This window comes from Muscardinus avellanarius (assembly GCF_963383645.1).
Source record: "Muscardinus avellanarius genome assembly, chromosome: 1".
In the NCBI taxonomy this organism is placed as follows: Eukaryota; Metazoa; Chordata; class Mammalia; order Rodentia; family Gliridae; genus Muscardinus; species Muscardinus avellanarius.
Window position 1 is genome coordinate 217964571 of NC_137786.1, and position 69769 is coordinate 218034339.

Sequence of the window (69769 nt, forward strand, 5' to 3'; positions counted from 1 at the left end):
GACCAAGGTGCCCTGGGTTTCATAGCAACATGGTTTCTGGGATCAGAGCCCTGGTCCTGCCCCTCCCCAGCTGGGCAGTCGTGGACACTTCCTCCTGTCTCTGAGGCTCAGACTTAGGGATAATTCGCCCTCGATCACGTGATGTTGGGAAAGTGCTTAGCAGGGTTCCTGCCCACGTCCTCCCGTCCCAAACACAGGCGATGACCCGACGAGCCGGCAGCAGCCCCGTGGCCTTGCCCTACGCATCTAAGCGGATCTTTCACGCCACCTAAACGTTGCTGCAGGTTTCTTGGTTTGATGACAGTAATCAGATCCAAGGATAGATCTCGAGTTTTATCTGTTAATCAGGAAGCATTATTACATTATTTCCAATTTACTTAAAGTATTTTGATAACTGTATTTCAATAGAATTGATTTCCTTTTGATCCTGCTCCATGGATTTTGCTTTATGAACTGATAAGGGAGGCTCACTGGACTGCCAGAGGGGTGGGGAAGGTGAGCGGCCCCTGCGGAGGCTCTGCCTGGCCTTGGAGTCAGGCAAGCGGCTCCTGTGCCTGGCTGAGGGACCTGAAGCAGGCCGCCTGCCATCTCTGAGCCCGGTTCAGTCACAGGTCGGCAAGGATCAGGTCCAGCCCTAAGACCCTCGTGAGGGTCTCTGTGCCTTAGTTCCAGGCCAGGTACACAGCAAGAGCCAGCTAATCCCAGGCAAAGCTTCCAGGAAGCAGCCCAGAGGAAGGAAAGCAGGCTGCATCCTGGTAAAGCTGCAAGTGTTACCTGTGGGGACGCAGCGGCACCTGGGAGCAGCCAAGGCAGGGCCATGGTGACAGAGGCCCAGGCCCCAGACCCCAGACCCCAGCCTCACGCTCCCTCCTGTCTGCCTCACCCACAAAGCCCAGCCTGTCACTAACTGGGAAATGGATGAAAGAAGAGAAGACCGGAGCAAATGGTGAGATGCTGGCTGGTGTGCATTTCCCTGAGTCATGGCTGCCGGGAGGAGGTGGGTTCTGTGGCAGCCCTGGGGGCTACAGAGCTGGATTCTGTAGGCAGCAGGGACCTTCAGGATGCTGCAGCTGCAGAGGCCCTGTGGCCCCTTTACGTTCACGGTCCAGCGAGCGTGGCCTGGGGCCGGGGCTGTCATTTAGGATCCAATCGCATCCAAGGCAGGCCCCGTGCCTGGTGCCGACACCCTCCGGCGCCCGCCCCTCGGGAGCCTAATTAGTTCTGCCACATTCGGCCAAACTAATTCACGTCCACATTCGCGTCCCCGCGGTGTCATTGCCAGGGTTGAGGACTGAGTGTTTGTCTAGTGGACGGCTGTCTTGGGACGTGGCCCAGCAGGCAGACAGTGAGCAGAGAGGCCCCTCCTCCCCGGCTGTGAACACGGGCTCTCACCAGTGTTGTCCTCACGAGCCTCGGGCCGTGCTCTTACGCTGTGAAGAGAAAGGTGTGGGCTTGTGCATCCATCCCCTCCCAGCTCTGGAAGCTTCCAACCCCACCCCGCCTTGGCTTCTCATCCCTGCAAGGGACTGATAGCGCCCTGTACTTTGCAAAGCTTTGGTGAGGATCAGTGGGATTGTCCTAAGTAAAGGCCCGGAACACAATGCCTGGTGTGGTCACCGGGCTCAGAGAAGGTGGACCCTTCCCTGTGCTCCCCGACTCTGGCCACCCACCCAGCAGGTGGCGCCTCGTCCTCCCCTGCCTGGCTCTGCCCAGAGCACTTGGCAGACAAGGCTGCTAATGCTTCCCCTCAATCCTGGGTTACTGATCTCCGTAGGTAGAGGAGCCCTTGAGGGAGGGCAGCCACCGGCCTCCGTGCCTTGGCCCAAGCCCAGGGCTGGCACGGGAGAGCGGGACGGGAACTGGATGTGCTGGACGAGGTGGAGTGCTTCTGCCTACAGTGTTCTGTCCACACACTGACCCGGGGAGTGGGTCTGAGAATCCCCAGGTCACACACGAGTCCTCCCTGACCCCGGGAGTGGGTCTAAGAATCCCCAGGTCACACACGAGTCCTCCCTGACCCCGGGAGTGGGTCTGAGAATCCCCAGGCCGGGAGTGGGTCTAAGAATCCCCAGGTCACACACGAGTCCTCCCTGACCCCGGGAGTGGGTCTGAGAATCCCCAGGTCACACACGAGTCTTCCTGGTGCCTCAGCTGGTGGGAGCAGGGCCCCCATAGCTGGGAACCCAGGCTGCAAGCGCCTCCGTGTGGCTCTGCCCCTGGCCACAGCGCCCTTGTCTGGCCGGGCGCAGACAGGAAACCCTGGCTTTCCTCCCCTCCACAGGGGCTTCTCCATCACTCCTGTGCACCTGCCACTTTTAGTTCTTGGAGAAAGCATGCCCAGGGGCTGGGGGCAGCAAGAGTACAAGGAATGATTTATGAACTGAGCTGTTCATAATCAGACCCTCCCCGCCACCTCCCTCTCCCCCTCGGTGCTAAGGGGCTGAGCCGCCATCTGGGGCTGTGTGAGGGGCAAGATTAATAAAGCCGTCTGGCCCAGGCGGGAGCCTGCTGGGAGGACCCCAGGCGCTGCGTGACCTCGGTTCCATCTCTGGCCCTCTCTGAGCCTCGGGGCTCCCATCTGTCAAGGGATGGCAGGTCTGGGTCACCTCCCAGGGTCCTCCAGCTGGCTCAGGGAGGATTCTAGCCGGCTTCCTGAAGCTCTGTGCTTGACTGCTTGATTCAGAGCACAACAGCCCTGGGTTGTAGGCTTTGGGGACTGAGGCACAGCGCTCCATCTTTCTGGTGTCTTCTCTGTTGCCATGCCTCGCTGACTGGTATCATGTCCAGAGCTCTGGGTTGAAGCCTGGTGAGGGTACAGCTGAGTCACTGTTACATCTTACTAAACAGGCGAGTGAACTCGGGCCAGTTAGTTACCTGCTCAATGTCCTCATCTGTCAAATAGGATAATAATGGTTCACACCCTTAGGTGAGGATTAAATAAGAGGATGCCAGAGAAATGCATAAGAGAATCTAGTACTTGCTCAATTTACAATCCTATTAGTGATTATTAGACTCATTGTTACAAAATTGTAACAATCTGAATTGGGAGCCATTTAGGGGAAAAATGTACTCACCACACCCCATGTCCAGAGTTATTCCCCGGGCCCCCCCCTCCACTGATAACTGGTGACTTGCATTGGACATCAGCTTCTTTCTTTCTTTCTTTCTTTCTTTCTTTCTTTCTTTCTTTCCTTCTTTCTTTCTTTCTTTCCTGGGGATTGAACGCAGGTGCATTCTACCTCTAAGCTAGACCTCTAGCCTATTTTATTGTTTATTTTGCAACAGGGTCTCATGCTGGGCATGCTCTGCACGCTTGTAATCCTAGTACTTGGGAGGCTGAGACAGGAGGATCACAAGTTCACGGCTAGCCTCAGCTACTTAGTAAGGCCCTCTGCAACTTAGCAGGACCCTGCTTCAAAATAAAGAATAAAAATAAAGAATAAAAAAAGGCTAAGGGTGTAGCTTAGAGGTAGCATGCCCCTGGGTTCAATCTCCAGCACTACACGAAAGAAAGAAAGAAAGAAAGAAAGAAAGAAAGAAAGAAAGAAAGGAAGAAAGAAAGAATAGGGTCTCACTAAGTTGTGAAGGGTCTCTAAGTTTCTGAGGCTGGCCATGAACTTGCAATCCTCCTATCTCAGCCTCCCAAGTACTGAGAGCTTTGCAGCTTTCCAAGCCTTTCCTCATCCATGATGCCATAAGGTCCTTCAACCTCCTTTGGCTTCAGAATTAGTCATCAGCATTTTCAGAGGAGACTCTAGGCATCTTGGGGTGGGTAGTGGCCTCCCACAGTCCACTCCAGGGAATTGGCCAGGGCAGGTGCTATCCTAGGCTCTGCCAAAGCCATGGCCGGGGTATATGGCCAGCTTCACCCCTGCTCTGCCTTCCCAAGACAAACAGAAGCCAGGATGGGAGGAGGCAGACAAGGAGAGAAGGCAGGCTTGTCCAGGGGAACTGGGACCCCAAAGAGGGGCAAGCCCACTTCCTGCTGCTGACATCATACAGTGAGCTAGAGCTGACTGGTGACAAGGAGGGGCTCAGCACCTCCTCATTGCCACTGGGTGGTCTGTGTCACCCTTGCCTCTTATCCCAGCTGCAATGTTCAGAAGAAGGAGCACCATCGCACTCAGGATGGCAGGACGTGATGCTGCTGGGGACCAGGGCTGGGAGGGGTGAGAGGAATCCGGGGTCTCTCTGCTTGCCTGAGCCCTGGGCCGGCACGTCAGCCCCTGAACTCCACCTCCACACCCTCTAAAGAGTCCATGTGGCTCCATCCTGCCCAGTGAGCTGTCCCTGGAGCTCCGGATCCCATGCCTGACCTTGTCTGGCCCCAGAGCCCTCCTTCCTGACAGCCACCCCGCTAGAGTGTCCTGGGGTTGTCTGACCTCCCCTCACCCCCAGGTTTCTGAGGCTGCCTCACTATGGGGGCCAGATAGGGCTCTGTCTCTGCTCTTTCTCCTCTTCATCCCCTGACAGCTTTTCTGACTTCTTGCCAGGAGTTGTAGAAAAACGTGGAATCTCCACAGGATGCCCAGCTCTGTCCCGATATCTCCCAGCCTCAGTTTTCTTCTGTAAAATAAGGCCATAGCCCTCCTACCAGTGCTGCTATGAGGACATAAAGCGACCACAGGGGCAGATGTCCTTTCTATCAGAGTCACTTCCGATTCTGACTCCTGGGTTAGAGCCCAGCTCCAACATTGGCTTGGCTGTGTGACATTGGGCAACTTGTTTCTCTCTCAAGGACTCGATTTCCCCATGGTGAAATTGTCAAATTCCCCAAAGCTGGTTTCCATTTTAGACAGAGCAGACACTGAAATCAGCCATGTGGACGTTCCAGGCTCAGTTGGCGAGATCCTGGGGCCATGGCCAGCTCGTGAGGGAGAGAGGGAGGCACCTTCTCCTGCCTGCCCATCTCCCCGAGGACTCCAACTGTAACCGTGTGCTTATTGGCATCTCCATCCCCTAGCATGGCACCTGTTACATGGAGGGAAAAGTCTATGTGTACTGAGTGGATGGGTACAGGTGGGTGGGTAAAGAGACTCAGAGAGAGGAGAGGCGAGGGAGGAAAAGAGATGGATGAATGGAGTTAGAGGGAAGAATAAAGAGATTGAGGGAAAGAGGAAGGAGAAGGATGGGTGGGGTAGATGAAGGAAGGAAGGCTGAGGGAGGAGAGTGGATGGATGGATGGATGGATGGATGGATGGATGGATAGATGGATGGATGGATGGAGGATGGATGGAGGATGGATAGATGGAGGGTGGATGGATGGATGATGATGATGGAGGATGGATGGAGGATAGAGAATAGATGGATGATGGATGAATGGATGGATGGATGGATGATGGATGGATGGAGGATGATGATGGAGGATGGATGGAGGATGGAGAATGGATGATGATGGATGGATGGATGGATGGATGGATGGAGGATGGATGGAGGATGATGATGGAGGATGGATGGAGGATGGAGAATGGATGGATGATGGATGGATGGATGGATGGATGATGGAGGATGGATGGGTGGATGGATGGATGGATGATAGATGGATGATGGATGGATGGAGGATGGATGGATGGTGGATAGATGGATGGATGGATGATGGATGGATGGATTATGGATGGATGGAGGATGGATGGGTGGATGGATGGATGGTGGATAGAGGATGTAGGATGATGGGTGGATGGATGGATGGAGGGTGGAGGATGGATGGATGGATGATGGATGGATGATGGGTGGATGTAGGATGTAGGATGATGGATGGAAGGTAGATGGAGGATGGATGTATGGGTGATGGATGGAGGATGGATGAATGGATGATGGATAGATGATGGATGGATGGAGAGGTAGAGGGAGAAGGGAGAGAAGAGAATGGATGGTTAGATGGAGAGGTAAATGAAAAGAGGGAGAAAATGAGAAGAGAAACCTTTCACCCGCCAGGCCTCAGTGGCCCCAGGTGTGCTTCCACTTGGGATCTTCTGAGCTGGTAGCTGGAGACCTGAAGACCTCTCCCTTTCTCCCCATGGGAAGGAACTGCACCCCAAGTTCCCAGCCCCTGACTCTCTCCAGAGACTGACCTCATTTCTACTGCTGAGAGACGGCCCTCTGAAGGAACCTTCTGGCAAATCCTTCTTCAAAGCTAAGGAACACTTTGCAGCCATGTTCACCCTCATGGGAGTCTAGGCTTCTGGGCAGGGGCTCTGGTGAGGTGGGCCCAGCTGGTCCTCTCTGCTGAGGCACCTCTGTGGAGCCCAGATGACACCCAGGTGCGGGGCTACCCAGGCCATCTCCCACCTACCGGCCACATGTAGCCCCTGGGGGACCCAGGGGCTGCCGTCTGGGCAATGGGTGGGCACTGGCAGAACTCCCTGGCCGGAGCTGGCCTGGGTGTCATGAGCTTGTCATTAGCAGTGATCTGCCTGGACCAGCAAGACACTTGCCGGAGCACTGTGCCGGGGGCCGGTTTCACCAGCAGCTCCTTCCCCACTTCCTATAGTGAGATCGTATGTGTTCTCTTCTAGGCCCGATAAAAGAAGCACGCAAGAGCCCCTCGGACCAGGAGACTTCTTCCACTGACACCCGAAGAACTGCCCAGGTGACCATGGCGATTGCCTGTTCTCCTTCTATGCAACTCTGGCCCCTCATCTGCCACTGCCCTCCCCGATGCTATGTCTGTCTGTCTGTCCACCTGATCTACCCCTGGCCCTCAGGGCCCAGGATGCCAAGGCTTTTATCTGTCTCAGCGCTGCCTTCAGCAAGTCACTTATCAAGTACTCCAGACCCCAGACACTGACCCCTTAAGCCAGCCCGAGGCCAGGCGGTGCTTTCTGAGCCATCATAGGGAATGCTAAAAATAACTTGGGAAAGTTCTCGTCTCAGGGGACCCAGTTTGAGGACCACTGAACGCCAGCCTTGACCCTGTTTAAAGTCCCTCCCCTGCGATGCTCCTTCTCCCTGAGCTGCAGCTGAGGTGCCACAGCAGCCCCTGGGGCAGGCGGGAGGAAGCAGGCTTCGTGCAGGGATCTGGCCCAAGGTCCACCCACCTTCCAGTCCGGGAGCCAGCATTCTGACCCCCACATTGCACACAGGAGATTCAGGGCCCAGCAGCTGCAGTTTAGCCAGTCAGAGGGAAGAGGGCGGTGGGGCCGGTCTCACCCTGACGCCCTGCCACCCTGGGGCTCCCCAAGTCCCTACCTGTCCAATGGACCAGGAACCTTGAAGGGCCTTCCACCCAAAAGCAGGCCCCCATCTCTCTCCTAAGCACCTTTTAAACATCTTTTTGATGGCCAACAGAGTCCTTGGACCTCATGTCCACCCTGCTGAGTTCCCTCTCCTTAGAAGTAAGTTAGAGAACTGTGCAGTGATAACTTGTAGAAGGTTCTACAGGTGGGAGGAGCTAATAGCTGGATCCAGGCAGAGATTAGAGGTCTCATGTGTCTGTCACTCTGGTCTGGCCAATGGGCTAAGGAGATATGTCCTATACTCAGAAGCCCCTTGCCGGGGGAGCAAGCCGGCATTGACTGTGGCCTCAGCCTGGTTGTAGAGGAGGGCCCAGGAGGCTGTTTACCTCAGACAGCAGGACATAAAGAGGCAGGTGTGAAGACAGCCCACACTGTGGCAGAAGAGGGCTGCTGCATGGAAAGGGAATCGGCGTTCATTGTAAATGAAGGTTAAGCCTTATGGCTTCAGAGGAAGACAGGCCTGGATTTGAATTCTGGCTACAACACTCACTCTCTGTTGTGAACTTAGACCAGTTAGTTCACTTCCTGAGCCCTGATCCCCTCGCCTCAAGAATGGAAAGGCTTTGCCACGCATCATGGCACACACGTCTAATCCCAGCACTTGGGAGGCTGAGACAGCAGGATCACAGGTTTGAAGCCAGCCTCAGCAACCTAGCAAGCTTCTCAGCAACTTGGCAACACCCTACTTCCAAATAAAAAAATAACCTTTGGCTGGTGGTATAGCTCAGAGGCAGAATGCCCCAGGTTCAACCCCTATCACGTGTGTGTGCGCGCACACACGCACACAGACACACACACACACAGACACACACACACACACACACACAGAAAGACTTTATCTACTTCCTGGCACTTTGTGGGGGTTTATTTATTTATTTATTGCGGTACTGGGGATGGAACCCAGGGGCAATCTAACTTCGAGTGACACCCCCAGCCCTATTTTTTTATTCTTTATTTTGAAACAGGGTCTCACTGAGTTGCAAAGGGCCTCACTAAGTAGTAGCTGAGGCTGTCCTTAGAACCACGATCCTCCTGTCTCAGCCTCCCACATGCTGGGATTACACACATGCGCCACCACGCCCGGCTTTTGTGAGGGTTTAATGAGATTGTCTGTGCTTCCTAGCACATGGTAAAAACCCAAGGTATATTATTGGCTACCGGGTTCCAAGCCCTGTGGTCAGTAGCTCCCATCATTATTGGGAAAGTGTTTTTATCCTGATTTTGCAGAGAAGGAAACTCAACGGTTGCTTACAGGCCAGGAGCTTGCCCGTCCGCTAGGCTTCCACTGTGCACCAAAGGCCTCTTCCATTTGCCGGCCACCCAGCCTGGATGCTGGAGAGGGCCGCGTAACCTCCATCCGCCCTCCACCCTGCATCGTTTTATTTCTCCACCTGAGTCACCTCTGAGACCGTGGGAGCCCCTTCCCAGGAGACACGTCTCCTTTTACTGCGTCTATTTGGGAGCCCGGTACCCCACAAGCCTGGCTCATCACACGTAATCTGCAATGAATGTGGTCATAATAAATATGAGTAGCCTTTTTATGAGTTGCCATATTTATTAAATCCTTTAATTGCTAAAAAGCCAGAGCTGGCTGAGGCTGGATCCCAGCCTAGAGGGGAGCTTTGCCCAAGTCAGCAAAGCCGGAGCCCTGCCTCCCGCGGACATCCCAGCCTCACCCCGCCATGGCTGTTTCCATCCTCACAGGCCACCATTGCGGGCAGCTGGCTGCATGAGTTCAGGGTTTCAGCCGAGGAGGGAAGTGGTTAGATGTGCTGTGTAGAGAGGCCTCCCTGGGACAGAAACAGTGGATTGAAGGGGCGTGGGTGGAGGCCCGTCCTGGGCCAGAGGCTGTGGCCATGTCTGGATGAGAGAGGAGGAGGCTGGGAGAGGGCTGAGGCTGGAGGCCTGTTGGAGGCCCCCGGCTCATGGAAGTAAAGAAGAACCCCCGCCCCTGCCCCGCACACACACTACCTTCTGTTCCTTCAGACTCGCCTGCCCAGGGTTCTCTACTCTCTGGGTGCAACCTCAGACAAGTCACTTGGCCTGCCCTGCCTCAGTTTCCATTTCTGGAAAGCAGTGGGGGTTGATAAGAGTGCTTACAGGTTGTGATTTAGTGAAGTCCCTCAAGGTTCGGAGCCTAACTGAGTTTTCTCTCTTTCTCCCTTTTTTCTCCTCTCCCCACCCTCTCTCATTCTGTGGTACTACGGATTGAATCCAAGGATATTCTATCAAGGCCTATTTTATTTCATTTTATTTTATTTTTGTGGTACTGGTGATGGAACCCAGGGCCTTTTCTACCTCTTGGCTACACTCCCAGACCTATTTTATATTTTATTTGGAAACAGGGTCTCACTAAGTTGCTGAGAGCCTCACTAAGTAGCTGAGTCTGGCTTTGAACCTGTGCGATCCTCCTGTCTCAGCCTCCCAAGCGCTGAGATTACAAGCGTGAGCCACCACACCCGGTTTCTATTTTATTTTTTGAAACAGGGTCTCACTAAGTTGTGGAGGGCCTCACTAACTAGCTGAGGCTGGCCTCGAAACTGTGTGATCCTCCTGTCTCAGCCTCCCAAGTACTGGGATTACAGGTGTGCGCCACCATGCCAGACTCAAACTCAAGTTTTCCAATCTACCAAATGGAAGGCTATCGATGTCATTAAAGTTATGAAGCCAGATGTGGTGGCACACACTTGTAATCCCAGCATTTGGGAGGCTGAGACAGGAGGATCACAGTTTGCGGACAGCCTCAGCTACTTAGTGAGGCCCTTTGTAACTCAGTGAGATCCTGTTTCAAAATAAAGAATAAAAAATAGGGTTTGGAGTATAGCTTGGAGGTCGAATGCCCCTTGGTTCCTTCCACAGTACCGCAAAAAAAAAAAAAAGTTACGCAACTGCACCACTGGGCACTCGCCCACACCGGGCACTCACTCACACTGGGGGCACTCTCAGCACACACTGGGCACTCACCACACTGGGCACTCGCCCACACTGGGCACTCGCCACACTGGGTACTCACCCACACTGGGCACTCGCCCACACTGGGGGCACTCTCAGCACACACTGGGCACTCGCCACACTGAGCACTCGCCCACACTGGGGGCACTTTCAGCACACACTGGGCACTCGCCACACTGAGCACTCGCCCACATTGGGGGCACTCGCCCACACTGGGGGCACTCGCCCACACTGGGCACTCGCCACACTGGGGGCACTCTCAGCACACAGCTGTATTATTTCAGTTCATCTTCACAACACTGCTAGGACCAGGGTTCTGTTCTTAATCTCCCTCTTAAAGTTGGCAAGACCAAAACTCAGAGAAGCGGAGTGATTTATCCAAGTTCGCACAGCAGATGAATGGTAGAGCCAGGACTTAAACCCAGGCAGGCTGGCACCTGCCTGCTCCTAACTCCAGGCCCCAGGGCAGATCACCTCCCGCTTGGGTTCCAGCGGTAGAAATGACGGTCCGTCTCCTTCCTCCACCCCTCAAGGGTGGGGCTGGCCCCGGGGTGGGGGTGGCAGGGCCTGGCCCTTTCTGGCTGAGGCCCTCCCGGAGGACTGAGGTGCCTTGCATTTTAGGTGAAGACATGGAAGGCGACTGTCTGAGCTGCATGAAGTGCCTCATGTTCGTGTTCAACTTTTTCATCTTCGTAAGTATCTGGGGTCTCCCTGGGCCTCCGCCAGGAGCCAGGCCTGGCGGCTGCTTGGAAAACATCCCTGGGCGGGGACAGACCTCTGCTTCTGGCAGAGGCAGGAGGTGGCGAGTGGGGGTGATGAGAGAGAACCCCACCCAGCCCTGTTCTGGAGCTGGAAGGCGGTACCCTGTAGCTACCCGTGTGTGTGTGTGTGTGTGTGTGTGTGTGTGTGTGTGTGTGTGTGTAACTGGGGATAGAACTCAGGGGCTTTTCTACCCCCGGGCTATACTTCCAGACCTATTTTTTTAATATATATACTTTATTTGGGAACAGGGTCTCACTAGTTTGCTGAGAGCCTCACTAAGTAGCTGAGGCTGGTTTTGAAACTGTGCGATCCTCCTGTCTCAGCCTCCCAAGCGCGGGGATTACAAGCGTGTGCCACCACACCTAGCCCCTTCTTTTTCACTTTCTCGCCCCCTCTTCTCTCTTCCTTCCTTGCTTGTTTTGTTTGCAGTACTAGGAATTGAACCTAGGGCCTCCCGTATGCTATGCAAACACTCCAACACTGAGCTACCCTCCCTTTTTATTTTTTTTTTGGGAGGTCAGGGTTGCAAAGTTGCCCAGGCTGGCCTCCGATTCCAATCCCCCTGCCTCAACCTCCCAGCCAGCCAGGATCACAGGCGTGTGCCACCAGGCCCAGCCTTTCATCTCTAATGACCTACCCCAACGGGCTTTTGGACAATTAAGCAAGATTAATTTTGCTTAATTACAAAGTGCCTGGAATGTGGTCGGCACTCAAAAGTTTAGCTGCCTCTCCTAGCTTATCAATTCTGTGTGTGAAAGACAGATGTTCTGAGCACTGGGCAGCCAGCCCACCTGGTGCAGACCCCCAATTCCCCGCCAGGCTCCCCACCTCGAGGTCCTGGGAGCAGAGCCACAATGCCAGCTTCCTGAGCCCCCCGGGCTCTCGTGACCCCCTCACTAGTCCTCAGGGCAGGGTCACTGTGAGGAGTGACCCCTTTCTGGTCAAGAGAGTCTACAGTCTATGCCTCTGTTCGTGTGTGTGTGTGTGTGTGTGTGTGTGTGTGTGTGTGTGTGTGTGTTGCTGGACGAATCCCAGGGCTTCATGCACACTGGGCAGGCGCCCTATCACTGATGGCACCTCCAGCATTATCTGTGTTTTTTACATCTTGGCAGCTCCAGGGTTTCCTCCCCTGCTTCTCAATCCTTAAGAGCCCGAGCCCTGCAGACTTCACGTCTAGACACAGCCCCGCCACTTTCCAAGCTGGGAAGCCCTGGGCAGGGTCAGCCCTGTGTCACCCCTGCAGACAGAGCTTAGCATAGGATTGCTGAACCCCAGGACTCCCGCAGCAGTGAGGAGGGGCTTCTTTTATTGGAGGTTCTCAAGAAGACAGAGGAGAGAGGCATGGGTCATGGCTTAGCAAATGGTAAAAAGGTAGACCCTGTCACTGGCCGCTCCTGTTCTGTCTCCTCCAGCCCCGCCCCACTGCACCCACCACAGTGTCCTGCCCTGAGCCTGCCAGTCCCCCCACCCACCCATCAAAGGATTTCAAACACCCTCAAAGCCAACAGGGACGGACCGGTTCTCCCCATAGCAGACCCACTTCCGATGCTTGTCTATGACCAAGAAAAATATGAAGGACACGAGGAAAATCTGCTAATGCATTCACACGACTCTGTCCTGTCTTCCTGGGGCCGCCTTGGGAGGTGGGAATTTGGGTCTTCTTTTAACCATAAGGAAGCCAGGGTTCAGAGAAGTTAGGCCACTTACCCAAGGTCACACAGCTAATGAGTTACACAATCCTTTCTCTAATCTAAGCTGCTTCTCTCCCAAGATAAATAGGGCCTGGGAGAGATGGGCCATGCAGACAAAGACAGAACTGAGCAGTCTTTCCAGCTCTAGATTGAGAGTTGGAAGCCCATTCTTGTCTTGGAACACCCCTGAAGCCCCGCTTGAGAGCATTCACCGTGACTTTTGTCTGTGTTTTCCTGGCCCCCGCCAGTGATGGCACAGGCTCAGCTCAGATCTCAGTGCACAACCGTGGGCCTTGTTGGTGTCGCCTTGACTCTGCCACGCACTCACTGTGTGACCTTCGGCAAGCTGCAGGCCCCCTCTGGGCCTCAGTGTGGATACATAGAGCTGGACAAGATCACTTAATAATCCCGCAGCTCTGCCATGTAAGGAATATAAAGGCAGCAAGTGAACCCTGCCTGACGTGGTCCTCAACGGATCAGAACAGCCTGAGGCGGGGCACAGGTCAGAAAGTGGATCGAGGAGACACAGGCTGTGCTTGAGGTCAGGGGATTAAAACCTCAGAGCACCAAAGAGCGGTGCTGCGGTCATTGCTCACGCATGCCGAAGGCCTAAACCGCACCTGTCTGTTCCTTCCCCTCCCATCAACGCCGGAGCAGCTGGGTGGGGCCTGCCTGCTGGGCATCGGCATCTGGGTCTTGGTGGACCCCACCGGCTTCCGGGAGATCGTGGCCGCCAACCCGCTGCTCATCACGGGCGCCTACATCCTCCTGGCCATGGGCGGCCTGCTTTTTCTACTCGGCTTCCTGGGCTGCTGCGGGGCCGTCCGGGAGAACAAGTGCCTGCTGCTGTTTGTGAGTATCCCATCCTCCACCCACCCGTGGGTGCTGGGGGGTGGGAGTGAGGGAAGTCAACAAGCCCCTTCCAAATAGGGGGTCATCAATGCCAGAAGGGACCAAGATCAGCATGTCTAGCACCACCCACTTTGTAGTCAGTGGTCTGAAAGCCCCAGGGTGTCCAGCAGCTTACCTGAAGTCCCAAGGAGGATGGTGGCAGAGGGGACAGATGTGGGATCTTAGGCCAGTGGCCCTGAGCCACCTCCTCACCATGGCTCTGAGAGCTGGCTTCTTGCAGCACTCCTAACTCTACTATGTCCCTCAGTGGTCTCTCTCCAGGCCCTTGGGTGTCCACACCTGGGCTGTGGCCATGCTCAGTCCTCACACTGACCTTTGAGGCTGGTGGACGGTCCTCAGCAGCATGCTGGCCCCACCTGCCTTTGAGGCCTGGGCTCAGAGCTTGCGCTCAGCACTGGGCCCGCAGCTTGGATGAGCTGCCACAAGCAAAGTAGCCTCGGCCTCCAGGACCGAGCAGCTGGGCTGCGCCAAGGCACGGTCACCCGAGGACTTTGAGCATGATGTTTTTCTGTGTTTCTTTTGATAACTCTGACATACCACCCCTTAGTCACATAACTAAGGCAGCTCTCAGATGACTCTACCTTTTGGAGGTCCAGGTCTAAAACAGAGATGATAGGATCGCAGAGGGATTCTTATTTGCTAAATAAATAGCCCCGTACTCTCGGACTCTCGTTAAGGGCCTGCAGTTCACGTGGTGTGAAGATGCGTGGGGCCAGAGTGGCCCTCCCCTCCCTCCTGGCTGGGGGAGGGGAGGCAGCCCGGCTGTGAAGGTGTGCTGGTGGCAGGCGAGCCTGGGTCTGAGTGCCAGCCCTGCCTGCTCTGTAACAGTGTGACTCCAGGCTAGTTTCTTGGCCTCTCTGGGCCTCGGCCTCTCACTATTCAACGAGAGCCCAACCAGCCCGGCTGGAGGTTGGAGCCAAACAAGACAAGCAGTGGGTGTTCTCTTTCTCTGGTCTTCTGGTTTTCCGTGCACTGTGCTGCCCGGGCCTCAGCTCACTATCTTGGCCTTTGGGATGGGGCTTCAACCTTGAGAGTCACCACGGGCTCTGGGCTAGAAGTTCAGGGTTGGACCCAGCCCTGCCCCGGGTCTCTGCTTAAAGAAGCCTGCGCACAACTGACTCAGCCTGAAGACGCTCCTCGTGGGTGAGTGAGCCCTGGGCTGGCCAGCGGGAGGGCTTCCCTGCAAGGACTGTGTCGGGTCCTGCTCTGAGTTGGCACCCGCTGGTGCTGGGAGGCAGACACCTAGCACAGCGCCTCCTCCCAGATCAGAGTGCGCAGTAGGGCGGGCGCCCCCTTAGGTCACAGTGAGATGCTCCTGGGAGGAAGTGAACTTTGGGTCTGTCATCTAAATTTAGATGGTTGAACTGCTGCAAACTTTTCCTTTGGAGAGAAACAGGCTGTGATCGCCCCCTGGTGGAATGTTTCTGGCATGTCAGCGCCTGCTGGGGAGTCAAGGGGGCTTTCAAAAGCAGGGACAGTGGGATTTGCCCAAGCCCTCCTCCCTGAGGAGTGGGCCTGGCTGTGGGAACCCTTCTGCCCGCCCTCACTAGCCCCTTTCTCCTCCCTCTCCTATCTTCTGTCTCCCTTTGTCCCTCCTCAGTCGGCCTATGTCACAGCCTTTCCACTCTCCCCGTCTCTCCGTCTCTGTTTCTCTTCCTGCCCCTTTTCCTGGTCCTCACTGACCTTGCCCTGCCTCTGTCTCTCTAAGTCCTGCTCCTACTCCTCCCTTCCCTCCCCCTCCAGGCCCAGTGCACACAGCTTGATTCACAGTGTGGGCCAGAGGTGGCGGACACCTGGATCCAGGCCTTCTGTCTCCCAGACTAGGGCTCAGCAGGGCCCCAACCTAAAATAGAGTCCAAGAGTCAAAGTTCACCCAAAATTATGAGCAGAACGTTATGTCAGAAGCCAGATATAGTGGCAGACACCTGTAATACCTGTACTTGGGAGGCAGAGACAGAGATTGCAGGTTTGAGAGCAGCCTCAGCTACTTAGCAAGGCTCTTTGCAATGCAGTGAGACCCTGTTTCAAAATTAAAAAGACTAAAAAAATAGGGCTGGAGGTGTAGCTCAGAGGTAGAATGCCCCTGAGTTCCATCTCCAGTACCAAAAAAAAAAAAAAAAAATAGGCCAAAGAGCCAGGTATGGTGGTGCGTGCCTGTAATCCCAGAACTAGGGAGGCTGAGGCAGGAGGATGACAGTTTGAGGACAGCCTCAACAATTTAGTGAGACCCTCAAAACTTAATGAAATGATGTTTTAATATAAAAAGGACTGGGAAGCCAGGCATGGTGGCACAGGCCTGTAATCTTAGTACTTGGGAGGCTGAGACTGGAGGATTGCAGGTTCAAGGACAGTGTCGGCAACATAGTGAGACTCTGCAACCAAGCAAGACTCTTTTTCAGAACAAAAAATAAAAAGGGCTGAGAGTGTAGCTCAGAGGTGGAATGTCCCTGGGATTGTACCCAGGGACAATCTGGGTACAATCCCCATTGCCCAAAAAATTAAATGATAAAAGAGAGAGAAAAAAAATACTATATCAGGGACTGTGTATGTTTGTGGTGAGTGATTGCGCGTATGTTTCATGTGTGTTCTGTGTATGCGTGTACACCACCTGTACTGAGTGCCTGTAAGGTTGTGCACTGTGTCACACAGCACACACGTGTGCATTGTGCAGTGTTATGTGTGTACACATGCATGCGTGTTACACACGTGTGTTGTGGGTATGCACCTTTTGCCCTTGCACACACGTGCTGTGTATCTGTGTACCTGCGCTGTGTGTATGCGCATGAGTGTTGTATGTGCGTGTGCCCGTGTGTCGTGTGTGGGGATGTGTGCGTGTTTCTGGAGAGAGGCTCTGTCGCTTCTGAAAGGTTGTCAACAAAGTTTATGACCTAAAAATAAGAAGCAGCAGTTCTCTCTCCCAAGCTGAAGCTGGCGGGGGTGGGCTTCCAACTGAGGAGGGCGCCTTCTTTCACGCCTTGTGGCCTGTGGGGTCCTCCTAGGAGCCTTTGACTTTCTCCTTAGCATGCAGAAGAGCAGGGAGGCTAGACCGCGGGGGCCTGGGAGAGTGACTGCATCACTTCGTGGACATGGGTTAGCTGAGCCCCCGCCCTCTGCTCGGAAGCAGCAACCAGTTTTTTCTCCTGGTACAATTTCCAGCACCACTGCCACTGAGTTTCACAGCATACAAAGACCACAGGACTCTTGCGCCTGCCACTGAAATCTCAGGCCGTCCCTTCCCCTATTGGCTGACCTCTGATAGCTCAAAGATTCTTCTTAGCCAGTTTACTAAAAGACCCTCATTTAAAAAAAAACATTTTTAATAAAGGTGTGCTAACTGGAAAAGCAAATAAAGAGATGAGTGTATTTAAGAGATAAGCGAGCTGAATTGTACATAAAGCATGTAAATCTGGTAAATATTTATTGGTGACGAGAACCGAAAGCCGACTTGGCCCCTAGGTGGATGGTTGGAAGCCTGGAGGTGCTCACTAGGGGCACGATGGCAGGTTCTGTGGGCAAAGTACGTTGGCAAAGTGAGCACTTTGAGTTGCCAGGTTCATTCTTCCAATTCATCTCCTAAAGCTTCGGCTGAATGCAAACTTCACAAGGGCAGGGGCCGTGCCTGCCTCGGAGGTAGGGAGTTGGCGCTGTGCCTGGCCCAGAGCAAGTGCCCCATCAATAACCCTGGAAGGAAGGAAGAAGAAGCAGACAGCGTCAGAGAGGGGGGAAGGGCCTGCGCTTCAGGGTCTCGGCCATGTATCCTGGGACTGCTTACGTAACCTCCCTGGACTTTGGCTTCCTGGTATATAAAGTGGGGACAGCCATACCTCCTGCCCAGCTGTAGCGTGGCATCTGTGATCCCTGGCGAAAATGCATCTTGCTTTGCTCTCTTAAGAGACTCTACAGGTCTCAGGACCTGACCACATGTGACTTCAGAGGCAGCTTGGTGTCCAGGGCTGTATTCAAGCCTCCGTGTGCCACCTCCCGGCTGTACAGCCCCCATGACGGCCTCCTGAGAGCCCAGGGCGAAGAAGGGCTCTGCAGATGTGGTCCCAAGAGCGCCATGCTTCCTCCTGGTGCTCAGCGCCCCTGGGCTCCTGTCCCGCTGGTCTTGTGCAGAGCACTCCCCCACTGACACCCTGCCTCATCACCCTGCCTCACGCACACACCCAGGCGAAGCGCACACAGCGCCCAAGGCCCGCCATCCGCCTCCTCCGTCCTTTAGAGCTGTCTGCGTCTCAGCCGGTAGCCGCAGTGGCCCAGGCCCATCGCCAGGAATGCAAACCACTTCCGAGTCTGCTCCTCACCAGCCTGGGCCGTGCCAACAACCAGAGGAGGGCAGAGGCTGGGAGGGGCCCGCTGGAGGCTGTGGGAAACAGAACGGATGGCCATCTGTCTCCGGGTGATGGAAGTGCCAGGGCTCTCCAGCACTGTTACAGAGCAGGCCCAGGGACAGGGGATACTCAGTCAGTGGTTGCTCAGCCCAACAGCCAAGCAGACCCATGGAAGGGAGGATTGTGGGGGACAAAGGAACAGCCTGGTGTCATGGCCAGTGGCACCCCGCAGACCCAGGAGATCCTCTGTTACACTCTGTTCTGGTTGCAGGGCCCTGTGCCTGGCCTCAGCCTGAGATCATTCCAGCCTTCAGAAGTGTAGGAGCCTCTGTGGAGGCCCCCGTCACACAGCTGAGCCAGGGAGGCCACAGGCCCGCGCCAGGCAGGCTGCCCGCTGGCCCACCGGGGCGCCTGAGCCACAGCTCCCCCAGAGCAGGGGAGAGGAGAAATTCACCAAGAACCTCCAAGGCTTCGCCAACCTGGACTGGTGGCCTCTTTTCAGGCCTCTGCCTCCTTAACTGGTGATGCCACACAGAGAGAGGTGTGCTACCCAAGAACCCCAAGGCCGGGGCTGTGCCATTGTCACCTGGGCCCCAGCAAGACCCTGTGCTGTCTCCTGGGACTGTGCAAGGACGCAGCTGAGCCCAAGGTCACTGCCGAGCTATGGCCATAGAGCAAAGGAGGGGGCGGGCTGCACCTGCGCTGCCCACGCCGAGCAAGGGGTACGCCTTGGGCTTGGACACTGAAAAAGGACTCTGCTTGGCAGGCCCAGATGTTCCACATCTGAATCCTGGACTCCTGAGGCATCCTGCAGCTTTTCCCTGGCCAAGGACCTCCACAGGGCAGCTGCTGATGGAACTGAAAATTTAGGGAGGGAATGTGACTGGGGTCCCCCCAGGGTGGGCAGAGTGACTGGAGGAGACGCATCCCGGGGCAGTCAGCTGGGAGTGAGCGGCGTCTGTGAGCCAGGGCCCTGCGCTCCTGGTTAACAGCGGCTAGGCGTTTACAACATAAGAAACCTCTTCAAGACATGATGGCATTCTCCTTATTATGAAGCCCTGGGAGTGGCTGTTATCAGCCCTGTTCTTTGTTTGTTTGTTTGTTTGTTTGTTTGTTTGTTTGTTTTGAGTACTGGGGCTTGAACCCAGGAACATTCTACCTCCAAGCTACACTCCCAGCCCTTTTTATTTTATTTTGAAACAGGGTCTCGCTGAGTTGCTGAGGCTGGTCTCAAACCTGTGATCCTCCTGTCTCAGCCTCCCAAGTAAAGAGATTACAGGTAGAGGCATGCAGCAAGGCACCTGGCTTATCAGTCCCATTTAGCTGACAAGAAAATTGAGGCTTGAATGGGTTTGAATGATTGCCTGGGTCACAGAAACTACAAAGCAGGGCCCCTAGGTGTTCTGGCACCGAGCCAGCACCCTGGCCTCCTTCCTGCCCGGCACATCCAGAGCAGGTGGTGATCCCAAGGGCTGGGGCAACTGCCCAGGTGGCAGGGAGGGTGCGTGTGCACGGGGCACTCTGCTGGTGGCTTCTGGGGCAGGGCCAGGCGGGAGACAATGGGCTCTGTGAATGCTGAGCCTCTAGCAAGGCCAAGGAGAGCGGGCAGGGCTGCCACTGCCATCCCTAGGTGGTGGGGGGAGCCGCTCAGTGACGCCCCCCACCCCATCTTGACAGCTGTGAATGGTGTCGCTGGGCACTGGGAGGGCAGCGTGCTGGGTCCCAGCCCCGCATCAGTGATCTGGTGGGAACCCTTCTCTGCACTGTGATGCCAGGCCACCAGAGGAGGGCAGGCTGCCAGGGCCTGCGCAGGGCAGGACAGGCTTCTCTCCAGGGAGGGCGGGGCTTCACCCACCCTGGGTAAAAGAGGCAGGGAAGGGCTTCCTGAGAGAGGCCGCCCAGCCTGTGAAGCCAACGAAGAGGCATCAGGTTAATAATCTTGGAACATCAGGACGTTCAGAGTGGACCGAGGAGGCTGCGCTCAGTACCGCCCTGACCCCGGTCTTTCCGATTTTGATAGTCAAACCCCCTAGACGCTGATATTCCTCCTTTATTTAAGCTAAAGATCAATATGCCATCCTTACCTCTCACGGGAACCAGAAGTAGCGGGGCAGGGAGAGGTGGCCCTGAGGCTGATGGGTGGGGACGCCAGCCTGGGATCCCCAAAACTCAGGATCCCATGGCTTGGACCATGCACCAGGAGGGAAAGCCATCTGGAGAGAGCCCACGGGGTGTCGCCAGCAGGCTCCTCCAGGGCAGAGTTTGTTGACTGCACAGAGGGGCCGCTCTGGGGGTACACCTCCCATGAAGGGCATAGTTGTTTTTCATAGTTTTATGTCAACTTGGCTGACTTCGGGGATGGATCAGTGCTGTGCTTATTTTGCAAAATGTCTAATTCGTGGTGCTGAAGTCTCTTAGCCTTACGGGATTGGTCTAGCACGTCAGCGAGGTGACAGACGGAAGGTGCCTGTGGAGCTGCCCTGCCCTGGGGCTCATGGCGGCCTCTTCTCTTTGCAGTTCTTCCTGTTCATCCTCATCATCTTCCTGGCGGAGCTCTCGGCAGCCATCTTGGCCTTCATCTTCAGGGAAAACGTAGGTACCGGGCAGCTCTCCCACACCCTGCGGCCGCCCCTTCCTCCTCAAAAGGTCTCACTGAGCCTGCAGCCTCTCCTCCGGCCACCAGCCCAGCAAGTCCTCACAGTCCAGAGAGAGGCCCCAGCGAGCCTCCTCCTGCCAGGACAGCTCCAGGAGGCCATGGAGTCTGGAGGCCCTAAGGGTCTCTGCTCCCACAGCATCTGGTGTGAGCTGCGCCTAACTCACATCTTACCCTCTGCACCCTGCCCAGCGATGGCCTGGCCTTCACTGTCACAGTCTAAGGGTGGTCAAGGTGCCATCCCCAAACCCTGGCACGTGCACTGTGCTGGGGCTGAGTGCTCACAAGTCTGCCCATTGATTCCAGAGACTTTAACCACTGGGGGATCCTTTCCCTGGATCTCTGGGACCTGACGCGGGCATCTCTTGGGCTGGGAGGAGTGGGGTGAGAAGTGAGCCCCCCAGCCTGGGTACGCTGGCTCTGGGGGTGCAGAGGAGTGTGTGTGTGTGTGTGTGTGTGTGTGTATGTGTGTGCGCGCACGCGTGTGTGTGTGCGCGCGCCAGCCAATGACACCAGCAGCCACTGGCCTGGGGAGGGGAAGGACCTGACCACAGGCCCCCACCCTCTGCCCCAGCTCACCCGCGAGTTCTTCGCCAAGGAGCTCACCAAGCACTACCAGGGCAACAACGACACAGATGTCTTCTCTGCCACCTGGAACTCCGTCATGATCACAGTGAGTCCCCCGCCGGGCGTTCAGCCAGGCCTGCGCTCCAGAGCCATCCTGCACATCCCGGCCAGACATCAACAGTCAATCCCGATGCTCCCCGCTGAGCAGACCTGGCATGGGAATAGCGTCCACTCAGCCTCCCAGGCAGCCATGACCACTGGTCATGGTCCCAATCAGGATGAGACCATCTGCTGTCCCTGACTTGGGTCCTTGATATAATAGTAACCATAGCAACCACACGCAGAGCACTTACTAAGTCACCCCCAACTTAGAGCAAGGACACGATGCTCGCGATGCTGAGTGTGTCCCCTGGTCACACAGCTGGGCAGTGGAGCCCAGCCACCTGCAGGTCTGGTCTTCCTCAGGCCTGGCTCCTGCCCCACACCTGCTCTTTCCTCTCCTCCTAGTTTGGATGCTGTGGGGTCAACGGGCCCGAGGACTTCAAGTTTGCCTCTGTTTTCCGACTACTGACCCTGGATAGTGAGGAGGTCCCGGAAGCCTGCTGCCGGCGAGAGCCCCAGGCCCGGGACGGGGTCCTGCTGAGCAGGGAGGAGTGTCTGCTGGGAAGGAACCTGTTCATCAACAAGCAGGTACAGGTGCTCCCCAGGCCAGGCCAGCTGGCCCGTCGGGATGTGGGAGCCACAGCTGGGGGAGGTGGTGTGGCCCAGAGAGTCCAAAGGAACCCCAGAACCCCAGGGAGTGTTGGCTGTGCCACAGGACTCCTGTACCAGAAAGGGGCCGAGGGACATTTCTTCCAAGCCCCTGAGGTGCAAAGGGGGAATGATCAGGTGGCAAACATGAGCTTGGGCCAGGGCTAGAGTGGGCATTTGGGCTGGGGGTTAGGGGTGAGCAGGAGTTTTCCAGTGTTTCCTGATAATGCAGGTCGGGGGAGCAGGGATGGACCAGAATTTCACAGTGGAGGTGCCTTGGCCTCTATTCTGCTCTCGATTTTGGAGGAAGCTCATTCTGTCATTTGGGGGCACCCCATGGTCCCAAGGGAGGAAGCTCTCCATGGCCAACACTCCAAGATCAGGGAAGCTTCTAGACTTTTCTGCTTCTCTTGCAACCTGGAGACTTCACCTCAGCCTGGGGAGAAGCCCTTTCCTTTGTACATGGGCCACCTCTGAGAACATAGGACCCCAACTTTGTCCCCCTCTCCGAGATGCAGAACAGCCTTTGAGCTCGGTCCCCCACTGTGTCAGCTTTATGACACAGTACCTGAAAAAAACATCTACTAAAGGAAGAAAGGTTATCCAGACCTGAGGCACACGCCTATAATCCCAAGCTACTCCACAGGCTGAGGTCAGGGGGGTCTCAGGTTTGAGTCCAGCTTGGGAAACTTAGTACGACCATCTCCAGATAAAATTGTAAAAGGCCTAGGAGGTAGCTTAGTGGTACAGGACCTCTGTATCCAAGCCCTAGTACCAAAACAAAGCAAACATAATCAAAAGGGAAAGGTTTCTCTGGACTCAGGGATTCAGCCCATGTCGGCCAGCCCCACTGCTGTGGTATGACAGAAGATGGTAGAGGAGTTGGTGATGTGTGCAGCAGAAGCCCCTCCCCAAGCCTGTTCAGCTTGCGTCCTCAAGTGGCTTGACCTCCCGAGGCCCCACCTCTGGACAGCTCTGCCTCAGGACCAAGCCTCCGACACATGAGCCTTGGGGGGGCCACTGAAGATCTGAATCACAGCACCCTCCTTCCCACACAGGCACCAGCAGCCTGCTCTCAAGGGTGTGCATGCAGATTGGGCTGGGCAGGAGGGAGAGGGGAGAGGCCCACACCAGGCCCTGGCTTGCTCAGGCCTTTAACGAGCCTCTCATGGAAGCCGTCCAGATGCCTGTGAGCCAGAAGGGCTGGCAGGCAAGGCCTGTCCCTGTGGGGCCTGCAACTAGCTAAAGGGACCATGTGATGAAAATCAGCCAACAGACAGAAGTGGAGTGACATGGTATTGATACCAGGACAAACTCAGACCAGACACGGGGCTAGAATGGGCATGGGGTTGGGGATGGGAGTCACAGTGTTGGTTATGGGAGCTGAGTCCTGGTCCCAGGAGTTCTGAGGCCCTCTGTGGCCTCGGCTGGCTCCATGGACCCAACCTCTGTCCCTGAGCCTGCCCAGGGCATGTCATAGAATGCAGGAGGCCCTGAGAGCCGCGTGCCCTCTGCCCCGCAGGGCCCTGCCTTCCTATAGCAGAGGAAAGAGGCCTAAATAAAGAATAAGGGCCCTGGGATCGGGCCACTGTGAGCTTGAGGCAGCCAGGGCCACTCTGGAGGTTAGGTCCACAGAGACTGGCCATGGGGAACAGCCACAGGATGTGGGGGTTCCAGGCTGCAGCCTCAGGCAGCCTGGGCTGTTATTTGCTCTGTCTCCATCACCAAAGTCCTCCGATTCCCTGTTTGTGGTGGAGACGCTGATCATCCCCATGCCTCATTCTCCCCTGCTTCTTGGAGAGACCATGCTCATCACACCCCAGGACAGAGGCAGCACCTCCAGCCTCCCCCACAGCCAGGCCCTGAACCAAGTTCTAGCCAACTGGAGGCCAGCAGAGGTGGTGCAGGCAACTTGAGCCGGGTCCTTAAGGGAAATGCTGTGTCTGCCCTGCCCTGTCCCCGGGCTGGAACCTGGTGGCAAGCCCTCTGCGACCCCACAGAGGCCTATGGCCCCTCGGATAGCGACGCATCCAGAGAGCGGAAGCTGGGCCACAGCGCTCCCTGGACTGGAGCAGCCACTGGCACTTGGGATTTGATGAGAGACACAAATGACTTGCTGAAGGCGCGGCTGCTCGGGTGCGGGAGCCCTCGGCTGGACCTGGTCCTGCCGCTAGCAAATCTCCAGGGAGGGCCTCCGTGGCCCATCTTTGGGCCTTCACCAGAGTCGCTTCCCACTTCTGGATCCATCCTCTGTTAGGATACCTCCTGCCATCTCCAGGGCCTGGCTTTGAAACCAGGGGTCATCAGGGAGGTCCCCGAGTGGCCGCATTACTTCTGGGACTTCTTCCCTGACACTCGCATCCCTCCAGAGCATCCTTCTCTGTTAAAAGCCGCTGCCGTGGGACCATCTTTAGCTGGGGTCTGGCTAGAGCCCATTTCTCTACTGCTCCCAGGATGCACTTCATGTATGTGTGTGTGTGAGCGCGCGCGTGCTGGGGATGGAACCCAGGGTCACTCTACCTCTGAGCTACACCCCCAGCCCTTTTAAAATTAATTAATTAGTTTATTTATTTATTTATTTATTTATTTATTTATTTATTTATTTAATGTGGTACTGGGGATGGAACCCAGGGGCATTCTACCTCCAAGCGATACCCCCAGCCCTATTTTTTTTTTTTTTTTTGCAGGTCTGGGGGTGGAACCCAGAGGCATTCGACCTCTGAGCTATACCTCCTGCCCTGTTTTTTATTCTTTATTTTGAAACCAGGTCTCACTGAGTTGCAGAGGGCCTCACTAAGTAGCTGAGGCTGTCTGCGAACCACAATCCTCCGTTCTCAGCCTCCCAAATGCTGGGATTACAAGCATGCACCACCATGCCCGGCTCTATTTTTTATTCTTTATTTAGAAACAGGGTTTCACTGAGTTGCAAAGGGCCTTTTTGTTTTTTATTTGCAAACAAGTTGTAGAAGGCCTCACTAAGTTTCTGAGGCTAGCCTTGAACCTGCCATCCTCCTGTCTCAGCCTCCCAAGTACTGGGATTACTGACGTGCACCACCATTACCGGCATGCACCACCATGCCAGGCCCAGGATATTCTTCTGACCACAGCAGCAGGTGGGCGCTTTTCCACAAGAGGGAAAAGGAGCCTTCCTGGTACTTGGCGTTCCAGAGGCCACTGTCCTAGCTGCCTGTCATGTTGGCTTGGAGGTGACTAGAGGGGCACAGGACTTGGGGGACATTCCTTCCCTGCAGAGAGAGGACAGGTGTGGCAGCAGCCTGGGTGGCCAGTGACCACAGCCTGTGGTACCTGGGCGAGAAGCAAGGCCCTCGACGTGTCGCGATGGGCAGGGCAGGGGTGCAGGAGGTGGAAGATGGGGTGACAACCAGAAGCGTAAGTAGAGCTCTGAGTTCTGAGCTGGGGACCCGGTCCACACGAGGAAAAAGGAGCCTTACTGGTACTCGGCTCCATCTCTTTTGAAGAGGAAAAGCAGGAATGTGGCATCCCCACCCCATAAATCTTGGTGTCTGTTCTCTGTATTGAGACCTTGAGAAGTTACCCACCTGCGCCCCCACCCTCTCATCGGAGGCGAGACGTTGACAGAGCCTTCCCTCCGCGTGGGAGTGTGATGAGGGTTACCGGGGAAAGAGCGCTCAGGCCCGGGCACGCTCGGGACAGAGTGGGCGCCCACCCAGCGTGGGCGGCACTGCCCCATCGCTCCTCCCCCACACCACGCAGGGATGTCTCTGGGACGCCTCCACTGGGGAGCCACCCGCTTCTTCAGCCCAGGGTCCCGGGATATTTTGGCCACAAGATGGAGAGATAGATGAGCAGTCAGCCTCAGGCACCACACGGCGGGCGGCACTCGGGACATCGCCTTTCACTGGACAAGGTCCCCAGCATCCTGTCAGCATCCCAGGGGAGACTTGCCAATGTCAATGTCATCTCAGAAGGGGACTCCTGCTTCTCCAGTCCCTTGTGGTGTGTGTGTGTGTGTGTGTGTGTGTGTGTGTGTGTGTGTGTGTGTACGGTCCTGCAGTGACCCCCAAGCCCCAGGGAACCCACACACCGGCTTTGCTCAGACATATGTCCCACACTCAGGATGTGCTGGGAGAGAGGACAGTCGGTGCCCACCTGTTCCAAGAGGTATCTCATTTTATCCTCACACCAGTCCTAAGGGGCAGCCATCCATTTTATAGACAGTGCAGGGAGAGGGTGAGCCACACCCAAGCTTGTACAGCCAGGAAGTGGCAGGCTGGGCTGTGAGCCTGGGGAGCCAGGCTCGGGGCCCATGGCCCACATGCAGAACCGTTTCCCAGTGCATCTCCCAGGCTGTTGCTGCTCCCGGTCTGGACGGCCCCTCGAGTATGCTGGGAGAGGGAGGTGGTGTGAGGCTCTGTGGCTGGCCTGGTGGGCACATGGCACACTGAGGGTACAGACTGAGGTCAGCCACACGCCCTCCCAGAGCGGGTCCCAAAACAAGCTGCCTCCCTTTCCTTCCCTCCAGAGTAGGTCAGGAATTCACTCTTTCTGTTCAACACATTAGCATTCTGATATGTTGTTATTATTATTATTTGGGGGGGGGGGTCTGGGGATGGAACCCAGGGGCATTCACTTCCAAGCTACACCTCCAGCCCTATTTTTTATTCTTTATTTTGAAACAAGGTCTCACTGAGTTGCAGAGGGCCTTACTAAGTAGCCGAGGCTGTCCAAAAACCATCATCCTCCGGTCTCAGCCTCCCAGATGCTGGGATTACAAGCTTGGGCCACCACACCCAGCTTCTGATACCTTACAAGGGCCAAATATTGTAATCTCAGCATTCGGGAGGCTGAGATAAGAGGATCACGGTTCTCAGCCTCAGCTACTACTTAGTAGGGCCCTTTGCAACTCAGTGAGACCCTGTTTCAAAATAAAGAATAAAAAAATAGAGCTGGGGGTGCATCTTGGAGGTAGGAAGTCCCCGGCTTCCGACCCCAGCACCAAAAAAAAAAAAGAGAGAGAGAGAGAGCCAAGCACCTAGCCATTGATAAGTAAAATAAAAAATTAAATGCGAGTAAAATAAAAATAAGTGAGTACGGCGGAGTGTGAAAAACACGAGAGAGGTCCGGTACACGTGGCATGTAAAGTTTTAATGGCACGGCTCTCCCGGGGATCAGGGCGAGGCACCGTGGGGCCCGCGCGCCTGTCCGAAGCTTGAGGACGCGGGCTCTCCTTTTAAAGGCATGCATCCCGCGGGATGAGGGTTTACTCGCGGGAACGCCCAATTCTCGCGGGGGTTTCAGCCCCTCCCTTGCCCTGCAGAGGTCATGTGACATAAAGCCACATGAGTGCAGGACCCAACTTAACAGCCATGACACAGAGGCCCTAGTAATTCCAGTACTAGGGAGGTTGAGACAGGAGAATCTCAGGTTCACGGCCAGCTCCAGCAACTTAGCAAGACCCTCAATAAACTAAAGAGGCCCTGGTTTTTTTTTTTTTTTTAAGGCTGGGGATATAGTTTGGCAGTATATAGAGTCTGGGTTCAAACCCGTGTGTGTGTGTGTGTGTGTGTGTGTGTGTGTGTGTGTGTGTGTGTGTGTATCCAGCACTGCAACAACAAACAAATCAACAACCACCATTGGTGCTGGATGGAAATATATATATATATATTTTATATATAATTATATATATATATATATATTTTTTTTTTTTTTTTTTAAGCCAGACAGGGTTTCAGGTCAGACCTCATATGGGTCCGCAGACAGATCCAGGATGGACCCTGGGCCTGGCTGGAGGAACGAGAGCCCCTGCAGGCACTGAGGAGACCCCAGACGCAACGATTCTAGGCCAGCAGCCAGGCAGGTCGGATAAACCTGGGACAGGAGGGACTGAGGGGGACCACGGACCCCAGGGAACACCCATGACTCCCCACAAGGGGAGCAGCTGCTGGAGGTGCTGACGTGGGCGACATCCAGCTCACAGTGCTGGAGCTTTCCATCCTCTGGTGTGGCAGACAGTCTATTTATTTACAGGAATTTCTCGATATTCCCATCATTGGAGTAGCTACTTGAAGAGTGTCTTGAAACCAGGCTGAGGTTTCCAGCCCTGCCTGGGGGGTCGGGGGACCAGGAGGGTCTTGGTGCAATGTGCAGAGTCACCATGGCTGCAGTCTCTGCCGGCTGCCACCATCCAGCACCAATGGTGGTTGTTTGTTTGTTTGTTTGTTTGTTGCAGTGCTGGAGATGGAACCCAGGGGCATTCTACCTCTGAGCTATACCCCCAGCTCTATTTTTTAGTCTTTGTTTTGAAACAGGATCTCACGGAGTTGCAAAGGGCGTCACTAAGTAGTAGCTGAGGCTGTCTTTGAACAAGGATCCTCCTATCTCAGCCTCCCAAATGCTGGCATTACAAGCTTGTGCCACCACGCCCGGCCCCAAGGGTGTTTTGACAGAGTCATCCTGCTGCTGCTGGGCTCTGCCTGTGCTAGGGTCCCGGTGCTGATGCTAGCCATATCACCCTGGCCGTGCTTCACCTCTGGTCCTTCCCTCCAGGGCTGTTACTCGGTGATCCTCAACGCCTTTGAGACCTACGTCTACCTGGCCGGAGCCCTGGCCATAGGGGTGCTGGCCATTGAGGTAAGCGAGGGCCCTTGTCTGCCGCTCCCTAGGAACCCTCTTCCTTAACAGGACCTCAGGGGTCCTGTAAGCCCGGTTGCACCTGTCTGCAGCCTGGGTCATTCTGGGAGATGACACATCTGAACCAGTGTCCAGGCAGTGGGAAGGGTCACCCTACTTCCCCATCCCTGCAGTTGCAAGGTACTGGGGATTTTTTTTTCCCCAGTTCTGGGGATTGAACTCAGGGACTCCCCAGGATGCACGTTTGTCACCCTTCTTGAAGGGTGGGCTGCAGCCATGTTTCTTGACATCTAGTCGTTTCTCTGAAGGGTATTCAGGGCCTTCAGGGTCTTAGCCATCTTTACAGAAGACCCCAGATCCCCTGGAAAGTAGAGCTGCTGCAGTCCTTGAGGCCGCCACCAGATGGCGCTCCAGCTAAAGGCAGCGCCTCCCTCTTCCTTCTCCATGGGCTGGAACTGGAGGTTTCATCCCTCCAGAGTACCAGCTAGTCTGGTCCCAGAAATGAAGTCAGGCAGACTAACTCATGGCCTCTCCTAATCCCTACAGGGTGCTCCAGGGGTGCCCTAGCACCTGGCACCATAAGTGCCATCCTGCTCGGTTTCTTACTGTGCCTGCTGCCCTGATGAGAGCAGTTTTGGGGAGGCCGGGGAAGAGGCTGTTCATTCATTGACTCATCCCACAAGCTCTGCTGAGCCCCGCCTCACACCTCAGCTGTGCCGGGAAAGAGTCCTCTGCACAGGTTCTGGGGAGTCTCAGCCGTGTCCTACCAGGAAGAGCATGGGCTTCATAGCCCCCAGCCCTGCCTTTCCCCAGGACATGCATCCCAGCACCGTCTCCTCATCTGCAGAACAGTGCTAACCATCCTAGGCACGCTGTGGGGATTCCAGGTGCCAGGGAGAGCATGCCCAGCATGTGGCGGGGGCCCGGGGAGGCGTCTGAGTACTGGTCCACTGCCCCCCACACTGCCAGCCCTTGAGCCCAGGCATGGGGCAGGCAGGACCTTTCCAGTGGCCTAGGGATAGCTCCTTGTGCCACCTGCAAGAAGAGACCTAACCACGGGGACACTGGCCAGCCTGTCAGAGAGAGGAGTCCCCGAGTCAGGTCTCCGCTTGCCCTCCGACCCCGGGGCCTTGACAGGTGTCAAGCACTAGTGCTCATAACCCCAGGAAGGCCACCACTGCCTTGCCTCATAAAATAGTGCCAGGGACTTTTTATTAATCATCTACTAGATGACAGGCTTCATTGGGTGCTTTAAAAATTGCCCTGTGCCATGGGGCGTGGTGGTGCACGCTTGTAATCCCCACGCTTGGGAGGCGGAGACAGGAGGATCTCACAGGTTCGAAGCCAGCCATGCACGCTGGCTTAGGAGACCCTGTTTCCAAATAAAAATGTAAAAATAGGTCTGGGAGTGTAGCTCAGAGGTAGAAGGGCTTCCAGGAACCCCAGTACCACCACCAAAAACAAAACAAAACAAAACAAAAAAAGCCTGTGCCTAAATCCTGCTTCCTTTCTGTGAGTGAAAAGGCAGAGCACAGAGCACCTACGCTCGCTCTCTGGGATTGGTGTGCCTGGACTCAAACCCTTGGCTTCACGCCTTGTAGCTGTGTGAGCTTAGGCAGGTTGCCCAGCCTCTCTGCGCCTTGCTGCCTGGGCCCTGGAAAGGTTTTTGGGAAAGCACTCAGGCATGGTAAGCTCTCCATGCAAACTCAAGCCAGGAGAAAGGGCCCCACTCCCCACTGGTAAGTGGGGGGAGGGGCTGGATTTAAACTCATGACTCAGTTTTCAGAGTCCCCCTTCCCAGCTGGCTGGCGGGAGGGTGCTGCCCGGGGGAGTGTCAGGACCTGGCCCTGGCAGACGAGCTGGGCAGCCGGCCTGGGCCAGCCTGACGGGCTCACTCCGGCTTCTTTACAGCTTTTCGTCATGATCTTTGCCATGTGCCTCTTCCGGGGCATCCAGTAGGCACGGTGCGAGGACTGGCCCAGCGTGCCCCAGCAGCAGGCCTCTCTCCCCATCCTCTTGCCCCAGCGGAAGGCATCAGGCCACCATGGACAGCCAGGAGGAGGGCCGGGGCAAAGAGCTATTTTTTTAACAAAAGATGACAAAAATAAGGATTGATGTGCCCTCGCCTGGACTCGGGGCGGCGCCTGGGGCTGTGTGCAGGGACCCACGCTGGCCCCAGGACGCGACGTGCGGCCCGGGGATGCCGGCCCCAGATCTCCTCCGCTAGCTGGACTTGGCACCCCGGGCCCGAGCCTTGTTTCCCACAGCTTTGGAACCTGGTGCCAAGGCATGAGGATTTAGGCAAGGAGCAGGCAAAAGCAAGTCCTGGAAGAGCTGCCGACACCAGAGAGGCTATGGCCTGAGGGCTCAGGACCCAGAGCTCAGTCTGCTGGAAGATGGAGCCAGCCTGCCTCCGGTGGGGGCGCTTCCTGCACACGCTGATCCAAGAGTGGCTCCAGGGGCAGCGTCCTTCCTTTCTCCATCTGCTGGACCTCAGAGAGGGCAGTGGCCCATCCATAGTCACATAACATATGCACGGTGGTTCTGAACAAGACCTTGGGGCATCTCCAAGCTGATGTCACTCCATCCAGGAAGCCCTCAGACCTGCTTCACACATACCAACTAGCCTCAGCACCCTGAGGCCACGAGTGATGGCAACCTGGCCGGGGCCTGCCTCCTCCTGGCTCCACAGCTAAGAAAATCCTAAGCCCCCCCCCCCTTACCTTCTCAGTTCTCTATGTAAGCCTCCACTGCCAGCGCACACATCACATAACCTGGTACACGCTGCCCACCTCTTCCCAGAGGCTGCCCCTCCTTGTCCTCCAACTCTGGCCCCTAGGATGGAAGAAACCCCTAAAAGTATCTGGTTCAAGAATTCTCCACTTTCCTCTTGCATACCTCCAGGGGCAGAGAGCTTACTTACTACCTCCCAAGGCAGCCTTCTGCCTTCAGGCTGCCCTGACCTTAGCGCCAGCTCAGGTGACAGAGGAGGTTTCTGTTTTACTGCGGTTCTGTCCACATGTCCCACTTGCTGCCTCTTCCTGGAGTGTGATGGTCGCACATCACCTCCCTGGAGCCCTCCTGTCACCAGGCTAAAGGACCCCACAGCATCTTGGCCATTTCTCCCAGGCCATGGTTTCCTGTCCTTCCAAAATCCACATGACATTTCAGTGTTCCCAGCCCACTGACGCGGAGATTTTCCCAGATTTATAGATTCACACCCACACAACACCCACAAATACTCAGGCCTCAAACTGTAGACCAGTATTGGCAACTGGATTGTAAGCTGCCTTGATCCTGAACAGTCAGGAGTGGCTGCTGGAGGCTGTGCTGAGGTTTTGGTCCGGGCTCAAGGCAGAGGGCCATGGAATCCGATTGGCAAGGCCTCCGGGTTGATTAGTGATGTCTGCAACAGGAGCAGGGATGGGGCATCAGCATGGTGCCCGCTCTTCCTCTCTCCACTGCCCTCTTCAGGTTCTAGGAAGAACTGCTTGTGGTCTACAAGCCACTGGTTCCTGTACCACCCTCCAGCCTCCCTCCCGCTTTCCAGCCGCCTGGGAGAGCCAGGGCCACAGCCCTAAGCCCCATGCTGCCCCCTCCCCAGCCGGGCCTTCCTCCCAGATCTCTGCTCTCAACTTCATCGTCCCAAAATGACCCCGCAACAGGCTGCCCTGACTACTCTGAGCTCCCTGGTGCTTCCACAGCCCAGGGGACTTGCACGGGTCCCCAGCGCAGCCTGAGAAGGGCCTGGGGTTTGCCCTGCTCGGGACCTACCCCTGGGTGGGCCAGGACTGGGTTCCATTGCACAGCTTCAGGGGCTCCAGCCCAGGGGTACCCAGGCTTCTGGGGCCTGAGAGAATGAAGATCTGGGAAGAAGGGCAAGTGGGAGAAGGCGGGGAAACATCTGCTCCCAGGGTGGCTCCAACATGCTCATCCCAGGGGCTCTGCAGGCGGGGGCCACGGAGCCTGCAGCTCAGCACCTCAGCTGGGAAGTGGGCTCTGCAGCCGCTCCCTGCGGCAGTCGCCCTGGCTGGTAGTGATCTGCATGGCTACCTGAGGCCATCCTAGAGGCTGTGGCACCAGTGGCCTCGCAGGCTTGGTCCAGCGGCAGCCGCAGCAGGTCCCAGAACTCCCATCTGCCATGGGGATGTCTAATCTCTCAGCACACCATGGCCAGCACTGCACCCTCTCGCCCCAGAGAACAACAGATGTGGCGGCCCCTGGGCGGGGCCACTGCCTCTTGGAGAAGGGGGCTTAGGCCCCTTCCCAAACTCCCTGTTAGTACTCAACCTGTTGCCCCCCGTCCCCCGCCCTGGATGCCCTTGGTCCTCAGCCCCTCCCCCCCCTCTGTGGTTCCTGTGTCAAAAGTCTATTTTGAAACCTGTAAATGTTCCTTGCAGTAAATGGCAGAGCTAATTTATCACGTTTCTCTCCTATGAGTCCCCTTTTTATATTATATATCAAGAGGAGTTTTTGTAATATAAAACAGGACAGGACGCCCACACGGATGGTTTTGCACTGTTTTTTTTTTTTTTTCTTTTGTGACTGTTTCTTACAAAAAGAAAAAGGAACGCAGAATAAATAGTGACCGTGAAGAAAGGTGGTCCTGACTCGGGAGTGGAGTGTGCCGGGGCAGGGGGCAGGCGAGCTTGATGGAGGGTGCAGGGCTTTGGCCAGCCGCAGGGTGAGCTGGGGGAGAGGCAGCCCAGGGCACCCCAAGCTTGAAGGCCCCACCCGGCCTTCCTCGGTAGGTTTGGGGGCCTCTGTCCCTTCCCGTGTGACACTCTCTTCCCAGCCATGAATCCTCCGTGCCTTAACGTCCCCTCAGCCCCCAAGTCACGTGTCTATCTGCCAGACCTCATCTGACCTCTGACCTCACACACCCAGCCGTTGGGGGAGCACTGGCCGACTGTGGCGGGAGGAGCGGAGGGGTCTTCAAAGACTGGACAGGCAGGGCTGCAGCTCCAAGAGCACCTGCCAGGGAACTGTTCCAAGAACAGGCAGAGCAGTGTTCCTCAGAGCTGGATTCCCAGACACAGAGGGCCACAGCAGCCATGTGGCCACACAGCACAGCTCCGGCACTGCTGTGCCCCTCGGCTGTGCGAACACCAGCAGGGCTGCCCCTCGCCGTGCATGGGGCCACATCACCAGTGCGAGGATGCAGGGACAGCTGAGCTCGGAGTGGGCAATGGGGCCAGCACAGGCAGGGCGAGTCCTCCACACCTGGGCAGCCTGGCCCCACCCCGCCCCCAGGAGGGAAGTGAGCGGGCCAGGTGCTCCTCTGTGCACCTGTCCACCTGTCCCTGGAGCCGACATGCTCTGTGCGCACCTGTGTGCGGCAGGGAGGGAGAGCTGGGAGCGAGGGCCGGGAAGAAGGGCCTTGGAGAAGAAGGGCCTTGGAGCGAGGGCCTTGGAGAAGCCACTGTCGCCTTCTCCAAGACGCGTGGGGAGGGGAGGGGACAGGAGGTGGCTCCGTACTTTCCCTGCAGAGCCTGGGAGTCACTAAGCTGCCGCCAGGCCTTGGGGGTGGCCGGGTGCCTGAGGGCAGCGCCCGGGGAGGTATGGAGTGGGCATTGGGCCCTGGAGGGACAAGGACTGACCACCTGCCTCACTGCGTCTCCCTCATCTCTAAACCCACGGCTCATGCGGCCTCTCTCCAGGACTGTCTGTCCTCAGTCTGGGGGCCGTGGGTGTGGCTCCGGCAGGCTCCGAAGCCTGGTCAGCTGGGGAAGGGGCTCCAGGGCGCTGGGGTGGAGGCAGCCCAGGGCAGAGTGCCAAGAACAAGGCCCAGGAGAGCTCAGGGCAGGCCGGGCTGCAGAGGGAACAGGGCTTCCTGCTGCAGAAGAAGAAGGGGCCAAGGAAACCACCACCGGGAAGATGGCTCCCACTCTCGAGGGTACAGAGGACAGACCTGGAGTGGTGGCCCCGGAGCGAGTCCTCAGGTAGTCCAGGCCTGGGCAGAAGCTCTGTTCAGCTGCACGGGCACTAGGTTGGTTGGGTGAAGAGCAAGGGAAGAGGCCCGTGGCCTCCCCCATGAAAGATGGGCTTCCTGGCAGAAGAGGCTGGGCCTCCACTCAGCCCACCCCCACCCCCATGATTCAGCCTGCCAGTTGGTGCCTGTTGAGGGGATCTGGAGGCCCCGAGTCCAGAAAAGCAGGTGTCTCTGTGCGGGGTGAGGAGCGGGGTGCAGGGCCCCTGCCTCCACCACACCAGCAGCCTGTAAGGCCAGAGGTCACAGCCTCTGAGGAGTGCCCGGGAGGGGAGGGAGGCGCCACCCTCCTGCCGGGATGGGGTCCCTCCTGCCTCCTAGGAACCTAGGGGGAGCATTCGCCCCAGAGCAGCCGGGGCCCAGGCCCGGGCAGGTCCCCAGCCCCGCTAGACTTTCTTGGGTTTCCGGCCAACTTGGTAATAGTAGTAAATGCTAACGGCGACAAACAGGAGACGGCTGGCCAGGAGCAGCAGGGTCCCCGGGGACACCAGGCCCGTCTCGGCCAGCGTGGCAGTGACCACTGTGGAGAAAGCAAGGGGCAGAGTCAGGAGACACGGGGTCCCTCAGGGACGCCGCGCCGCCTCGCTGACCTTGCTCTGTGCCAGGACCTGTCCCCGCTAACCCCGTGGACAGCCCGCGGGTCCCGGGACAGTGCAACAGGTGAGGCAGAGCGTGTGTCTGCACAGGTGCCGGGCACACATGCAAGCCAGCAGGGGGTAAGGGGGAGGACTCCGGGGCTGTGTGCCGTGCGTAGGGTCCTCATCGGTCTCTACCACTCTGACCCTCCTGCCCCCCACAGGCAGGTTTCCTTGGCTCCCTGCAAGCCCCAGCGACTGTGGGCTGGTAGATGCCCGCGCGGCCTCGTCAGCCCCCGCCAGCACTGCCCTCCTCGGGACTCACCCAAAAACTGGACCCCGAAGTAGCAGGCTTCAGTGAGCAGAGTCCACCGGATGATGACCTTCTCGGCCGTGTAGAGGGCGTTCCACATGATCAGGGAGATGCCTATGTGGGGGACAGAGTGCCTGGCCTGATCCACCCGGCCCAGGGCGCAGGGCCAGGGCCGGCTCTTCCTCGGCTCCTGGGATGAGACATACCTGGCCCCAACTCACACTTCCCGGGTCAACGCGGACCCGTCCCCAGCCTGTCCCCCTGGCCCACTCTACTGTCCTGTCTGTTCATGGCACTTCCAAGGGTCTGGGGGACACTGGGCCAGTTGGTCTCCCTTCCTGGGAGTCGGCCTCTACCAGCAAAATGGGAGCAGTCAGCTCTAGCCGAGTCTAGCTCCATCACTGTGACTGTCGATAGTCTGAGTTTATGCCCATGTCCTACGACTCTGCTGCTTTCTAAGTGTTCTCTGGGAGACAAAACCCAAGGCCCTGGAGAATCCCTCTATGGGACTCCCCGGGGCACAGGAGGGGCCAAAGCGTGTAGTGGGAGAGATCAGCCTCCGGAGCCGTGGTCCTGGGCTGCAGACACTCTGCCTCTGTGACAACTCTGCCACTGGACGAGTGAAGCCAGCCCCATCTCTAACCCCCCTTTCTCAGACGCATCTGAGAGACTGGCTAGAACTACAGCTGGCAAAGACCAGAGAAGTGGTATGTGCAAAGGTCCAGGGGCCTTCTCAAGTGGGGAGAGTGGGCAGCCTCAGGCGTAGCTGGAGGCTCAGGCCCATGTGGTGTGTGGGAGAGGCAGGTATGGGGAGGCAGGCTGGGCCTGTCCTGCAGAGGAGACAGAAGGCAGGCAGACACGCCGGGGCTTTCATCTGCAGATGATAGGGAGCCATAGAATGTTTCAAGGAAGTGGAAGAATAATATCGTGCCTGCTGAGCTTTAAAAACTGCAATTCAGCTTCCCCACAGTGGCTGTGTGCAGCTCAGGTTAGAGAGGAGTTAGAAATGGTTCGAATGCTCTGGGGAGGAAGATGGAGGGGTGTGAAGGGTTTTGCAGACACTGTACTGAGTGTGCCTCCAGCTCAGACCCAGCTTCATTCTCTGTACCTCAGAGCCCCGGCTGTTGCACTAACACACAGTAAGCGCTCCGTAAGTGCGAGTTCCAGATGTTGCCTTGCCCCTCCCAGTCTACCGGGCACATGCCACCGATGGCCACAAGATGGCAGCACCCAGCGGGCAGCCAGGCTCCACCCCAGCAGTACTCACTGAGCAGGGCGCCACCATATAGGCGGATGGGAGTCTTGCTAGTGACCTCGGCGCCATCGAAGATGGCATCGTAGAGCTGGTCCGGGAAGGCCAGGGCCTGTGGGCAGCGGCAGACGGGGACTGAGTCCTGGCTGGGCGCTGGGGCAGGCTCTGCTGGGGAAGCTTCCCTCCCCCAGGGGTGGGGGGCTGAGCAGGTCAGGGGGAGGAGGCCCCAGGGCTTCCAGGGCCAAACACCGGTGGGATGTGTCAGGACGCAGACAGGGGACAGCCAGGGGGCTCTGTCCATGGGCACAGGTAAGGGGGCAGTGGGACCTCTCTCCCAGAGGCAGAAGACAGCCCCTGGGAGTGTCTGAGAGGCTGGGAGCCACAGCAGGGGCCCAGTGTGGCTGGGGCTCCCTGGGAGGCACAGGACCACCCGCCAAAGCCAGGCAGGACCATGCGGAGGAGCTCACCATGATGGCGATGCCAGAGAAGAGCACAGCAGACACGAACTGCCAGACCCTGCGAAGGTGTGGAGAGGTGTCACAGGCAGCCCCACCGCCCCTCCCGGGGCAGGGGTGGGGGTGGGGGTGGGTGGGATCCAGGACAAGAGGGTGCAGGGGCCAAACGAGGGGAGGGAAGCCCACCCACTCCCTGACACAACCCAGTCCACCCCACATATGACTCGCTCACCTGAGCCCCAAAGGCTCCCGCACGGCGAACTTGATTTCATTGCCCAAGACCTGGCTGATCTGCAGATACAGGGAGGGATGGGTCAGCGGCAATGAGGGGGCTCTCTGCACCCCAGCCCATCCATCCTCCCAGGAGGCCCTGGCATGCTTGGGGCCCACCCGGGTATCTCTGCTTGACAAAGGGTCCCCTGGCTGGGAGGGTCACAGCGAGTCTGTCCTTTCCTGCCTCGCCAGAGCACTGGTTTAAGAGCAGACAAAGCTAAAGGTAGCTAGCCAGGCGTGGTGGCACACGCTTGTAATCTCAGGACTTGGGAGGCTGAGACAGGAGGACCGCACAGGTTCGAAACCAGCCTCAGCTACTGAGTGAGGCTCTCGGCAACTTAATGAGACCCTGTTTCCAAATAAAGTATAAAATAGGTCTGGGCGTGGTGGTGCACGCTTGTAATCCAGCATTTGGGTGGCTGAGACGGGGTGATGGCGGTTCACAGACAGCCTCAGCTACCAGGAGGCTGTGTTAGTGAGGCCCTTTGCAACTCAGTGAGACCCTGTTTTCAAATAAAGAATAAAAAATAGGGCTGGGGGTGTAGCTCGGAGGTAGAATGCCCCTGGGTTCCATCCCAAGTACAAAAAACAAAACAAAAAAAAAAAAAAAACAAACAAAAAAAACACTACAGGTAGCTAAGAAGGAGAATTCAAGGACTTCTTGGCCTGGGCTGGTCTTGCCCTTGCTGAGCCTCAGTTTCCTCATCTGTAAAGTGGGTGGATAACTGAATCTACAGCGCCCAGGACTAGCAAGAAGATTAAGAGTGCTCAGAAAGCACGCGATGTACTGCTGCACGTGACAAGCAGTTCATCCTAACGAGCTGCCTTGGGTGTGTTACTGTCCCCTGACGTCGCTGTGGAGATTCTAGGAGAACGACGGAGGTCCTGGGCTCCCGCAGCGCCCTGCCCCCAGCTGTTGGCCGCCGCTCCCTCGGGGGCCACCTTGGAGCGGTGCACCTCGCCGTCATCGTCCTCTCCGCCCACACCCAGGATCTTGCGGGTCTTCAGGCGGCTCACGAGGTCCGTCTGGCTGTGCTTCTTCATGAGAGGAGGAGGCTGCTTGGCCGCCATGGTGCCCTGCAGGGGTCTGTGGGAGAGAAACAGCAGCCTTAGACCTGCTCCTACGGCCCCGAGACCGACATCAGCTCCCTGGTCTGTAGGACAGGTTGGAGCAAAGGCTGTTCAGGCCCCAGTTCTGGAAGCCCATCTGGCCAAGTGGACATGGTCCATGCCAGGTGACCGACTGGACAGCTGGACAGACAGCCAGCTCGGGGGGGATATGTGGGCCCAGGCAAAGGCATACAGCCTGGACAGAGCCTACTCCCAAAGGCGCCTGGGCCGGCGGGCAAACAAAGCTTCAAGAAGGAACCTGCCCAGGCCTGGGACGGGGGCCTCTGAGTGCTCGAGTACAGGCCCACACTAATCTGCCCAGATAATCCCCACTGCCCGCCATCCTCCCTCGGATGCCCAGGTCACCTCCTTCAAACTGCCAAGACCCAAGAAAGGGGAGGGGCAGCCACAGGAGCTAGTCAAACCGGAAGCGTAGGCGGCAGGCTGCAGAAGCAGGAGAGTGCCCTGCCTGGACCTTGCCCCCCAGCACCTCTTCAGCCCCTCTGCCACCCTGTATCTGGCCACAGTCCTCCATAGCCCCCACCCAGCCATCCAGCAACACCTCAGGCCGGGCCTCAGGCCGGGCTTGACCACCTACTGTGAGCCAGGAACTGCGCTGGGTGGTGGAGACGGAGGAGCAGAACACGGTCCTCGGCTGCAGTCCGCACAGGGTCTACGAGAGGGAACGGGAGTGTCAGTGGGAAAAGGGATTCCCCAGGCTCCTGGAATCACAGCCACCCTGCAAGATGGGCATTAATGTACCCATTCCACAGATGGGAAAACCGAGCACCAGGAGGGTCCACAGAAGACCAGACTGAACAGGAGCATCCCACAGCACCGTGTGCCCCTCGCCCCACGGGCAAGAAAACAATCCTCATTTTCAGACAGGACGCCCGCTGTCCAGTGTTTGCATCCCACACCCCGCACCCCGCATCTGTGTCCTGCATCCCACATCCCGCTGTGGAGGGGGCAGGCAGAAATGTCTCCAGTTCACTCATTTTCCAACCTGTCAGTGTCTTGAAATAAAATAAGCATCCACATACACAACCATCGGGACACAGGAGAGAGCTACGGTGTGTGTGCACACTGCGGCTTGGAGCGAGACCAGTGAGATGCCGCACCGAAAGTCAGTACCCGGGGCCTTCCGAACGTGGGGTCTGGGCCCAGCGGCCCTCCTTAGCTAACCCTGGCCTTAGTTCCTTGCCTGTCAAGCAGGGGTCATCCCTATCCTCCTCCCCCTCACACACACCCTGGGCAACGGCAGGGGCCCTGGTGACCCCGGGGCAGCTGTGCCCCCCGGAGGCCCTCAGTGACCACTACTATAGCGTGGTCAGCTGTGGGAAGAGGATTTAACTCTGCTCATATTGTTCCTGGAGGGCCTGAGCGCCATCTCCAACCTCGGCCGCTGATACCATCTCCCTGGGCATCCACATAGAAAGTGTAATTTTGCCAGACCTGCTGGCCGGCAGAACCCTGGCCTGCTCCTCACCAGAGAATGTGCCTGGTGTCGCCTGGCCCTTGGCTGTCCTCTTCCAGCCTCCCATCGGGCTTTTTTACTTCAATCCATATAGCAAAACTGATGCTTTTTTTTTTTTTTCTGCAGCTATATGAATTTCACAGATAATTCACCCAGCCACTGCCTCCAAGCCAGGACACAGCAGCTTTACTACCCTGAACCGCCCCCCACCTTCAGGCTGTGGTCACAGCTCCGCACCCCCATCTCCTGGCCAGCGCGGGTCTGTTCTCTGTCAACGATAGTTTTGTTTGGGTTATTTTGTTTTGGTTACAAAATCAGAATCATAAAGTTCACGGGCTCCGAGCCCGGATCCTGCACCCAGCTGAGAATCTCTGAGGGGCAGCCCAGTGGTGGGTGCCCTCCGCCCGGGCCCTTACTGCAGAGGCTTCCCTGCAAGCTGCGTGCCAGCCTCACAATGACAAATAGAGCTACTAAGGGTCGCGTCCAGGCTCCGGTGGGACCGTGCGTGCTCACGTCCCTCAGGTCAGCAGCCCAGGTGGGATCGCCAGGTGGTGTGCTAAGTCTACTCATAACACTGGGACAGAGTGCGACCTGATTTCCACAGTCCGTGGGCCACGCTGCGCCCCAGCCATGCAGAAGCACCCGACGCCTCCCCGTCCTCCCCGGCCAGCAAGCGCCATGGTCAGTCCTGGCCCGGCTTTCTAACCGCCCCACCAGATCACAGATGACACGCGGCCAGGCTCCACCCTGCCGTGTGGCCCTGAGCAGGTCACTGGTCTGAGCCTCAGACCAGTGGGATGGAGCTGCAATCCCACCTCCCAGGATCTTGGGGCAGAAAGAGACTCTCTGGGGGAGTACTTAGCACCTGCACGTTCCAAAGAACAGCCTGCATTTAAGGGAGTCGATCTGAGCCAGGACAAGGTGTGGGACGGGGCCCTGCCCCAAGGAGCTTCCGACCTGCAGGAGGAGGGGCCGACTGGCCACCGAGTAGAGCGAGGTGCTTCTCCCTGAGCTCCACTGTTCCCATCTGTGAAATGGGAACCACCCTTACTTTTTTGCTAGAGTTGATCTAAGGAGAAATAAATCAGTGGCCAGAAGCTGGGCATGGTGGTGCATGTTTGTAATCCCAGCATTTGAGAGGCTGAGACCAGAGGATCACAGTTCTCGGACAGCCTCAGCTACTTAGTGAGGCCCTTTGCAACTCAGTGAGACCCTGTTTCAAAATAAAGAATAAAAAAATTGGGTTGGGGATGTAGCTTAAAGGTAGAATGCCCCTGGGTTGTTCCACCCCCAGTACTGGAAAAAAAAAAAAAAACAGTGGCCAGAAAAGAGCCCCAGCTGCAAAGCCTGAGAGCCAGACAGCCCAGGCCTTAACTGCTCAGGTCGTCCCTGGGCTCCTGTCCTGCAGGCCTTCGCTGTGTGCCTGTGAGCAAGCCACTCGGCCTCTCTGTGCCTCTGCCATCTGTGGTAGAGAAAAGATGAGCTCCTGCCCCCTAAGGATGTAGGGAAAATAAGACAGTCAGGCACAGTGGCCCGTGCCTGGAATCCCAGTGCTTGGGAGGCTGGGACCAGAGGGTCACAGGTTCGAGGCCAGCATCAGCAACTTAGCAAGACCCTCAGGAACTTAACAAGATCCTGTTTCAATATAAAAAATAAAAATGAAAGCCAGGTGTGGTGGCGCACGCTTGTAATCCCAGCATTCGGGAGGCTGAGACCGGAGGATCGCAGTTTGCAGACAGCCTCAGCTACTTAGTGAGGCCCTCTGCAACTCAGTGAGACCCTGTTTCAAAATAAAAAATAAAAAATAGAGCAGAGGGTGTAGCTCGGAGGTCAAATGTCTCGGTTCCATCCCCAGACCCGCAAAAAAAAAAAGAAAAAGAAAAAGAAATAAAAAATGGCTAGAGGTGTAGTGCAGAAATAGAAAGTCCCTTGAGTTCAATCCCCAGTACCACCAAAAATATAAAAAAGAAGGAAGTAGGGGAGAAAAAGAGAAAGGAGGAAGAGGAAGGAGAAAGAGGAGAGGAAAGAAAAGAGAAGGAGGAGAAGGAAGGAAGGAAGAAGAACAAAGACAGCGACAATAATGTCCTCTCCATGAAGTTCATGGGCCCTGGCCCTGCCCATGAAAGTGCCCAGAGGAGACCAGCAGCCCTAGGCTTGGCCACGGCCCTTCCCAGCCCCGGCGGCACGGGTGGCTAGCCTTTTTTAAGGTCTCCACCACATCCCGCCAGGCCCCTGACCTCAGTCCCCAGCGCAGGGCTGGCAGTGCCCCGCCCCACCTTGGAAGCTGGCAGTGCCCCGCCCCGCCTTGGAGGCTCGATGCAGTCAGCAGCGCTCCCCTGCACGGGCACGGGCTGCGTGGCCTGCCGTGCCCCCCACCCCGCCAGGACTGGGTACAGAGTGTACTGGGAGATACCACTTGGGGTGGGACAAGCCCACCGCGCAGGCACTGCCATCAGACACGAGAGCTGGGGGTCCTGCTGCCCAGCTTAAGAGCTCATGCCAACAAGGGGCCCGTGTCCTCCTGGGGGGAGGGGAACCTCCAACCTCATCTCCCCACCCGCCTCTCAGCACACAAAGTGCTCTGAGCCCTGGGGTCCATCCACTCCACCCCCAGGATGGGGCTCTGCCACACACATCCACCTGACCCCCAAGGCAGACCGCGCACACACCCCTCAGGTCTCCCATGGGTTCACCCCGCCAGGGCCACTCCAGGCCTTTGTCCACTTGGCACCATTTTAACCCTGAGAGCACCTGCCCCTGCTCAGCCCCAGGTACCTGGCCCCACACTGGCTTTGGGAAAGTCCCATAGCTCTCCCAGCCTCAGTCTCCCCTTCCACCCACTCGCATACGTGCTGGTGGCCTGAGAGGAAGCCAGGAGGGGACCCATGCCAAGTGCGTGTGGAGGGCCGGGCCCTTCCTCCTTCCCTTTCTCCATTCAGCCGTGCCCAGTGGAAAGAGCCAGCAGCTGGGGCCTGTCCTGCTTCCTGTTCCACCCAGCCGCCTCTGAAGGCCCCAGGGCCTCCCCGCATGGCTACCCAGGAGAAGGAAAGAGGGGCTGGTGGGCTCAGAGCCTGGTCCTGCCTTCTGCCTCAGCCTGCCGCCTAACCAGCTAGGCAGTGGGGCAAGGCTCCCGGGCCTCTTCCCAACATATCCGGGAACAGGAGGGCCTCCCCAGCCTCCACGCGCCTGGCCACAGGGCACCTCTGCAAGGTGTCCCTCCCTTCCCGGGATCTCCTGCTGTTGGGGGTCACTGGCCACACACAGCCCATACTCCCAGCTCCCCCATAGGGGACGATCTGGAGGCTGAGCTGCTCTGTGCTCATTCCTGCATCTCTGGCTGGGTCGAAGCACACAGTAGGTGCCTGGCACAGGAGGAGCTCCGCTGACATGTGTGATTGAATTTAGGAGTGGAGGGGCTGTGGGGCCCCCTCCTGCAGGCTAACATTAGACACCCCCCAGCCCTTCCAACCCCTGCATCTGCTGTGACCTCTGAGGTGGTCTGCGAGGACACCGCCACACAGCTGCAGGGGCAGCCAGCAGAGCCAAGCCAAGCCCCGAGGGTGGCCCAGGCCAGGAAGAGAGGAGTTTATCAGGAGTACAAGTGTCAGGAGGATGATGGAATGGGGAGAGGGCAGGAGCTTAATAACTGAGAAATTTTGAATTCAAAGCCCAGCTCTTCTCAGGGCTCTGTGGCCTCCGGGAAGTTACTTAACCTCTCTGAGCCTCCAGGTCCTCAAGTGTGAAGCCAGAGGACTGTCTCTACTCAGCTCACAGGTATGTGACGCGGAATAATGAGAAAATACCGTGGAGGGGGCTGAAGGACTCCCTCCAACTTCCCTGGCTCCTTCCCAGGAAGCCTGGTTTCCATAGAAACAGATGGACTGCAGAGATTGTGCCCATGAGGGTTGGCTAAGAAGACTCGAGGGGCCTGGGCAGGCAGGAGAGGAAGGAACCCGGAACATCCACCAGCTGCCAGGCCTCGGGGCCTTGGGGGGAAGTCACCCAGCCAGGAGCCACTTCCTCTCCAAAGCAGGGGGGGAAGAGGCCGAGCCATCCCTTCCCAACTGGGAGGACTGCCCCGCCGGCAGGGGAAGGGGGTAGAGAGGGAACAGGGACCCCCAGCGCAGCCCTGTGGGTATGGCCTGGTGTTCACCCCCATTTTACAGGGGAGCAAACCAAGACCCAAGTGACTTCCACAAGTGTCTCCTGAGCTGAGCGGCAGCGCCAGAATTCAAACCAGGCTGACTGTGAAGCGTGCTTTGATTCAATAGGCTCGAGGAGCTGGTGCGTGTGTGCATGCGTGCATGCGTCGGAGCGAGATGTTTGGTGAGCTTGATCCCAAACAGAGCTGAGCTCTAAGCCATCTTGCCCGTGACATCTGCCCTTGAGGGTGCTACTGTGCCAGGCGTGGTGGTGCAGTCCCGGAACCTCAGTACTTGGAAGGCTGAGACGGGAGGTTGCAGGTTGGAGGCCAGCCTCAGCAATTTAGCAAGACCCTGTTTCAAAGTAAAGAAATAAAATAGGGTCAGGGGTGTAACTTGGGGGTAGAATGTCCCTGAGTTCAATCCCCAATACCAAACAATAACAGGGAAAAGAAAGTGCTATCTGTCCCTGGAGCTGAGCTGTCCTAGGTCCAACCTTGAGCAGGGAGGGGCCATAGCTCTGAGCACTATTGTTCTGTTATCACTCGGGTACAAAATAGCTGGAAGCAGGGTCTGGAACAGGGCAGTGCCTTAGGGGAGGCAGCGAGATGGAGCCTCAGGGGCCAGGACAGAGAGAGGAGACGGAGTAGGAGAGCCTTTTCCCTGGAGCAAGATGGGGTCCAATACCTCCAGCCTGGGGCCACCTCTTGGGCCCCCTAACTGAGTGAACCCACCCCAAGGGCCTTGTGGAGGGGCTAGGGATGAAGGCACCTGCATCCCATCTGGGCGCTGCGCTCAGCTCTGAGCCTTGGGGCAGATACCCCCTCCACAAAGGCACCTACCCAGGAATGGCCTGGGGTGCAGGCCAGTGTCCTCTGGGGTGCAGGCCTTGTCAGGGGCTTTCAGCCGTGGGCTAGGGCAACACTGGCCTTTGCTGACTCTCAAGGGCTGGCATGCTGTCGGTTTGTCCCTGGAGAGCAGGATTATCCTAAAGGCCGGGCCTGCCTTAACTCAGCCAGGGGAGGGTGGGGCTGCCAGCCACCTCTGTCCAGTCTCAGCATCTCAGCATCACGGCTGTGCTCAGCAAAAGTATTAACAGAGAAAGAACCTTGGGAGGAATAGGATTCCAACCCTGCCGCACCTAAGTCCAGCTGAGGATTCCCGCACTCTCAAGAGCCTCCAGGAGCAGGAGCCCGGGGCTGGCAGGAGGGGCTTGCCACCAGGAGGCGGGGGGTGCCCAGGTCACTGGGCTCCCTGACAGGCGGCCACAGCCACAGCCAGAGTCTGCCGCCCCTGGGAAGCCACAGCCTGTCCTGTCTGTGGGACTCAGTTTCTTTGTCTAAGCAAGCGGGCATGCAGTCTTCAGGGCCCTCCCAGGCTGCCCCCCACCCCGTCCCTTGGCCAGGGACAGTCCATCTTCCCTCTAGTTCTCCTTTTGAAGCTGCCTAGTTTCCAGAAAGCCAGAGGAAAGCCCCAACTTCCAACATAAACATCTCCCAAAGCTTCAGGGACAAAAATAAACATTCCCTGCTGGGCCGAGTGGGTGAGGGGGGAGGGCAGGGACATCCTGGGGGCCCCGATGCAGCAGCCGTGTGCCAGGGAGGGTCAGCCAGACCTCTGATGGCCATCGTCACCACTCAGAAGTCACCGAGAGGGCCTTCCGGTCTGACCGTCACTCACACAGGGAAGAATTTCTGTCCTTTGGAACCGTGAGCAGGCTGACCTCCCTCAGCCTGGTGACCATGCTGGGGCCCTCAAGGGCAGCTGGTGCCGTCATGGGGACAGCAGGACTTCCAGATCCCGCGGGGCCAGGCTCTGAATGCAGTGCAGGCGCCTCCCCTATCCCAGTGCCCGCCGGGGGAACTGAGAGGGGGGAGAAGGTGGGAGAGGAGAGGAAAGGAGGGGAGATTCCTTGAATGGATGCGCCACCATGTCGGGCCAATTTCTTTTTCAGAAGCAAGAGGTGATCTCTTGGGGAGGCGGGCAGAAGGATCCCTGTGTTTTTCTCAGTACAGGATGAGCCAGAACCATAGTCCAGAAACCGGTGGTTAGTGATTAAAGGAGTAGGTCATTTCCCAAAAGGCCTGGGCTCACAGGCCAGCTGGGCCACCTGCTAGCTGCATGGCTTTGGACCAGGATCTCTGTCTCAGGAGACCTTGGTTCCCACATCTGTTAAATGGGTATAATAATGATACCTACCTCTCACTGAGGACAAGGACATGTTTTGGAGCAGACACCCGAGATCATAATGTTGCTGTCATTTGTAGACTAGGAGACTCAACCTCTCTACCTCAGGGTCCCACTCAACCAGCTACAGATCCTGTTCCCTTCCAAGTTTCCATGCCAGTTTGGAAAGGGGTGCTCAGGAGGGGGGCACAGGAAGGAGGTGGGATGAGAGAGGACAAGGACGGGGTCATTTCGGATCAGTAGAGAGGTGCTGCTCAGTTACGCTGGCCACAGGTAGGCAGGGAGAAGCTGGGGAGGGCTGGCAAGGTCCCAGAGGCGCGGGGCCCCTGGGGGCACGAGCCTGGGCAGCTCCCTCTGGTCCTGGGCAGGCCTGGCCCTCCCCGGAGGCACACAGCTAGCTGGAGGAGTGGCTGAGGTTCAAAGTGGGGAGCGGGAGCCTCGGGCGCCCCACCCAGCAGCTGCCACGAGTCCTGGGCAGACAGACTTGTGTGTCATCTCTGAGCGTGGCTTCCCTCTTCTGTGAAAGGGGGGGTGGGGGCTCCATCCCTTCCCAGCTAGACTGGACTTCTCTCCCCACCCCTCGCCCCACCCCAGCTGGAATTCTCTTCTAGCCTCAGGCCCTGCACCAGCAGGTCTCTGCAGGACAGCTTAGCCTCTGAACTTCCTCAAAGCTTTCGCTCCAAAAGCCCCCTCCGGAAGCCATCCCAACCACCTAATTTAACGTAATTCTGAGCCTCAACATCCACCCAGGTCGCTATACAATTTGCTTACTGGTTAATCACTTGACTCCCCCTCCTGAGTGTCAGCTCCCTGAGCACAAGTGTTTATTCTGTCCACACTGCCCAACCTGGGGCTGTGCTGGCACTTTGCTGAGAAATCTTTTGGTGAAGCATGCACAAACATTTGGTTCAGTAAGGTTAAGTAAAGAAGGACCCAAGCAAGACTACTGTGTGAGTGTGTGTGTGTGTGTGTGTGTGTGTGTGTGTGTGTGTGAATATGTGTGTGAATGTGTGAGTGTGTGTGAATGTGTGTGTGAATGTGTGTGTGTGAATGTGTGTGTGAGTGTGTGGGGGGGTCTGTTGATTCTGTCCCCTTGCCCCTCACCCAGGAGAGGGGCCCTTCCTCCAGCAGAGGGGCTAGCCTCAGAATCTAGGGGCAAAAAGTAGCAGCAAGGGTCCTGGGGAGGGCTCCACAGGGGGCTGTCAGAGACAACCATTCCACACTCAGAAGAGGAGTCAGGGCGTACGGGGCCTGCCACACTCGCCAGCGGGACCTCGCGGGCCGGGGCGTCCATTATACAGGTGAGAGACAAGAGACCTGGAGAATACTCGGATTTCCGAACACCCCAACAGGAAAATGCGGTCCCTCCTTCGCGGGGCTGCTTGGGGCCGAGGCCGGGCTGGGCTAAGGGAACACAGTGCCCCCTCCTGGTTCTTCGGCCAAGCGACCCCCGTGTCCCTGCGGGCAGATCGCCGCCCCCAGTCTTCGGGCCACCGGAGGAGGAGGTCCACGGGGCCGCGCAGGTGGGGTGCGTATTCCGGCACCCCGGAGACATCGCCTCACAGGCCGGCTGGGTCCAAAAAAGTTTGTCAAAAAGAAACCAAACAGGAAGTGCGGGCGGTGGGGCCGCGCGGCAGCCTCGGCCATCTGTCCCGGGCTTTGGGGCAGCCTGGGGGCCTCGGCCTCGGCCCCGCCCCGCCCCCCACCCGAGCCGGGAGGCGGCGGGAGCGCGGGATGGCATGGGGGCGAGGGAAGAAAGGGCGAGGAGAGCCAAAGCGAGCGCCGGGCCCTGGGGCTCCCCGGGGGTGGAGGGGCGCGGCGTCCCCGCCCTTGCCCTACAGAGCCCCCCGGTGGGTGCGGGGACCGCTCCCCACCGCAGGAGGTCCACGCTGCCCCGGCTGCCCGCTGGTCGCGAGCGGGGGGCGCCTCGGTCCACCTGCGCTCCCCTCCCCGCCCGGAGCCCGAGCCCCGCCCGCCCCCTGCGCTGCCCGCCGCGCTCCGGCCGGGCCCCGTCCCCTCCGATCGCCCCCTCATCTCCTAGCTCCACGCTCCCCGCTGGCTGAGACCCGGGCTCCAGACAGCCCCGCAGCCCGGCTCCTCCGACCCAGCCCCCGCCCCCACCCCGAAGGCCGGCCAGACGTGTGGGCAGTGGGGACCCCGCCACGCCTCGCTCGGCGGCCTGCGGGGCCGGGGCCGGGGAACCCGCAAGTTTGCACCGCGCACTCGTGGCTCCGGGAAACAAAGGCGGGAGGGGTGCGGTGGGGCGAGAGGAGGCGGGGGAGGGACGCGGCGCCGAGCGCGGGGACCGGGACCGGCGGGAGGCAAACTGCTTTTCCCTCTTTCTCTCTCGCTCCGAGCCCGAGGAGGAGAGGCCCAGGGCGGCACCAGCGGTCCCAGAGGAAGGAGGCGGCGGAGGCGGAAAGCCCGGGGAGAGGGAAACTGAGTCAGCGGGAGCGGAGAGCGCGGGGGGCGGCGGGCGGGACGGGAAGGGGCCCGGGGTGGGCAGTGCCGCTGTCCGGCACCGCCGTCCGGCACCGCTGTCCGGCGGCCCGCGGTGCTGCGCAGGCGGCGGGCGGCGAACTTACGTGGCTAGCGCAGGCCGGCGTGCCCGGCGACCTCGGCCATCGCGCCGCACACCGCGCCGGCGGCCAGGGCAGGGCAGGGCAGGGCCGGGCCGGCTGGACTCCGCGCCGCAGGCTTCGCCCGAGTCTGGCGGCCCGCGCTGGTCCCTCCTCTGGTTCCGCGCACAAGCCAATGGCGCGCCGTCCCCTCCCACGCGCCGGGCTGCCTCGCCCCCGAGGTGGCCGCCGGGCGGGCGGAGAGGGGTTGGGGGCTGGCCCGGCCCTCCAGCCCGGGCTTTCCTGGCGATCGCCTGCGGGGGGCGCACCCACGCGCGGGAGGAGGCGCTGGGCGACGCGAACCCGGGACGGGGACACCCCCCTGCGCCGCCCCGGAGGACTTTGTTAGCAAGTTCTGAAGACAGCGCCCCTTTCCCGGGACTGCCGGCTGCCCCCTGCTTGGCAAACCACCCCGTCCCGTCCTGAATATCCTGCCTGTGTCTCTCCAGGCCTACCCAGGGGTCTAAGACGGAAGGGCTGCTGGGGCTGGTAGCGACTTCCAAGTGTGACAGCGGTCAGCGTTTGCAGAGCTGACACCGTGCCAGATGCCATGTGCCTGAAGACCCGCGAGTTTAAAATCATTGGCTTCTTGCAACAACCTCGATTGGATTAGTCGATGGGGGTCGATCTGATGAGTCCCATTTCACAGATGCTCCATGCCATCCGGCAGGCAGACTTCCAGCCTGGGCCCACCCTTCCCTCCCCATGCTTGCCAAATTACCAGGTCCCCCCCCCCACCTTCCCCCTCCACCCTAGAATCCCACCTCGGTCACACTGTGTCTCTGGGGCCCAGGAAGCTTGGGGACGCAGAGCTGTCAGCATGTCCCACACGGTAGTATGTGGTGAGGATGGGGTTTGGGGTTCCTGGAGGCATGCCCCAAACCTGGCTCTTAAAGGACCAGGGTTTTAGAAACTCCCCTTCCTCTCCCTGCTTCTGGGCTCATTTTAACCCCTGAGGACTAGCCTCAGTCCCCACCCCACAGCCTGCACTACCCCCCAGCTTAGGGAGAGCCCAGGATCTTTTCTTCTCCCTGGGGGTGGGCACAGTGGGTCTGGAGAGGGGGAGCACAGATGCACAAGGAAAGCGAGGCTGATGACATGCTCCACTTCCCGAGGTAAGTAAGTAGGTCAGATTGGGGGCTGGCTTCCCCGGGACTCTCGCTGGGTGGGCATTCTCTTTCTGCACTAGTTTTGTTTTTTTGTTTATTTGTGTTTATTTTTAATACTGGATATTGAACCTAGGGGTATTTGACCTCTGTGCTACACCCCAAACCCTTTTTTTTTTTTTACTTTGAAACAGGGCCTTACTAAGCTGCTGAGGGGCTCCTTGAACCTGCGATCCTCCTGTCTCAGTCTCCCAAGTACTAAGATTACAGGCATGCACCACCATGCCCAGTTTCTGCACCACAGCTGCCTGGGTTCAAATCCTGGCTCTGCTTTTTAGTGACACCGTGGCCGTGCTTAAGGAGATGACCCAACCTCTCCATTGTCTCTACAACCTGAGGACGACCTGTCATCCTTAGCGCCTGCGGTTGTTGTGGAGATTTTGAGTTACTAGCAGCAGCCTGGGTTTACTGGGCGCTGGCGGTGTGCCAGGCACTCGGAGCCGGCGAGCCAGGCCGACTCCCCCTGCCCTCACCAGAGCTGTTTCTGGGCATGCGAGACTGTGCCCTTTGCCAGGAAGTAAACAAAATAGTGTCTGGCTTATCCTAAGTGCCCGGTGACTGACTGTTAGCCGTCCTGATCACCACGGTGAATAAACTCAGGTCCCACAGTGCCAACAACTCTGCTCCCAGCCAAACACCTGGCTACTGATAGCCAGTAATCAATTAAGAACACAAGTATGTGATGCCAGAACAGCCCCAAGAGCCACTAACTTTGGGGCTCTGCGGCGGCGTCTCTGCTCACCGCCTCAGGCAGCAGGGTGGAGCAGGGATGTCCTTCCTCCTGTGTTTCCAGCATGCTGGACTCTGGGTTGCTGAAGGGAGGGTTCCAGCCTGGCTGGTGGGCAGTGGCATTCCCGACAGCCTCGTCTGGCCTGGACACACCTCCCCGTGCTCTACTTGGTGTGAGCTTTGAGGCTAGAAGCCGGAAGAGTGGATAACAGAGCCCACTTCAGTTGGAAGGACTTGGTAACAGTCGCTGAAAGACCTCCAGCGAGGCGAGGCTGTCTAGTGGTAGTGAATGCCCATCATAGCAGCATGCAAGCAGAGGCCCGGGAAGAGCGGGTAGGGAGGCGGTCTCAGGGCCCTTCCTAAGTGCCAGGCAAGCTGCTGGTGCTGGGGCCCCAGGGTGAATGGGACTCCATCCCTGTCCCTGGAGGACTCATGGTCTCCTAGGAGACAGATGCACCCGGGTCAAGAGCATCAGAGGACAGCTCCCAGAGACAGATGGTCTTGGGAACCCAGAGAGCACAGGGAAGCCAGAGTTCACGCGTACCTAACACCACTGAAGGCGTGAATCTCTCTCTGGATCCCTCACCAGTTTTTTTCTGTCCTGCCTGCATGCAGGGAGGATGTGTTAACAACAGGAGGCTCACTACCGCTAAGGAAATCCCTTCCATGAGGAAGAAGAGAATGCTTGGAGGCTGGAGAAGCAAGACTCCCCCCATCCACTCTCCCTAGGCACCCCAAGATCTCCCGTTCTCCTCCCTCTGCTCTTCCAAAGGCACGGGCATCTTGTTCAAGAGCGTTCCTCGGCCAGCCAGCAGGCTTTTCTGAGTTACCCCATCTTTATGTCAGGCATATAAGGAAGCTCGCCTCGGGGACACGTGCTAGCCAAGCTGCCAGAGAAAGAGGGCAGGAGCTCCTGACTCCAGGTGACCCTCCCCAGCCCCTGCCAAGTGGAAACCAAAGTATCTGCCTCTCAGCTTGAGAGAGTCAGTGAGACCCATTCCATTAAAAGGTTTGCAAACTGGCAACGCAGATTCCTATTATTTTCACGGTGATTGTGCCTGAGCATAGGGCTGAGAAGTGCTGAGAGCCAGGTGTGAGGGGGTGGGGGACGGGGCCAGGAGGGCTGGCCCAGAGGGTCACTTCCTTCCAGCTGCCCACAGGAGCCTGGGAACAGCTGCCCCTCCATCTCTCCTGGGCTTCCTCAGCAAGGGCCTCCCTGAGCCCTGAAATGTGCGTGTGTGCGTCTGTGTGCATGCGTGTGCGTGTGTGTGCGCGCACGCGTGCGGTTTGCCTGCAGGTGGGTCTCAGAGTGGCAGGGTGTGGGGAGGGGGCAGAGGGAGGGAGGACATAGGGATGCTGTAGCCATGACCAGAATCACTTGTGGATTGTGAATCCCGGAGGAAGAATCAGGATGTAATTGGATTTCAAAGATGCCTGCAGTGAGGTGGGGGGGGGAAGCTAGGGGGTGTGGCCTGCGGCACCAGTGACCCCTCCCTGGAGATGGGGCTTATAGAAGGGGGGATGTTTTCAGAGGCTTGCTGTAGCTGAGCCTGGAGATTCTGGAGCAAACAGGCCTGGATTTGAGACCATGGGTGGGTGATTTTGCTTCTCTGAAGTTTCCTTATCTGTTACATGGGGGTAATGACATAGCTTCCCTCATAGGGGTTATTGGAAGTTTGACAGACAGGATGTGTGTTAATAGCCTGGAGCAGGTATGCAGGAAGCTTTTGCAGCCGGTGCTACCATCAGGCACCCAGGAGGGGGCAGAGGTCTGGGTGCCATCCTTTGTAAACCAGGTTCACTGAGGGTGCCACAGGGAGCGCCATTTTGGCCCAGGTCATGGGGCCTCCTCCAAGGTGGGGGGGGACAGGCAGAGGAGCTAGGATTCAGTAGCTCTTCCCCTTACCCATCCTGGTATCCCTCACTTCCTCCAGAGCTTCCTTCCCCATTGAGACCCCTGGGGCTTCCTTCTTTCCCCCAAGGTCCTGGGCTGAACATGGCTTTGGGGGCTAGGAGCAGCCAGGGGCTCAGGACTTCCCAGAGAGGCCTCCCCCACACGCTGGCCTCCCCTCCCTCCTCCAGCCAGGCTGACTGACCAGCCTCCTCCCCCACTGACGCCCCCTCCTGTGACTCATCCCCACCAGCAGGGCTGTTCTGCTCTGGGACCAGCAAATGTCAGGCAGCTCCTTACCTGTGGGAGAGAGAACTGGTCCTCATGGGGCAGAAGCCATGAGGCTCAGGTGCCCCTAGAGGAAGAGGAGGGCAGTTCGGGGACCACACATCGCAGCCAGACCTTTCCTGCTCCCCTTGAGGAAAGACCCAAGAAGGTAGGTAAAAATATAAGGCAGAGTCAGATCATACTGGCCCTCTGCTATCTCTGTGGCCTTAGGCAAGTTACTCAGCCTCTCAGAGCACCAACTTATTTTTCTATAAAATGGAAAGCCAGGGCTGATGATGATTAAGTGAGAAGTACCTATGTGTCCTGCACTCTGGGCCTGACTCACAATAAGTACTCAATAAAATGGAATTGACCCAGTGATGAACGAACAGGCAGAAACAGCAGGGAGTGGGGCCGGGCACCAGAGGCTCTCTATGGGAAAGCCGCCTCTCCCCGCTGGGGCGCACTGCCTGCAGACCCTGTCCTAGGCTCAGCACCCCGGCGCTCTGTGCTGAAGGGGGAACTTCCAAACCTCAGACAGGATGGAGAATGGAGCACACATGGCAGGGACCCCTGATCTCTCTCAGACTGATCAAGAGCCCAGACTGGGTGCAGGTTTTCCCACGGTGCTGAACCCTGACCAAGAAGAGAATTCCTGTGGGAAAGAGGAGCTGAACCTGAGCTTGGGTAGCATCCACCCAGGACTCCTTCATGGTGGGTCCCCCGCAGCCACTCTGGGCTACTGGGACATGGTTTTGGGCCCTAGAGGACCAGCCAGGGCTGTGTCCCTGCTTCCTGCTCTAAAGCCACTTAGGCACCATACCTAGGGGCATCATCCTTCTCTCAAAAAAATGGCATTCTGGGCCGTTACTGTGTGTTGGACCCCGGCTAGGTGCCTTTAATCTTAGATCTCTCAAAGTCGATACCACAATAGCCCCATTTTATTGATGGGGAAGCTGAGGCTCACTGAGTCACAACTCGCCCCAGGTCACATGCTAGAAAGCCACCAGGTAGGTGCCGGAAACTGGCAGAAGTTCCCGGAGTGTGCCCAGAGCACAGATGGCTGTGCTCCCGCTGTAGGCCAGGGCTACAGCACCAGTCTGTCCCACCCCGCCCCCTGCTGTCACCTGTGACCCACAGAAACATCTGCCGGCTTTGGAGTAGAGTGGAGTTCAAAGCTTCTTTGGGGGATTGCGAGCTAGAAATGAAATTTCTCAGTCCCGTCGGGGACAGAATGGGAAGCCCTGGAGGAGGGGCCTCGGGAGCAACCTGTGTTCCCACAGGCCCCCAGAAGACCTGGTACCCACTGCAGAGGAAAACCTTTGAGTTTGCAAAGCAGATTCCCAGACTATATGGCTTCAATGGACAGACACTTGGGGTTATCGGGCCCATTTTACAGGGCAGGCTGAGGTCCAACAGCTCCCATCATGGGAGGGGGGGTCGGTGGGGAACCCACATATCCTGAGGGCTGCTAGGCACAGCGGCGGGGGAGGGGTCCTGAGCCGCGGGGCGGGCAGGGGCGGGGAGGGGCGCCGCCTCTCTCTGTCCTGGGGGAGGGGCGGGTGGCGTGTCACTCCCTCCCGGCGCCCCAGCAAATCTGCATAAAGCAAGCCCAGCCTGGCATTTTGAGTGATCGGTTTATTAATACTCTCGGGGCCGCTGCCGAGGCGGAGCAAAATAACAAAAGCGGCCTCCCCTCCCGGAGCACCGGGCCTCGTTATGTAATTGCGGGGAGCTGAGCTCCGGCGCCGCGGGCCGGCCAGGGAGGACCTGCCGGGAGTACTCACTCCCGCTTCACCCCGCGCTCGGCAGGCAGGTTAACTGCCTGAGTGCAGCCCTCGGGCTGCCCCCCCTCCCAGGCAGATCCCCAATTCCAGACCTAAGGCTGAGCTGTCCTCTCCTCCCCCGCCCAGCGGTGTTCCTTGCCCACACTCTTGGAACTGGAGGAGGAGCCTGGCCAGGGCCCCGCAGGACTTCTGGGCACAAGACACCCTGGTAGTTTGCATATCAAACTCATGGCAACCTCTGTGGGTGGCTCATTCCTCAGACAGGAGACTGAGGCTCAGACCAGGCACCTGGCACCAAAGTTGTTGAGCGTTTTTTTTGCTGGTGGTACTGGGTAATGAAGCCAGGGACATCTACCTCTGAGCTACACCCCCAGCCCCATTTGATTATTTATTTATTTACTTATTTATTTGTTTATTTATTTATCGTGGTGCTGGAGATTGAACCCAGGGGCATTCGACCCCTGAGCATCACCCCCAGCCCAATTTTTAGTCTTTATTTTTGAAACAGGGTCTCACTAAATACCTGAGGCTGGCCACACACCTGGATCCTCCTGTCTCAGTCTCCCAAGTACTGGGATTACAAGCATGCACCACCATGCCTGGCTTCCCATTCTATTTTTAATTTTGAAACAGGGTCTTGCTAAGGGAGTGAGGGTGTCGTAAAGTTGCTGAGGCTGGCTAAACTTCAGCTGAGATGCTCCTCCCTAAGCCTCCCAAATTCTGGGATTGTAGGTGTTCACCACTTTTCCTGCCTGCACCAAAGATTTTTTTTTTTTTTAATGGGTCTGGGGATGGAACTCAGGGGCATTTGACCTCTGAGCTACAACCTTTGCCCTCTTTTTTTTTTCTTTTTCTTTATTTTGAAACAGGGTCTCACTAAGTTGCATAAGGCCTCACTAAGTAGCTGAGGCTGTCCAGGAACCGCGATCCTCCTGTCTCAGCCTCCCGAATGCTGGAATTATAAGTGCTTGCCACCATGCCCAGCTCTTGCACCAAAGACTTTAATCCTCAATTTTCTCAGCTCAGAGCCCAGGACCTCCGCGCCCTTGGGATCATGTTTGCCTCAGCTTCTCCAAATAGTCCAGTGCTTCGAGTCTCCTGGCTTTGCTCCAGCTGGGCCCTCTGCCAGGAATGTCCTCAGCCATCCAGCAGGCAGGCAGCCCCTGTGGAAGTCTGGCCAACGCCCAGCCTGCCCCAACACCTGCCAGGAAGCCCCAGGGCCACCTCTTCCAGGGCTGGGAGCACCTGTGACAGCAGCTGCCACACCATGAAGGACGCACTTATCATCATCTGTCTGCCCCCTTAGGCTACCCGCTCTGGGATGGTGGCTCTGCGCCTAGCTCATCTTCTCCCAGGCCCCTGCCCTGCCCCTCAGTACAGGGCCCAGCACACAGTAGGGCTCCCACTGCACTGGGTGGATTTGAGGTCCAGCCCTGGGAAGGAGGGATTTAATTCCTGGGGGTGTGGCTCAGTGGTAAAGTGTTTGCCTGGCATGCAGAGGAGCCCGGATTCCAGAAAGAGAAAGAGGGAGGAGGAAAGAAGGAGAGAAGGAGAGAAAGAAAGAAAGAAAGAAAGAAAGAAAGAAAGAAAGAAAGAAAGAAAGAGGGAGGAATTCCACAGACCTGCCTCTGGCTATGCTGACTCCTAGCTGTGTGGCTCTTGTAGTCTCCGCGGGCCTCTGTTTCCCTGCCGGAGTGTCCAGACGCTCTTTAATGTGTACTAAGCACTTACTCTGTGCTGGGCAGAGCCCTGGCAGTTCTGCACAGCAGCCCTGTGGAAGGAGCTGCTGCTTATCTCCATTTTATAGGTAAGTAACTCTCAAGTCACCAACTGACAAGGGGCAGATTCAAAGTGCGAGCTGTGTCCTAGCTTCTAATGTCCCTTCTATAGAACGGCCGCTATCATCATCATCATCATTATCGGAGATGCTGGGAATGAAGCCTGGGCCCTCACACATGCAAGACAAATGCTCTGTCACTGAGCTACAGCCCCGGCCCACCTGTCATAGGATTATGTTGATAATTAGGGGAGAAATAATTCAAGAGAAGCATTCAGTAGGTGCTCAATAATGCCTATCCCCTCTGTTCTGATGTGTCTTTTGTCTTTCGGTTCTCTCCCCCACTGCCCCTGACCCGGAGCATCTGGGAGCCCTGAGGAGGGGCAAGTGAAGGGGGTACAGGAAGACGAGCAGAAGGAAGGCCATGGCTTCTGCATATACACGAATGATTGTTTTATAGACACATGTTAAGAGAAGGGCATAACATGCTTGCCATTTTCCTGGGCTTTGCCAATTGCTGAAATGTGTCTCAGTCCCAGGTTGTTGTAAACAGAAGACCCAACTGGCCTGGAAGAGTCCAAATAAAACCAGCCCAGGGGCTTTCAGGACAACCTCCAGGATGGCAGAGAAGGGAAGTGCCAGCGGGGAAATTGAGGCAGACAGGTCTGCAGGCTGTGAGGACCTCAGCAGGACTCCCCACCTCTCTGGGCCCATTGATATCTCTCAAACTGGGGCTATGAGGACCTTAGTTTGAGCAGCTGAGAAAAGTGGCTGTAAAATGTGCCCAGCGCTCATGAATAATAACAATAATGATATGGTTATTGTTACCATAATTATTATTGAGGGTAATAAAAGTACCTAACTCCAGCCAGGCATGGCGGTACATGCCTGATATGCCAGCTGCGTAGAGGCTGAGGCAGGAGGGTCACATGTTAGAGGCCACCCTGGACAACTTAGGAGACCTTCTCTCAAAGTAAAATAAAAAGGGCTAGAGATGTAGCTCAGTGGCACAGTACCCCTGGGTTCAACCCATAGCAACCAACGCACACGCACACACGCGCACGCACGTGCAGCCCAATTGCTTTTTAGGTGCTAGAGGTTGGACCCAGTCACATTCTATCACTGAATATACCCCCAGCTCTTTTTATTTTTTTATTTTGAAACAGTCTCACTGGGTTGCTGAGGGCCTTCCTAAATTGCTAAGGCTGGTCATGGACCTGTGATTCTCCTGCCTCAGCCTCCCAAGTACTGGGGTTACAGGCCCGTGCCACCATGCCTGGCTATAAGAGAGCTTTTAAACAGCAAATCAGAGATGCAAAGGGCCTCACTATGTAGCTGAGGCTGTCTGTGAACCGCGATCCTCCTGTCTCAGCCTCCCGAATGCTGGGATTATAAGCATGCACCACCACGCCTGGCAACCTGCCATTTTTAAATGTGACTATTTCTTTTTTATTTTTATTTTTCGGTACTGGGGATGGAACCCAGGGGCATTCTACCCTCGAGCTACACCCCCAGTCCCATTTTTTATTCTTTATTTTGAAACAGGGTCTCACTGAGTTGCAAAGGACCTCGCTAAGTAGTAGCTGAGGCTGTCTGCGAACCGTGATCCTCCTGTCTCAGCCTCCGGAATGCTGGGATCACAAGCGTGCGCCACCCCGTCCAGCTTCCCTATTCCTTTTGTCTCCTCCAGAATATTCTCATCTTGAGAATAGAGAATAGAGACTTCATCTCTCAGTCAGCACTGCGTTCCTAGTACCTGACTCTACCCTTGTTATAGGAACAGAGAGAGCACGGGCTGCTACTCCTGCTGCAGATGGATGGGGCAGTGCACAGCCTTTGCAGTACACTGCAGCCCAGGGCGCAGGCCATCAGAGATCTGTCACCTAATTCTGCAAGGTCTCTAGTGAACTTTAAATGGCTCCAGCTAAGGCAAGTGAAGAGATGAGTACAAGTAGGCGTCCTTCTAGGCGTACATACAATGCCTGGTGCCTGGACTCTGGTTTTGCCTCCCAGCTGCCCATCATTAGGTGAACACGTGCTACTCCCAGGTCCTCTCTTATGCCTGGCTCTGATCTGTGTTGGGACCTTGTCCTTGGTTCTGTCCCCCTGCTGGACTCTTCCGACCACACCTCCCTGCTTCTCCTTTCTCAGCTTCTGAAAACCCTCTGGAAATCCTTCCTGACACCCCACTGACCACCCCCACGCTAGCCCAGGGATCCCTGGGGCACTGAGTGGATTTGACACCCAAGGTCCAAATGCGCAGGGCTAGCTGGGCGCTGTCTGGGGCAGGACAGTCACGGTTTCAGGTTCATCTTTCTGCCCGGCGCCTGACAGGGGTCTGAAGAGTGTGGAGGGGAAGGGGTGAGAGAGGAGGGAGGGGCTGGAGGGACAGGTGGGCTCCGCTGCCCCACCCCCACCGCACACAGACTGCAGGCTGCCATCCCTGGAGTGCCCAGCCTGATTGGAAGGGCCCTGGAGACCGTGACCTCTGAACTCTCCCACACACACACCTGCTGTTGCCCGCCCCTTCCCTCCTCCCCTCCCCTTCCCCTCAAGGTCCCGCAGCCTTGCAGATGGTGAGAAATCCCTCTGTCCGGCCCTTTGTCCCCTCTCTTTTTCTTTGTCTTCCTTCTGCTTCTCTTCAACACAGGCCTTCCTCCCCCAACATGATGAATGCAAAAAAAAAAAAAAAAAATACCCACACAGCAGCATCAACAGTGAAAAATAACCAATTTAAGGAGTAATCGCGCTGTAATGATTGCCTGAGCCCTGAGTCACTGTAGAAAATCAGGCTGCAGCAGCCGCCGGGACTCCCAGGCTCCCTCCCCGTGTGGCTGCGCCCGCAGAACTCCCAGGACTTGCTTGGAACCAGGACCTGCTTAGGCATCTAGCCTTCACCTCTACATCCTCCCTGGGGCTGGAAGTTGGAGATTAAAGTGGCATGCACAGCCAGCCTGGAGGTCATCAAGGGACACCTTTCTCCTGCAAAGCTGAGGGGAGGAACAGAGAGGGCTGCCAGATCCCTTCACAGCTTGAGGTCTGGACCAAGGGTTCCTAGGGGCCATGATGTTTAAAGGAGCTGGAAAGGGCCAGAGAGAGGTATGGGAGTGGAGGGGGCTCAGAAGATCAGCTCTGAAGAGACCAGAGACATCCTCTGGTCCCACACTCTGCTTCTACAGCCCAGGAAGCCCGGGCCCTGAAGGGCTCTGGAAGTTGCTCCGAGTCAGCCAGCCAGTTAGTGGCAGAGCCCAGAAGAGCAGGCAGGTGGCTGGTATCAGGTCCTTGTACCGTGGACCCTGCCTGCTGTGCGTTTAGCCGAGGCTGGCTCAGTGTTCAGTGCTACTTCTGGAGTGCTCCTGGGAGGCAGGATTGGAATGTAGACCTTTATCACCCTCCTAAGGTTCAGAGAGGTTATGTGACTTACTCAGGAATGCACTGCTGGGCTTTCTTGGGCCCCACTGTCCCCTGGGAGTCTCTATTCCCCAGTGATCCCGCCACAACGGGTCCCAGGGGAGGGAGGGGCTCTAACTTCCACCTGGGCAGGCCGCCCTCCCTCCAGGCTGTGTCCTCTCCCAGGAGGGTAGAAAGTGGCCTTTCCCCGGGGTGGAGGAGCGAGCCTGGGCTTTCCCTTCCTGAAACCCCGAAGGGGAGGGAAGCCAGGTCGTCAAGGAGACAGAGGCTGACATTTAAAATCCTCAGTAGCAGCCAGCCTGCCTGGTGGGCGTGGTCCAGTCCTGGGGGCGGCTTTGGGGAGGAGCCTGGCCTGGGGGGAGGAGGGGGCTAAGTGGCTTACTAACCTCTCACCCAGACCCCACATTGGGTGGGCTCCAGGGACGAGGAGCTGTGCACCCCAAGTGCAAGGCCACAAATAAGATTAGGAGAGATGTTTTTACTTATCTGCTTTTTGCTTTTTCTATCTTTATTTTTTGGCCATGCTGGAGAGATGCTTTTAAACAATTTTATATTTTTTGGGGAAAAAATGCATTAAAGTGCTATTGTGACCAGGGGAATTCCTTGCAGCTAATTTAGAATTTAATGTTACTTTTATTTAGGTTTCATTAGGGGTGAAGGGGAGACACCATAATCTCTTCAGGACTGGGGACCTTTAAATGTAGCTGGGGGGATATTCAGATCTCCCCTGGGGACAGGCAGCAGCAGCCATTAACTAAGGAGGCCCGACTCTTGGACACCCCTGGCTCTCTGAAATTTGCCTTGTAAAACAAAACAGGATGCACCTTTGGGGGCCTTGGTTTCTTTCCCTGTTAAATGGGAAATAAACAAAAGTGAGCTAAGTAGGGGGGCCTGGAGTCTGGCACCCAGCTGCCACTTCTGGAGGGACAGGCAGACCCCATCCCCCCTACTTCCAGCTGGGCCCCAGTGCCTCTGAGACTCCTTGGAGGGGTGGGGTGGGCCATCTGCTGAGGCCTGGGCAGGAGAGGGGGCAGACACAGGCCACCAGACACTGAATGGCCTCTCTGTTGGGAGCTGGGTTGTGGAGCAGATGGCGGGGCCCCTCCCACGCTAAGTCACAAAGTCCTCTCTTCCCAGGAGAGGAGCCCTTCACATGCTGCCCTGGGTGACCGCAGCCAGGAAGAAGAGGGCTTAAGGGGATTAGCAGGTCCCCATGGCCAGCAGGAGGCAGGCAGAGGTGTGAGAAGCCAGGGGGCCTCTCAAGGGAACCTCTTCTGGAGAGAGGGAGGGAGGGACTGGGGCTGGCAGAGGGGTGGGCCTCACCCACGTCATGGTGCAGCAGGGGTCCCCAGGGCTCCCCGAGGCTCTGCCTATCACACTGGGCCCCTCTCCTTTCCCCTCCCCTCAAGCCCTGCCCTGCACCTGCCTCTTCCTGTCCTGCTTCTCATTTTGATGTAAAAAGGTTAACTGAGACTAGAGTTGGGGGACAGGGTCATTTACAAGTGGTCCCTGCCCTGTTCTTGCTCTAGTGCTGGCTTTTCTCTCTCTTTCTTTCTTTCTTTCTTTCTTTCTTTCTTTCTTTCTTTCTTTCTTTTCCTTCGGTACTAGGGACGAAACTCAGGGACATTCTACCTCTGAGCTACACCCCAGCCCTATTTTTTAATTCTTTTTTTTTTTTTTTTTTTTTGGTGGTACTGGGGGTGGAACCCAGAGGCTTTCTACCTCCGGGCTATACTCCCAAACCCATTTTATATTTTATTTGGAAACAGGGTCTCACTAAGTTGCTGAGAGCCTCACTAAGTAGCTGAGGCTGGCTTCGAACCTGTGTGATGATCCTCCTGTCTCAGCCTCCCAAGTGCGGGGATTACAAGCCTGCGCCACCACACCCGCCCTCTTTTTTTTTTTTTTTAAACAGGATCTCACTGAATTGCAAAGGACCTCACTTAGTAGTAGTTGAGGCTGTCCGCAAACCATGATCCTCCTGTCTCAGCCTCTCGAATGCTGGATTACAGGCTTGCGCCACCATGTCCGGCTCCTGTGCTGCTTTTTCTTTAAAAACATATTAAAAAGAAAATCACTTCAAGGAGGCTGTCTCGGGCTCTGGTAAAACAAGGGGCCCTCAGTGGCCCTTTCTGGGAAAGAGGTATTTTCTCCTGCTTTCCCTCCCAGGCTCCCAAGGGGCTGGGTGCCCTTCCCTCTTCAAGGCAGGGACACTGAGTGCTGGCAGCTGTGTGCAGCCACACCTGCCCCAGCCAGGTCCCCCGCCAGGCAAGGAATTTTAAATTTTCATTGCTATTATGCCAAAAAAAATATAAAACAATTTTGCTTCTCAGTATTTATAGATGGGCACTGACGTCCTTATTTGGTCTTTCTGTGAACTGTCACCCGGGAAACGTCGGGCAAGTGGGAACTGGACCTTACAGGGAGGTGGCAGGTCCACCAGGGTCCCCGCTTCCGGCATTTGGAAGAATTTTTCTATTCATATGAGATTTATAAGTTATAATACCCTTCCACTGATTCTTCACCAAAAGGGACAAATAACTTAAGAAGAAAGCAGAAAAGAAGGAACAAAGAGAAAAGCAAAAGTCAGTGAACAGGGCGAGCATGAAGTCCTCCCACAGGCGACTCTCCGCCCTGCCCCTGATGAGGATAGGCCAGCCACCAGCCAAGAAAGTAGCCCAAACTCACACTGGGAATAAGAAGACAATGAGAAGTAAGAAACAGCGGAGCCCGGCGCGGGCATGGTGGTGCACACCTGGAATCCCAGTACTTGGGAGGCTGAGACAGGAGGATTGCAGGTTCATGACCAGCTTCTACAACTTAGTAAGACCCTGTTTCAAAAACAAAAGAATAACATAGGGCTAGGGGTATAGCTCAGAGGTAGAATGTCCCTCAGTTGAATTTCCAGTACCACAAAATAATTAATAATAATAATAATAATAATAATAATAATGATAATTCAATGGGCCATGGCAGAGTACACTCCCATAATTCCAGTACTTGGGAGGTTGAAACAGGAAAATCTCAGGTTTGAGGCCAGACTCAGCAACTTAGTGAAGCCTTCCACAACTTAAGTGACACTCTATTTCAAAATAAAAAAACTTAAATTGGACTGGGGGTGTGGCTCAGATAGAATACCCCTGGGTTCAATCCCCAGAACACCCCCCCAGGAAAAGAAACAAGAATTTATATCCACTACTTGTCGTAAGCATGTATTTCTGCTTTGAGAGCTTAGCTCATGATAGAATAAAACCATTTGCAGTTATTAAGCACATTTAAATGTTGTCTTTTTCTTTTTCATTGATATTTTGCGTGTGCTGGGTAACACTCATGCTAGGACCGCAATGCCTGATTAATTTTATAAATGAGTAACTATATCGAGTAGCGTGATTAGCATTTCTTGCAGTTTTAAAGACAGGAGCCAACTTGAAGACCGCAGGCCAGATCACCAGGAGCCCAGGACCCGGCTATGGCCGGCTGGGCTGGCTTCTTCAGGAAGTGGCCATGCAGGTGGCCTTGGGCCCAGCCTTCCAGGGGCCAGGGGCCCTCTCTGGCCAATCCCCAGTTCCCCAGCCTTGGTGCCTCTCTTTCTAGCTCCCTGCAGGACAGCAACAAAGAGAAGTACTTTCCTGGAGCAGAAATTTCATCTGGGGAAGCTTTCTATCCCTCCCAAATGAAGAGAGCTTCATTCCCTTAAAGGGTAAAGACCCTGGCATGGCTTTTGGATTATTTATCCACTGGCCAGTAATAGACTAGAAGGCGCACCCTGGCTGGTGGGGGAGGGTGGCTCAGCATGGGGGGGGCAGGCCTGGGGCTCCCCTGCCAGGCCCTCCTGCCAACCACCTGCCTCCACACAGGGCCCCCTTGTCCCGCCATCTTAATGGAGTGCATTATTGAAACCTTCCCCTTCCTGGCCTCCAGGACAGGTGTGGAGCAGGCTGGCAGCAGGTACTGAGGCCTCCTATGTGACCTACCCGGCCCCTACCTGTATGGAGCCAGCCCCAGGCCTGCTGCCCCTCTGGGGAATGGGGTATCTGCTGTCATGGGGTTCTGGAGATCCTTTGCAGATGCCTAATGCAGCATCCACCCTGTCCCTGGAGGGAGGTGCGTCCACCACGGCAGCTGGGCTGCGACAGACTCTCAGTTCCAGGCGCTCCGGCCACAGGGTCAGGGACCCAGGCCCCTTCCACCCACTCCTGCTTGGTTCTCCTTTCCCCAAATAGGTCCTCACAAGCTCCCGAGGTCCTTGGATGCCCCCGAGGCCCTAAATTGGGCCATCCGGATGTCTGCCTCCCTTTTCCCCACAGATCCCTGTCTGTCTCCCCTGTCGCCAGGATCCAGCCAGAAAATTCCCCAGAGCTTGTTCCAATCTCTGTTCCCAGGCAGCAGTCTCCATGCCGTTGGCATCGGGACACATATATTAATAAAATGAGCAAAATAACCCAATGCTCTGGCAACTCCCGGAGCCTGCAGGAGGCTCCCAGCATGCCCAGTGGAGATGGGCCTGGGGCGGGGCGTGAATGTGGGAATCACGGGGGTGCATCCCTGATCTCTGGGGACACAGTCCAGAATCTGCAAGGGTGCCCCTCTGTTTGGCTCTGGTGGCTTATGGTAAAGGAGCCTGCGGGGGAAGAAGGGTGAATTGTAAGTGGCCACAGGGATGACTTCGCCCTCAGGATCCCCGCCCCACTAATTTAACTTCTCTCCCTTTCCATTTCTCATCCAAAAGTGAGAAACGGAGGCAAGGAAGGAGACAATTGTTCCTATCCTTCAGAACTATTGTAAGAATTAAACTGATGGATGTCTATAAATAAAATTCAAATCTCGGGAGCACGCGCCCAGACTGCTAAGGTACCAGCTCCCGTCGTCCTCATTGCAGCTCTCGGAGGGAGACGCCAGGATGGAGTCTGTTCACAGACCAGGAGACTGCGGCTCAGAGACACCAAGCAATCTGCCTAAGGCTGCACAGATGGCCGTGGCTAGACCCACGAAGCTGCTTGGCGCAGTGCCTGGAACATAATCAGCGCTCATTAATTTGTGGTTTGTTTGTCCAAAAAGGGCTCAGGTCTATGGCTCAGTGTTTGGGAGAGGAATGTTGTCCCTGCCCTGCTTTTCAGCACATTCTGCCCCCAGCCCAGCCCGACTGAGAGCTGCAGAAGCCAGGCTTGGCCGCTGCTGCCCGGCTCCCTGCATCACCAGGAGAATCCTGGCAGCTGGAAGCAGCTGGCGTGCGGGAGGGAAAGTATAGCTGCCTCCTCAGCTCACACTTGTGCATTCAAGTTCACATCAGCTGACACCTGTGCAAAGTTCAAGTTCACAAGTTCACAGGCGGTACTTTTCTTAGACCAACGTGTTGTTTTTTTGCTAGAAGCAAGTAAAAATAGACAGAGGGAGGGGCGCAGAGACAGGGCTGAGCCTGTGTTCAGCCAGCGCTGGGACAGGACACTGCGACTCCGGTCCTTTCTCTTCCAGGTTCAGGAAGTGTCCTGAGCCCCATTGTGGGGCTGAGGAATCTACGGCTCAGAGACCAGAGTGACTCGCGATGGTGAACAGTAGTACATGGCCATTTAGTGAGCACTTTCTGCCAGCATCAAACACATGGGGTTCATTGGAGGCATCCAGACAGGAGACTCACAGGAGACCATCTAGGAAAACCAGAATTCAGAGCCAGGCCCGCGTGGCAAAACACTTCCCGCTACCTCTAAATGTCAGTGTTTTCGCATCCCACAATTCCTTTAAGACAGACACTGGAAACCTGTTCCCAGGTGTGATCCAAATTTTCTCCTCTTAGAATCCCTACATTTTTGTGTGTGTGTGTGTGTGTGTGTGTGTGTGTGTGTGTGTGTGGTACTGGGGGAGGAACCCAGAGGTTTTCTACTTCCAAGCTATATTCCCAGACCTATTTTATATTTTATTTGGAAACAAGGTCTCACTAAGTTGCTGAGAGCCTCACTAAGTAGCTGAGGCCGGCTTCGAACCTGTGCGGTCCTTCTGTCTCAGCCTCCCAAGTGCAGGGATTATAAACATGTGCCACCACGCAGGGCTGGAATCCCTGGATTTGCAGTAAAGAATACGGAATGTAAGCCTCCACTTGCTGTGTGGCCTTGGGCATCTTGTTTGAGCTCTCTGTGCTTTGGCTTCTTCAACTGGAAATGAGGGAGAGTCACCCTTGAGGATATTACCAACTTGCAAGGCTCCAATTGAAGAGAAACTGCACCTATGGACCTGTGTTCAGGCCCTTGGGAGGACTTGATCTCATTTGGTTGCACCAATTCAATTTAACCAATGCTAGGAGCAGCCCCAAGCATGGCTCTGCTGTGTGCTGGGAGCAGCAGAAATGAGGTCCACTGGAATCTGGTGCCACGGGACCAGCCCAGCTGCCCAAACACCTGCCCATAACTCCCACACCGCAGCCACCCTGGGCTGCCACCTTGCTGTCTTCACAGACCTTCCCAAGGGTGCCTCTTCCCTCCCTCACAAGTCTCCTTTGACTCAGGCTTAGATTTCTGGGAAACCCTCCTCCTGATCAGACCCTATCTGGGCATCTTCCCTGTGGTCCATCTCTGCTTTGGGAAAAGCTGGAGCCATGGCAGAAGCTCCCTGGGCAGTGTAGGGTACATGATGGAGCCTGGAATCCCCGAGCCTCCAAGGAGCCCCGTGGAGGACCACTCAGGTCCCAGCCCCGCCTCAGGCTGATTCATCTTCCCAGGCTCCATTTCCTAACTGCAGGGAGGGGGCAAGTGGTATCTGATTCACAGCTCAATGAAGATGCTACGTTCGTGCCTGGAACATAGGAAGACCTCAATCCACCCGAGTAATAACAATAATTACAGGAGGAAAAGAATGTTACTAATTCCATCAGCAAGATAAGGCTTTATCTAGACTTAGAGCACCAGGTGTGGTGGCACACACCTGTAATCTCAGTACTTGGGAGGCTGACATAGGAGAATTGCAGTTTTGAAGCCAGCCTCAGCAACTTCCCAAGGCCTTCTGCAACTTTGCGGGATCCTGATTCAAAATAAAAAGGGCTGGTGGTGTGGCTCCGGAGGTAGAACCCTCCTGGGTTTAATCCCCAGCACTTAGCAAACAAAAAATAAGATAAAAGATTTCTCAAGACCCAGGACCAACTGAACATTAAAAAAAAAAAAAAAGTGGGGGGTGGAGAAGCTTTATGCAGGGACTTGGGCAGAGTGGGGAGAAGGTAGGAGGTGGACAGCCTGGGTCTCAGGAGCTTTTGGGGGAATGTGTGGTCTCAGGTGAAGACCCCTGTATGTAGGGGTTCTTGGGGAGGGGCAGGGTTATACATCATGGCCCACTCTGGCCATGGGTGGCTGGACTCAAGGCTGTGCACGCGATCTGACCTGGGCCAATCAGTTCTAAGACAAAGATTTCTCAGACCCTCTCTAATATGGGTTTGGGAGGGAAAGAGAGGAGAGACAGGGACGGTTGGTCTCTGCAGTTGGTCTGAGCCTGAAGGGTTGACTGCCTCTCAGGCCACCATGCCTCTGAGGAACAGATGGTGCTGTGGGCAGAGAGAGGGGTGGGAAGGAGCCGGCAGAGGGGAGCCAGGATACGGTGGGTGAAAGTCACCACCACACAGGGCTCTTCCTGCCAGCCCAGGGGGCTCTGAAGACACCACCAGGGCCTTACCAATAAGACTCCTCCTTTTTTCTGACTCCACACGCCAGAGCCCAGCCAGGACAGCCTGACCCCAAGCAAGCCAGGAAATCCCCAGAGGGGAAAGCCTTGTCTTCCAGGAAGAAGGAAGGCAGGCCGGTGAGGAGGAGCAGGAGGCTGGGCCCAGTGTTCGGGGCGAGCTGGGCTCTGAGCTGGGGTGCTGGCCAGGCCCAGCAGAAGCTGGGGCTCTGGCTTGCTTTGATCTGTGTGGTCTTGAGCCATTTCTGGAAACTAGATCCCAAGTTAAGCCATCATCATGGGTGCTTAATAATCTAACCATGGTTCACATTTATTCAACTTTTAAAATATACAAATGGGGTGGCCAGCCCTGGAGGAAGTTTTCCTAGACCACCCCCCTCCCCAAGCCAAGTGAGTGTATCCTCTGGTTCTCACAGTAAGCGGGCTGTGTGAGCGCGCAGGAGAGAGGAGGTGGGGTCAGAGCCCAGCCCACCACCTGCTTCCATTGATAAGCGGGGTGAGAATCTCTCCCTGGCAGGCTTGTTTTAAGGATCCTGTAATGCTGTGTACCCGAGAGCTCAGCACGAAGCCTAGCACTTAGCGAGATCTCCAGAAGCATCTTCATCGCTGGAGGAGGGCTGGCCTTCCTATTGCTCCTGGAGTGCTTTGAAACCTGGCAGGAGCTGTTTCCTGGCTGCAGCCACGCACTCCGTGCCCGGTGTTCGGGAGTGCCTGTCTAGGGCCACCAGCCTCCCTCAGCAGCCCTGTGTCCATGAGATGGCCAAGGCGGCCTTCTCCCTGGGCCCTGTGTGGCGCTGGACCCAGCCAGGCCTGCTCCCAGCTCTTCTGGAACTCTTTCGCTTGAGACTCCATGAATTCCCTGCTCTCAAGAACAAGACAGAATGTGGGACCTGGCTGTGTGTTATTCCCATATACCTGGCACTGACTGGCGTTTCTCAATGGGCCCAGAGACAAGCGGGAGCCAGGGTGCAGTTGGGGGGTTCAGTCAGCATTCTCATTGCTGCGGCCCCAAATACCTGATGACCACAACTTAAAGGAAGAAAGATTTATTTGCTCATGGTTTTGGAGGCATCGGAGGTCTCAGCCCATGTTAGGCTGGGTCATGTCTAAGGAGCTCAGGGCTTTGAGGTGGGAAGCAGAGAGAGTGAGGATGGGGTCTGAGGGGTGTAAATAATCTCCAACATTATACCTACATTATACCTAGGTATAATGTATGCCCAGTTAATCCAGGGATTCAGAAAGGAATTTATTCACTGATGAGATTAGATCCCTCACGATTCAATCATATCACCTCTGAACAGTTTCGCCAATCCATGAGCTCTTCCAGGGGACATTCTGGGTCCAGACTGTAAGAGGGAGACGTGGTCATCGGGGGGAGGACCCACCTCAGTCTCCTTCCCTAACTAGCCCACGATCGCTTTGCTGAGTTGTTGAGTTTTAGTGTTCACAGGAGTCTGGGCCTCCAAGATTCTCAGAATCACCGGCCCAGGCGTCCCCTCTCAGGTCTCAGGGTCCCTCTTCCTCCCCAGCAGGGCTCTGGCTGACTTAGGAGCCCTGTCTGGCTCTAGCCCACACCCTTGGTTTCGCAGCCCAGTCCAGCCTCCAGTCGCACCTGAGGCTGATGTTCATCTCAGTGTGCCTGAGTGCGGGGAAGGGTGTCTTTAAAGGGCTCCTTGGAGGATCAGGGTCTTTAGCACAGGCCTGAGTTGGCAGGGGATTGACTTGAGCCTATTATTTTCTTTCTTTTAGGTTTCAAAAGCAGTTACTAACTGCCAGCCAGCCCCTCCGTCCTTACGACCCCTGTGGCCCCGTATCGTTTAAATGCCAGTCCTCCACCTGTATGTCACCCCAGGTCACCCCGGGCGACAGTTGTAATCTCTGTGCCGCACAGTGTGCCGGGATCGCCACCATCCCACACCCCACAGCAGGCTCCTGCTACACCTCACCAGGACCCAGCTTCCCAGTGGAAGCCACCGTGGGTGTGGCTCCCGGGGATGCATGGTGGCCCTAGGGAAAAGAAACGAGGAGCTGATATAAGTGGGGGAAAAAAGAGAGAACAGAAAAGCCACCCTGATGGCATGTCCTCCACTCACTGGCACAAGTAGCCAGGGCTCTGTGCTGCTGGGATCCTGGCTGGTCCTTCAGGAGATGGAGCAGCAGGGGCGTGTACCCATCAGCTCCTGGGCCCCAGTGGAAGCCCCTTTCCTCAACGGGGCACTGCAGACATCC

At 56.6% G+C, this 69769-nt stretch overlaps 2 protein-coding genes across 2 annotated transcripts; one reads left to right on the forward strand and one right to left on the reverse strand.

Annotated features, from left to right (window-relative positions):
* Positions 1-10816: 10816 nt before the first annotated feature.
* TSPAN18 (tetraspanin 18) lies at positions 10817-30424 on the forward strand (the record flags this gene model as incomplete). The annotated part of the gene is made up of 7 exons (XM_080701311.1): positions 10817-10879; positions 13298-13492; positions 20401-20475; positions 21111-21209; positions 21611-21793; positions 28382-28465; positions 30377-30424. The coding sequence occupies 7 exons, from the start codon at positions 10817-10819 to the stop codon at positions 30422-30424; spliced, it is 747 nt and encodes a 248-aa protein (XP_080557437.1).
* Positions 30425-34840: 4416 nt separating this feature from the next.
* Positions 34841-38393, reverse strand: TP53I11 (tumor protein p53 inducible protein 11; the record flags this gene model as incomplete). The annotated part of the gene is made up of 6 exons (XM_080716702.1): positions 34841-34974; positions 35355-35456; positions 36610-36706; positions 37062-37110; positions 37282-37340; positions 38265-38393. 6 exons carry the CDS (start codon positions 38391-38393, stop codon positions 34841-34843), a joined length of 570 nt encoding a protein of 189 aa, XP_080572828.1.
* Positions 38394-69769: the final 31376 nt, after the last annotated feature.